Source organism: Bufo bufo, chromosome 7 (assembly GCF_905171765.1).
Source record: "Bufo bufo chromosome 7, aBufBuf1.1, whole genome shotgun sequence".
Taxonomy (NCBI): domain Eukaryota; kingdom Metazoa; phylum Chordata; class Amphibia; order Anura; family Bufonidae; genus Bufo; species Bufo bufo.
The window spans coordinates 34,528,759-34,600,847 of NC_053395.1; positions in this window are offsets into that span (position 1 = coordinate 34,528,759).

The following is a 72,089-nucleotide window of genomic DNA, read 5'->3' on the forward strand; positions in this document are numbered from 1 at the left end:
TATCTGCACGACGTGCCAAGTACATTTCGCTTGCAAGATCTATGTGAGGAGAAGGCGTCCTATGCACAGATTTATAAAGCCTCGCTATAAAGCTAGAGGTAGAATTGATTTGCTAACTTGCTCCCCTATCCTCTCCACAAGCTCTGTCTTTAATAATTGCATCTCAGGTTTTCTCGTTGCTCTTGATATATCTTCCCATGCAGGTGTGCATAATCAAAATGCTAATGAGGATGCAAATTAAGCAAACTGAAATGCATATATTATAATAATGATATTTGCCACAGACACTATTGAAATGCTGCCGTTTGCAGATTTTGGTTGGAACAAAAAAAAATAAGAAATATGTATTTTTGTAATTTTTTTTAAATACTTTGTTGCTCTTAAAGGGGTGGAGCATAACACAAAAATCAAAAACCTATGATGAATACCTATGTCATGTACGGCCCCAAGTTTCCCTGAATGAGGCAAAATGCATGATGTCAGTTGTGCCCAAAAGTGTTCTTTTAAAGAGAACAGGTCACTATGAAAATGCTTTGTAAGAGGAGATGAGCAGATTGATATGAAGTTTTATGGGAAAAGATTCAGTAAAATTTGGATTTTATTCATTTACAGTGCCTTGAAAAGGTATTCATACCCCTTTTCCACGTTTTTTTCATGCTACATCCACAAACGTAAAAGTATTTTATTGGGATTTTATGTGACAGACCAACACAAAGTAGAAAGTATGTGTGAATTGAAAATAAAATAAAAATCTAAAATGTGCAGCATGTCCATTTGTATTCAGCCCCCTGTACTCTTGGTACCCCTAACTAAAATTCAGAAGTCGCCTTCAGAAGTCAGCTAATTAGTACATCGAGTCCACCTGTGTGTAATGTACAGGGTGGGCCATTTATGTGTTAGGGTTGATAGCAACACCGCAGGAGAAATGCTAGCACAGGCTTCCAGTATCCGTAGTTTCAGGTGCTGCACATCTCGTATCATCTGAAGGCAATCGTCTATGCTGTGAAGATACGAGATGTGCAGCACCTGAAACTACGGATACCGGAAGCCTGTGCTAGCATTTCTCCTGCAGTGTTGCTATCAGTGTGTGAGGAGTGGGAGAAGAGGGTTGCATTGACAATCCAACACAATGGGCAGCACATTGAACACATTTTATAAGTGGTCAGAAACTTGTAAATAACTCATGAAAGAATAAAGTTACGTTAAAACCAAGCACACCATTGTTTTTCTTGGGAAATTCCCAATAAGTTTGATGTGTCACATGACCCTCTTCCTATTGAAAAAACAAAAGTTGGATTCAAAATGGCCGACTTCAAAATGGCCACCATGGTCACCACCCATCTTGAAAAGTTTCCCCCCTCACATATAATAATGTGCCACAAACAGGAAGTTAATATCACCAACCATTCCCATTTTATTAAGGTGTATCCATATAAATGGCCCACCCTGTATTCTCAGTATAACTACAGCTGTCCTGTGAAGGCCTCAGAGGTTTGAACATTAGTGATCAAACAGCATCATGAAAACTAAGGAACACACCAAACAGGTCAGGGATAAAGTTGTGGAGAAGTGAAGCAGGATTAGGTATAAAAAAAATATCCCAAGCTCTGAACATCTCACAAAGCACTGGTCAATCCATCATCCGCAAATGGAGTATGGCACAAAATGCAAACCTACATTTGTACAAAATGCAAACCTACCAAGACATTGCCGTCCACCAAAACTTACAGCCCAGGCAAGGAGAGCATTCATTAGAAAAGTAACCAAGAGGAAAACGGTCACTCTGGAGGAGCTGCAGAGAGCCACAGCTCAGGTGGGAGAATCTGTCCACAGGACAACTATTAGTTGTGTATTCAACAAATCTGGCGAGTGGCAAGAAGAAAGCCATTTTTGAAAGCAAGCCATAAGAAGTCCCATTTGCAGATTGCCACAAACCATGTAGGGTACACAGCAAACATGTGAAAGAATGTGCTCTGGTCAGATGAGACCAAAGTTGAACTTTTTTGCCTAAATGCAAAATGCTATGTGTGGCAGAAAACTAACACTACACATTACCCTAAACACACTATCCCCACTGTAAAACATGGTGGCAGCATCATGCTGTTGGGATGCTTTTCTTTAGCAGCGACAGGGAAGGTGGTCAGAGTTAATAGGAAAATAGATGGAGCTAAATACAGGGCAATCCTGGAGGAAAACCTTGTAGAGGCTGCAAAAGACTTTCGACTGGGACTTTCAGCAGGACAACGACCCTAAACATACAACCAGAGCTACAATGGAATGGTTTAGATCAAAGCATATTTATGTGGTAGAATGGCCCAGTCGAAGTCCAGACCTAAATCCCATTGAGAAACTGTGGCAAGACTTGAAAATTGCTGTTTACAGACGCTTTCCATCCAATCTGACTGACCTTGAGCTGTTTTACAAAGAAGAATGGACAAAAATTTCAGCCTCTGGATGTGCAAAGCTGTAGATACATACTGCAAAAGACTTACAGCGGTAATTGCAGCAAAAGGTGGTCCTACAAAGTGTTGATTTGGGGGCTGAATACAAATGCACGCCACACTTTTCAGATTTGTATTTATAAAAAAAAAATTAAAACCATGTATCATTTTCTTTTCACTTCACACATACTTGGTACTTTGCATTGGTCTACCACAGAAAATCCCAATAAAATACATTTAAGTTTGTGGGTGTAATGTGAATATAATGCGAAAAAGTTCAAGGGATATGAATCTTTTTTTCAAGGCACTATATATTTCTGCTCATTCTGAGCTTTGAAGTCCAGGAGGTGGTCCTATCAGTGACTGACAGCTATGTCTGTATACACAGTCATAGAGGGAAGGCTGTCAATCACTGATAGGACCTCCTCCTCATAGAGGGAAGGCTGTCAGTCACTGATAGGACCGTCTCCTCATAGAGGGAAGGCTGTCAGTCACTGATAGGACCTCCTCCTCGTAGAGGGAAGGCTGTCAGTCACTGATAGGACCTCCTCCTCATAGAGGGAAGGCTGTCAGTCACTGATAGGACCGTCTCCTCATAGAGGGAAGGCTGTCAATCACTAATAGGACCACCTCCTCATAGAGGGAAGGCTGTCAATCACTAATAGGACCACCTCCTCATAGAGGGAAGGCTTTCAGTCACTGATAGGACCGTCTCCTCATAGAGGGAAGGCTGTCAGTCACTGATAGGACCTCCTCCTCATAGAGGGAAGGTTGTCAGTCACTGGTAGGACAGTCTCCTCATAGAGGGAAGGCTGTCAGTCACTGACAGGACCTCCTCCTCATAGAGGGAAGGCTGTCAGTCACTGATAGGACCGTCTCCTCATAGAGGGAAGGCTGTCAGTCACTGACAGGACCACCTCCTCATAGAGGAAAGGCTGTCAATCCCTAACAGGACCACCTCCTCATAGAGGGAAGGCTGTCAGTCACTGATAGGACCGTCTCCTCATAGAGGGAAGGCTGTCAATCACTGATAGGACCTTCTCCTCATAGAGGGAAGGCTGTCAGTCACTGATAGGACGTCCTCCTCATAGAGGGAAAGCTGTCAGTCACTGATAGGACCGTCTCCTCATAGAGAGAAGGCTGTTAGTCACTGACAGGACTGCCTCCTCATAGAGGGAAGGCTGTCAGTCACTGATAGGACGTCCTCCTCATAGAGGGAAGGCTGTCAGTCACTGATAGGACGTCCTCCTCATAGAGGGAAAGCTGTCAGTCACTGATAGGACCGTCTCCTCATAGAGAGGAAGCTATTAGTCACTGACAGGACTGCCTCCTCATAGAGGGAAGGCTGTCAATCTCAAATAGGACCACTTCCTCATAGAGGGAAGGCTGTCAGTCACTGATAGGACCTCCTCCTCATAGAGAGAAGGCTGTCAGTCACTGATAGGACCTCCTCCTCATAGAGGGAAGGCTGTCAGTCACTGACAGGACCGCCTCCTCATAGAGGGAAGGCTGTCAGTCACTGATAGAATCGTCTCCTCATAGAGGGAAGGCTGTCAGTCACTGATAGGACCTCCTCCTCATAGAGGGAAGGCTGTCAATCACTAATAGGACCTCCTCCTCATAGAGGGAAGGTTGCCAATCACTGATAGGACCTCCTCATAGAGGGAAGGCTGTCAGTCACTTATAGGTCCTCCTCCTCATAGAGGGAAGGCTGTCAGTCACTGATAGGACCGTCTCCTCATAGAGGGAAGGCTGTCAAACTCTGATAGGACCTACTCATATAGGGCAGGCTGTCAATCATTGATAGGACTGCCTCCTTGACTTCAAAGCTCTAAATGAGCAGGAATATAAATGAATAAAATACACATTTTAATGAATGTTTTCCCATAAAACTATACTTTAATCTGCTCAGCTCCTCCTATTCTATAACATGCTGCCTGCAGCTAAAACACCATTTTCAACGTGACAGGTTCCTTTTAAGTGACCCTTAGCTGGAGGCAGCCATTTTGGTGAGCTGAGCTGAAAAGTTGTAGATGAAATTCCAGAAAATAGAAGGAAGAGTCATTCTGTGTTGTTGGGTTAGTCGGCATGTGCACTGATTTCTATAGAGCATTTACACAAGACTACATAGGAATACATTGTCACATTGTCATGGCAATATTGCAACATTACGCTAATTCACATTTGACCTTTTGTACGGAGGCAAAATCTAATGATTGCTACAAGTCACCCATAGCTTTTGCCTCCGGAGAGGTCATCACGATCAAATTGTTGGTGGCAACCCCACTGATCAGTTGTTTTCGGCAGCTGCTGGTGACAACAGCTAAACAGTAGATGGAGCCAGACGCAGAAAGCTCCAGTGGGCTGGATTACTATTCACCTAAATGGAAGCTAAGCTGCAGTATTGGCACTGCTTTCGGATCTGTCCATTGTTTAGTTTCTGGTGAAACCAGCTGCCGAAAACAGTTGATCGGTCGAGGTTCCAGGTCAGACCTCCACAATCTAATTTTGATAACCTATCTAGAAGATAGGTCAAGTCTGATAAAAAAAAAAAAAAAAAACAGAGGGACAACAAATACACCAACCATTATAGATCCCATATTTTGGTAAAGACCTGTAGCACATGAAATCAGCATCAAAATTGTTTGCAATGAGCAACTTCTCCACTTTTCCAAACTGTTTTTATAAAATTTCAAATTCTAAAACAGGTGCAAGTACATACAGTATTGAAGGTTGTTAGAGAATCTAGATATTAACAACCTTTCAAATTACCTTGTCTCTCATTGAGAAGACGTTAATGTCCTCCAGCAGGGGCGGACACAGACAGCAGAGGGCCCCTGTGCAAATAATGTGCCTGGGCCCCCCACCCCAAGCCAAATTCGCAACCTAACCTATTCCGTCCTAACATTACTTATAGCAATACAAAACATACAGGGTAAGGCTACTTTCACACCTGCGGCACTATGCTCCGGCCACCTGATCCGGCAGAAAATGCAAGGAATCGGCCGGACACAAACCGCAGCATGCATTTTTGCCAGATTGTCACCGGATCTCAGCTGTACCCCATTATAGTCAATGAGGCCGGTGGGCATTCTGTCTGCATCCAGCAGTGCCAGATCCAGTGAATTCCAGCAGACAGTTCTCTGCTGGAACAGCCTGCCAGAATCACTAACACAGATATGTGAAAGTAGCCTAATACAGGTCCACATACCTCTTACATCCAGTGACGTCTCCTTTGATGTAGATGTTCTCTGTCCTCATCTTCTCCTTTCCAACCAGACCGCCATGATGATTTCTTTCCGCCATCTCTTCTCTCTGCAGAGTTTGACAAACATCTTAGTTTCCTACTTTTCCATCATCCTCCCACCTTCTGAACACCCCATCCTGCCCCCCCCAATACTGTGTCCGCTGTGATCCCTATACAAGTTACACACAGATAGTTCCCCTTCCATAATTATTGGCACACAGTGTCCTTAAAAATAACTGCGCCCAGGAAACAGTGTCCCTGACACTAATAGTGCAAACATAATGTTCCCCAAAAATAATTGTGCTAAGCTGATATCGTGCCAGGGTGCCCACCACAGTAATACTGCTCCCCAAAGTCCCACCAATAGAAATAATTATCTACCAGACAACACGTAGTATTAATAGTGCCCCTACAGTAATAATTTCCCACTGTGTCCCAGAAGTAATAATGCTCCCATAGTCCTCATACTAGTATTCATGTTCCTCATAGTCCCTCAACTGTAATAATGCCCACCATAATGCCCCCGGTAGTAATAATTATCTTTATAATGTGTTACAGTAAAAATAAAAGTGCCCTGTTGTGTGGCAGTATAAAAAATACCTCCTCTTAGTGCCCCCTGTAGAGCCAATACATAATGTGTGCCAATGCCCCCTACTGTGTGCCCAAAAAAACGCTTAGTGCCCCAGTTGAGACAAGGTCCCCATAGTGCCCTATATTTTGCGCCAGTATAAAATACTCCTATATCGTGCCCCAATAGTGCGCCTCCACTTATCCCCATGGTGCCAGAATAAAATGCCCCCATAATGTGCGCCAGTATAATTCCCCTATATAATGACCCCAATAGTGCTCCTCTCATCCCTTCTCTATAGTGCCCCCATGTGTGCCAGTTTTTAAGATAGGGTCCCCAGTCAGTAGATGCCCCCATAGTGCTCCCCCCTTTTCCATAGTGCCCCCATGTGTGCTAATATATAAGATAGGGCCCTCAAAGTGCTCCTCCCCTCCATTGTGCCCCCCATATCTGCCAGTATATAAGATAGGACCCCAGAAGATGCCCCCATAGTGCTCCTTTCCCCCCTTCTCCATACTGCCCCCCATGTGTGCCAGTATACAAGATAGGACCCCCCATAGTACTCCCCCCCTCCATAGTTCCCCCTTGTCTGCCAGTATATAAAACTGTTATTTTGCATATTACAGTATATAAAATAGGCAGGCCCCTCATATGTCAATTGCTCAGATAGGCCTCCATATCAGTTGCTCAGACCCCCCCCCCTCATATGCCAGTTGCCCAGGACCCCCCCATATCAGTTACTCAGGAAGAACCCCCCCAATATCAGTTGTTTATTTATTCAGCCTCCCCCCCCATATGTCAGTTGCCCAGGACCCCCCCCATATCAGTAACTCAGGAGGAACCCCCCCCAATATCAGTTGTTTATTTATTTAGCCTCCCCCTATATGTCAGTTGCCCAGGACCCCCCATATCAGTTACTCAGGAGGAACCCCCCCAATATCAGTTGTTTATTTATTTAGCCTCCCCCCTATATGTCAGTTGCCCAGAACCCCCCCATATCAGTTACTCAGGAGGAACCCCCCCAATATCAGTTGTTTATTTATTCAGCCGCCCCCCCATATGTCAGTTGCCCAGGACCCCCCCCCCCATATCAGTTACTCAGGAGGACCCCCCCAATATCAGTTGTTTATTTATTCATCCCCCCCATTTCTCAGTTGCCCCCCCATATCAATGTGACAGACCCCCAGATCAGACTAAAAATAAATAATTAAAACTTACCTCTCCTGCTCCGCTGCTCTCTGTGTCCTGATGTGAGTGTCTGCCTGCCCTGCTGGTTTTCAACAGCCCGCCCTGCACAGTCACATGACCTGACTGCGTACAGCGTCAGGTCATAGTGCGCGCTGTACGCAGTCAGGCCGGAGGGGTAAGTAATGGCCGATCTCTAAGATCAGCTGATTGCATAGGTCGAGGTCATGAAACTACAGATGGGTATATACTGTACATACTGCAACCGTGGAGTGGTAAAATTAGGTGGCATACGATAAAATAAATGGCCAGCCATGTAATACATGGCTAGACAGAGTAGCTCACAGCAAGAGCCTTTCTGCCTTAGCATCTGATCGGCTACCAGAGCTTGGTCCAGATATGGGAAATTCCTTTATAACGTCCTTAGGACTGTCCTAGCAGGGGATATGGAGAGAGGTGGTTAGACAATCCCTTCAAGGAAAAATCTGAGAATCCCTTTATTAAAGGCGTTGTCTAGGTTTGGAAAAAACATACAGTAGTTGCTTCTTTCCAAAAACAGCACCACCCCTGCCCACGGTTTGTGTTGAGATGCAACACAAACTGTGGACGGGGATGTTTGCAGTTTTTGGAAGAAACCAGCCATGGCTTTTTAATACTGAACAACCCCTTTAACTATTGATTGCATTAGTCTTTAAGACTTTAATATGGTGGCTTATCTGTTTGATTGATGTATGATTGATGGGCAGCCCCCCAGACGTCAGACCTCCTAAGGATAGGCCATCAATGCCATAATCCCAGGGAACCCCTTTAATCATTATAAAATACTGTGAGGGTTGTATTACTATGGGATTTTCCATTGGTGGCATATCTGTTTGATTGATGTATGATTGATGGGCAGCCCCTTCATTGGTCTGATTGACAGAGGTCTCAGACTTCAGACCTCTTAAGGATAGGCCATCAATGGTATAATCACAGAGAATGCCTTTAATCGTTAAAAAATACTGTGTGGGTTGTATTACTATGGGATTTTCCAAGCTATTTTTGAGAGTGTTGTATTGAGCTCTGGGGATAAGGACAGTGCCAGGATTTAGTCTCTAGGCTTGTGAGATGCCTATTTATGGAACATTGGCAGCCGTCTGCCGCGCTTCAACACGTAACTGATTGTTTTTACCTGAGTGAAAAATGTTAGCTTGGAAAAAGTTCTCCTTTCCTCTCTGGAAAGGTGAAATGAATGACACAATGTGATAGAACTGCATTTTTCACCCAGCATTTAAAGTGCCTTTAAAAAGAAATTGTTTTGTGCATGGTATTGATTCATTTCAAAGACCCCGATTTATCAAGCCGCGCCGAGCTTGGGCTTTTTGCAGCAACGATTTGCATACATTTTGGGAGCAGAAGGTGCAATTTGAAGTTGTAGATTGGAAATAAGACAATAGATAAAGCAAAATAGGATGAAACTTTTTTTTCCCAGAAGACCACCTTAACAACTACATCTAAGGGGGGACATGATTAACCTATACAAATATATAAATGGGCCATACAAAAAATATGGTGAAAAACTGTTCCATGTAAAATGCCCTCAAAAGACAAGGGGGCTCTGCCTCCGACTGGAGAGGAAAAAGTTCAGTCTCCAGAAGCGTCAAAGCTTCTTTACTGTAAGAACGGTGAATCTGTGTGTGACGGACTGAACCGTCACTGGGGCTGCTGGAGGAGCCTAAGGGCCAGCCTCCTTCCTACAGACTATGGACCGAGAACTATGGAGACCCCCTAAGACCTTTTGGGGTTACAAGGAACTATAAACCCTGATTTATGTGTGTAATTTATATGCCACATATTTCCTATTGCCCATTAAAAAGGCATGGTGTGGATTCAGCAACACAAAAAGGGTTAACTCTGCACTGAGACTCCCACTGATTGTGTTAGTGATGGGATTAAGATAGTTGATTATAATAGCAGCCGACTCCTAGATGAGTAGATCACCCTATGATACACTCAGGAGATAATCCCATCACATGTGTCTCCTCTCTTCCTATTCATTCATTATGGAGGGGGTGAAGATGTCTGTTTGCATGTTGTTAATGGTTGATTGCGTTATGTTGTTAGACTTCTTGAACTGTATATATACTGAGTTGATCTTCAATAAAGGGAGTTCCTGTTTTACCCTTCATCATGTTGAGGCTGGTGTTTGGGTAACTGATCGACACTGGGGATTTCTATACGCTGAAGATTTGCTATACGCCCCTGGCTATAACTACAGCTCTTGTAAGAGCTGTTCCTGCTCTCTGGATTTAGGAGAGGTTCGCCCACTGGAGCCTTGTCGTAGGTCCAGGGTGGGTAGGAGACGGCGAGACCTCAACCAAGCTTCGGCGGTTTGTGGGGTCTGTGGCGGTTATGGTGTCGAGTGGAGTGCTTGGAGTCCTCGGGAAGCACTAGGAGCATCCATTGACGGAGGTACCCGGTCGGGGTGCCAGGAGATCCGTTACACTGTGGAATAGACTAACTCAGGACGTGGTCACAGCAGGAACAGTGGACAGTTTTAAAAAGGGTTTAGACGAATTCTTAAAAGTAAAGGACATTAATGCTTGTGAAAACGTGTAGAAATCTTAGTCTCACTTCCTTCTGGGATTCACGTCCCCACCTATCCCTTGGATGAACTTGATAGACTTATGTCTTTTTTCAACCGTATCAACTATGTAACGAGAATACCACTCATGATATAGACAAGATTTGTCAGTGATGGATTATGTTACAGAAAAATTATAAATATAGTAGCTCACCCCTCCTGATATCATGAACAGGTGCTCACACTAAGGTGTGGTTCACCCCAACCACAATATAGTATAGAGAAGAAAATTGTATAGTGGGCACTCAATATCTGCAGCTACACTCAGGGTACAACACGTTTATTACATAATATTAAATAGCATTTAATAAAAACACATAAGAATAAGAGTAAATGGCAATTTTAGTTATATAAATGACAATCTAATAAAAATTCATAACCTATATTGTTAATTCATTAAATCAAGTAGAATAAGACCATCCTAAAAGTTCCTTAAAAAAACTCCTTCACACTAATTGATATAGTGTAATATAAAATGTGATTTTTCTAGTCCCGATGTTTCAAGCACTTGTTGTGCTATGTCCGTGCTGTTCACAGGTTAAAAAGTCTCAAGTATAGATGATCAGGGTGGTATTAGTATTTAGGGGTTAGTTTCATGCAGTGTATAAGTTGTACTCACTGTCTGTAGTCCAGTCTTTTTCTATTACTGACTGTAATGGCGTCCCACTACAAGTCAGGGCACTCACCCCTCTTCTTCTATCCAGCAACGTGTGTAGATCTGCGGTTTGTCCTAGTCACGGCTACCGCGTCTGCTTAGTAAGGTAGATCCGGTTTCTGCTCAGCGTCCCACGTGTTGATGGTATCTCACGTGATCGGAGCTTGAGGAAGTTCCACGTGATCTGTGTTCTGTTCCGGAGGCGGTACCAACCTCTATACGGACAAATGTTTGCACAGATATTTCCTGGATTTTTCGCAATAATGCCGGTAACTGAGATGCTGTACAGTGTCTTCTTAGTGTGGGGATCTCATCCGCTATCGCTATACGCGTTTCGGAGTCACCTACCCCTACTGATGAAGGGGTAGGTGACCCCGAAACGCGTATAGCGATAGCGGATGAGATCCCCACACTAAGAAGACACTGTACAACATCTCAGTTACCGGCATTATTGCGAAAAATCCAGGAAATATCTGTGCAAACATTTGTCCGTATAGAGGTTGGTACCGCCTCCGGAACAGAACACAGATCACGTGGAACTTCCTCAAGCTCCGATCACGTGAGATACCATCAACACGTGGGACGCTGAGCAGAAACCGGAACTACCTTACTAAGCAGACGCGGTAGCCGTGACTAGGACAAACCGCAGATCTACACACGTTGCTGGATAGAAGAAGAGGGGTGAGTGCCCTGACTTGTAGTGGGACACCATTACAGTCAGTAATAGAAAAAGACTGGTCTACAGACAGTGAGTACAACTTATACACTGCATGAAACTAACCCCTAAATACTAATACCACCCTGATCATCTATACTTGAGACTTTTTAACCTGTGAACAGCACGGACATAGCACAACAAGTGCTTGAAACATCAGGACTAGAAAAATCACATTTTATATTACACTATATCAATTAGTGTGAAGGAGTTTTTTTAAGGAACTTTTAGGATGGTCTTATTCTACTTGATTTAATGAATTAACAATATAGGTTATGAATTTTTATTAGATTGTCATTTATATAACTAAAATTGCCATTTACTCTTATTCTTATGTGTTTTTATTGAATGCTATTTAATATTATGGATTATGTTACATCTCATGTAATGTACAGTAATAAACTTATCTTGCCATTTTGCCTTAAAGAGGGGTTCCATGATTTAGATGTCGATGACCTGTCCTCAGGTTAGGTGATCAATATCAGATCGGTGGGGTCTGACACCCGGCTCACTTACTGATCAGCTGTTTCAGGCAGACAGCAGCAAAATGGTACAGTGTATGGAGCTGGGGGCAGACTGCTCTGTACACTGTCTAGTGGCCATGCTGGGGTACTGCAGCTCAGCTCCCATTCAAATGACCTGTCCACAGGTTGTGTGCAGTATTGCACCTCAGCAATTAACTTCAGTGGTAGTGAGCTACAGTACCACACACTGTACAACCCATGGACAGGTGAGGTGCATTTTTTGGGAAGAAAGCGGCCATGTTTTTCAGATCCCAATTAGATTTAAAAGGGTTAACCAGGTAAAGAAAATGATGGTGGCACCCTGAAACAGTTGATCAGCGGGGGTACCGGGTCTTGGATCCCCGCTGATGTAATAATGAAGACCTACTTGGACCCCCACCAATGTGATAATGATGACCTATCCTCAGGATAGCACAAATACGTATGTAGAGCAGCACCTCCATACCTTCTTGACTCAATTCAGGAGTTATGCATCAGCCAGCCTCGGGCCCCCGATCCACAGTAGCCCACCAATAGACGTTCAATTAGTAGATGGCGGCAGCATTATTCTCCATTAATTCTTTATTTATTTGTTATTCCATGAAATAGGTACAAAAAAACGACCAATAAAAACAGCAACGTTTCGACTACAGCGTAAACTTAATAAAAACTACGCTGTAGTCGAAACGTTTTTATTGGTCGTTTTTTGTACCTATTTCATGGATTAACAAATAAATAAAGAATTAATGGAGAATAATGCTGCCCCCATCTACTAATTGAACGTCTATTCTCAGGATAGGTCATCATTACCACATCGGGGAGGGTCCAAGTCCCGGTACCCCCACAATCAACTGTTTCAGGGAGCCACCGCACAGCTTTCAAAATACAGTGCCATACACAGTATAGTGGTTGTGCTTGGTATTGCAGCTCAGCCCCATTATCTTTAATGAGGCTGATCTGCAACTAGGCCATGTGACTGATGTACGGTGACATCACGAGGCCTAGGAAGAGGCAGCGGCGCTCGTGGAGGGCTGGCCTCTTTTAACAGCGGATTGGCGGGGATCCCGGGTATTGGACCCTCGCCAATCTGATATTAATCACTTATCCATAAATTACCGGATAACCCCTTTAACAAATCTGAAAAAATAGAGCTATCCAGTCTAAATATAAAAAAAAATGTGAAAGGGAAGAAAACAAAAGAGTTCTGTCCAGATAAATAGGAAGTTGCGTTCCAAGACTGATTTATGGAACATATGTGGAATAACTGAGACATATTTTTCCCTTGGAGATTTCTTAAGGGCATATTGAAATAGGAAGAAAAAAAAATTCCAACTCCTCTCAGGGGGAATCGAGTTTATCGTTAATAATCGACTGCTAAAAGGGTAACATCTGTTTTGGACAAATTGTAATGAGATGTAATCCCCAGGTGGGGAATACTATGTAGTAATGAATGAATCGCTCTGCATCTGAATAGTTTTAATTTTTGTTTTGGCAGAAATAGCGGCTTTTTTTTTTTCTCTCACATCAGACATCTTTTAGCCGGCTCACTTTGTTTAATGATTGCTATTAATTTCCAGAGTGGCAGATGGATTTTAACCTACTGTAGTTGAGTTTGGAGAGAAAATGTTAGCCTTAGGAAGTTATGATCCTGATGTGCGTGTGAGCCCTTTTAGACTTTTCGCAGTAGGCACTCATCATGTCATGCAAAAATATCGCCCTAACCACTCGAAATCAGCACGACGTACGTACACAAGTGCATGGCGGCAGTGGCGGCTTAATCTTGCCCTGAGTGTAGATGAAAACCTCAGAATTTCGATGAAAATCTAAATTTTGATGAAGCTTGGATCCTTTTTATTTGGTTTTAGGTCATAAAAGATATAGGAAACAGTGTTTTTTTTTTTTTTTTCAATTTAGAGTTAGTGTCTATTTTGGACAATCCCTTTTTGTTAGAAGGTGATTACAGGCTGCCCCGATGCAGAGATTTCCAACCATTTCCTCTATTTACTTAAGTTCCATAAGATCAGGGATGCACCACCAATGAGGCAAGGTGAGGCAATTGCCTCAAGCAGCAATAGGTAGGGACAAGAGGGGGGGCAGCAGAAGGGGGATTATCTGTTTCTGCAGTATAGTATTGAGAAGCACAGTGGGCACAGTATGTGGCGCTGTATTACCCTGTATGTTTTGTAGTTCTGTATGTAATGTTTTCCAAGTATGTATTTAACAGTAGGAATGGAGGGAAGGGGTTCGGTTAAGAAATTGGCAATGGGGGGTTAGGGGGCAGTTTTTGCCTCAGGCAGCAGAAAGGCTAGGTGCAACCCCAGATAAAAGTCAAAATGGCTCAAAGGTGTAGTGTCAATATAAATCCCCTAACAGGACTATATTTTAGGGTGGACTTGCTGGTGCAGTTTTCGGTGTTTAGTACGATTAAACCATTTGCATTTTGTTTAAAAAAAATATGGTAACACAACAGTAAAAATATGGAAATATGTGACTTGGAGGGAATACCCTATTTGGACTACCCTAGTCTATATTCCATAGAACGGCATATGAGTTGCACATATTTGGTACCCCCATTTATTAAACACAGTGAAAATACACTCCAGTGATCTGCTCTGGAGTACTCAAATCTGCCATGTATTACATGGTTGCCCAAATGTTTGGTAATGGCTGATCACAGTGGGTTTTAGCTGCCAAACTCATGGCAATCGCCATTTGGTCCAGAGGTGACCAGCCACGTTACTCCTGCTAAGCCTGCCACTTCTTAATTATTTAAAATGGCTAAAGAGTGTGATACTGCCTTTAATATGCCATCATGGCTAAGCAGCCCCACAGAAAAAACAACCTGTTCCATCCCTCCTGGTAGAGTGGGTTGGTACAACTTCCTGCCAGGAGGGGGAGGTCTTGGAGAGAAGGAGGGTAGTTGAGGGGAGTACAAGGCGGAGAGGGGATGTGGAAGTCCTGTCCTGATAGTGGGGGAGGTGGAAAGTAGCTCGTAGAACACCAACTCCCAAGAACCATATCTTGGTCCAATATCCAAAGATCCCTCTACCGCCAGAGAGTTGGGAAGTAGCTTGTAGAGCACCCACTCTCAAGAATCATACTGGAGACAATGTTGTGATGTGAGGGACTACAGCCAGATCACACATCACCAAACAACCAGTAGGCCAGTATCATCTAAGTGCAGAACTGCAGCCATACAACCAGCCATTATACCTCCTCAGCTGGTGCACTTAAAGACTTTATTATATTTCGCTCTGGCCTCATTCTTCAGTACTCTACTTTCACTGAAACAGACCCCCTGCGAGCCACGGCCTCAGGTAGGACACCATGACACAGCAACGCTACCACTCCCATCCTCTGTGACCATTTTAAATAATTCCCAGAGAACCCCTTTAAGATAAATATCAAGAGTTTGTTCAGCTAAGAAACTGTGCATGGCTGTGCTGCTACGGTGGTTGTGCCGACCAGTCAAGCCCTGGCTGGTCGACCTGTCAAATCGAGCCTATCAGGTTCCTGGTTTAGCATCTAGCATAATCCCAGAACTAGGTGGCAGATTTAAGTCTGCAGCTCAGTGATTATGATTGTTTGTGATTTTATCAAGGTTCCTGCACTGGGTGTTATTCAATTCATCTGTATATAAACTCCTGGTAATCTGTGTTTTCTGCATTAACCTCTCCTCTGTTCATTTGGCTTTTGCTGATTCTCCTGCTATTCTGACTGTGGCTCGTTTCTGGATTAACCCTACATCCACTGTTTTGGCACTATCTGTGTCTTCTGTTTCTGACCCTGCTTGTCTACTACCATTGATCACTGTGGTAGGCAGGGTGGGGGTAGTGGACTGGCCATAGACCTTACAGTGAAATTTCTCAGTGTGACGATGTCCATGGGGCCACCCGTTTCCTCCTCAGGCTGCTGGTACGCCATGATCTGACACTCTCTGGTGTTCTCCTGAATTCAACGGTATCACTTCCCTGAGGATGGTGATGAATTTAATGATTGCTACAGGACCAGTACATCCTCCCAAGAAACAGGCCACTAGGCTTGAAGCGTTTGAAGCACTATACAAATGGCACAGAGACAGAGGCATTTCAGGCCTCAGGCTGGAAGAGGCCTGTGGCCTCCACTGCAGACAGTACCTTCTGTCCATTTGGACCTGCCTACAACATGGGCCACTTTTAGTTTTTTTCCAGGGCCACTTTAAGTTGCCAGTCTGCCCCTGCTGCTAGTTCTGTGTCTAGCAAGCTTACACCAGTTTTCTGCTACCTTACGCAGATGTAACCTGGGCTCCTAGCAGCCAAATTCATCTGGCCTTGCAGCATGCTCTGGTGAAGAATCTAGGGATATCCTTAGCTTCCTACCAACCAGAGTGGTTAAGGAAGACTGGTAGCAGATTTTGAGTTTGCCGGCTGTGGTTCTGGACGTTGACCATAGGATTTCCATACACTAAACATATGATAAAGACTTGTTGCTAGGAAGACGTTGCCTGACAACTGTAGTGGAAAGCCTGTGGTTGTTGGGTAGCACAATTCATATCAACCAAACTGTCAGACCAGACTCAAAGATGGATTTGAACAGTGAAAGGAAAAAGCAACTGGGACAATAACCGCTACAGATGAGCGAAGTATTAAAGAATTTGATTTGGCAGCTTCGACGAATAAAAAAAAAAAAATTACTTTGTCACGAAACGCATTTCTTTGTAAGTAGTGGGTGCGATGAAAGAGAGCTGCGCAATCAGATGCAGTGTTCATAGTTGATCGCGGCATCTGACAGTAATACCTTGGTGTAAAGTTTAACAAAAATTTATTAAATCATACTTACCTCATCCATTTGCTCGCAACAGGGATGCCGTCATCTTGATTGAAAATCTGGCACGAAATCTTTCGCGGCCCCTGATGACGTCATACGTCACCACGCACAGGATTTTGCGCAAGATTTTCAATGAAGATGCCGATGGCCTGCCCATTGCACACAAATGGATGAGGTAAGTATGATTTTTTTTTTGTTTTTTACACCATTTCAGGATAATTGGTTTGTTACCAGGAAGCACAAAGAAATTCAGCTTTGTGGCGAATCGAATTTTCCATCATGGACTTCAATTTGCTCAACACTAATAACCACATTCCTTATTCCATTTTATGTGACATTACTCAATTTTTACAAACCTTTTTAAGTTCCATTGTCCTTCTACCTATTATAAAGTATACACGGTGCGGCCCTAAGCTGAAAATGAGCTCTGCTCTGTTACAACAGCTACACCAAGACCCCCGTATTGAGCCATTATGTCTCTGGTAACAACCATAATCACCCTTACTCTCTTCCTCCACATGGCCCGCTTCCACCTAAAGGAAGGATTATAAAGTCTGAGCATGTCTTATCACCTCTGTATTACAAAAACATTTGGCTAGAGAAAAAAAGACCTGCAGTAAAGAAAGGGAGAGAACGAGGAAGATGTCGCCTTCTTGGCTCTAAAAAAAACTGCTCTATGAACATTTTAATTCCTGAATCTATAAAATATAAAAATGTAACAGATCTTTTTATTCTCCGTGGAATTGATTTTCATTAGAACTGTATTATTTTATATTAGGAGGCTGGCCACATGCGGGCTCAGCGAGAGTAATCCCAAACTGCTTAAGGTTGCATTATTATTGGGGAGGGTAACGGCAGCCATTCCTTGCGTTATCTTTCGGTACTTATTCATCAATAGCAATCTGCTGCAGCACTCAAGCACCTATACGTCCAATTTATGATGGCGTATTTATTATATACATACATCAATAGTACTGCGCCCTAGCACTGCAGCTTAATGAAGTGCTGACTGTATCGCTTTTGCTGCAAAGATGGAAAACGCTCACCTGAAATAAGACCGAGAGCATGCAGCTTCTTTATGTCCAACCCATAAATAATATCTGTGATGCCCCTACTGATATAATGTCCTCGAATGGTATGGCTCGATGACTGTAATTACATTAATAGCCATTAATTGGCACTTGCGTATTCATGATTGATTACTGCAGCACTAGACAAATGCACCATTTTATTTTAGGCATCTCCACCATAGATGTAGATACACTATGTGCCAAGGATTCATGAACATGGCCATATTATGTCCTCGGTACCATGCAATGTTGCTGGTGGTGGTCCTTATCCTGCTTGCCTGCCTTCCATGACCGAGTTTACCTTACAGCAGGGATCAGCAACCTCCGGCACTCCAGCTGTTCTGAAACTACAACTCCCAGAATCCTCCTTTTGCTTCTTTGAGAGTAACAAGAACAGCCAAGTGTGCATGCTAGGAGTTATAGTTTCACAGCAGCCGGAGTGCTGATTCCTGCCTTAGAGCAACATGGTTGACATGACAAGGACATACGGACAGAATTTTGCTACCCTACCTCTAGGTGCCTAAGGCCATGGTATAGAAGGTGCCCCATGACCCTCGACCACTGGCTCGGCATAATGGTTGCAGTGAACAACTATTAAATAAATCGCCCCCTTCGAACTGATCCATAGTGTTCTTAAAGGGGTTGTCTCACTTCAGCAAGTGGCATTTATCATGTAAATTCTCCATATTGCTTCCTTCACTGCTTGGATTCATTTTTACAGCCCATTATACACTGCTCGTTTCCATGGTTATGACCAACCTGCAATCCATCAGTGGTGGTGCTTGCACGCTATAAGAAAAACTGCCGGCCTTTCTAGTGGCCAGGGCCGTGGGAGCGCACATAGGCTGGTGCTTTTTCCTATCGTGTGCAAGCACGACCACCGCTGCTGGATTGCAGGGTGGTCATAACCATGAAAACGAACAGCGTATAATGTGATGGAAAAATGAATCAAGCCAGCAAAGGATGCAACATGGAGAATCACAATACATTAGTAAGTGCCTTGTATTCACTTTCTGTACATGATAAATGCCATTTGATGAAGTGACACAACCCCTTTATATATAAAACATACTCCCTTTTTTTCTCCAGCCCCATTCCATCCACACATATACAGATCTTAAAGTGTATCTGTCAGCAGATTTCTACCATATGTGCCCGCATTGCTGAGAAAAATGATATTTTCTTATATGCAAATGAGCCTCAAGGAGCAACGGGGGCGTTACCATTACACCTGGAGGCTCTGCTCTCTCTGTACCTGCAGCGCCCTCTGCACTTTGATTGACAGGACCAGGTTTGATAACGTCATCACACCTGGCCCTGTCAATTAAAGTGAAGAGGTTCGCTGCAGTTACGGAAAGAGCAGAGCCTCTAGGTGTAACGGTAACGCCCCCGTTGCTCCCTGAGGCTCATTTTTCTCAGCAATGCAGCCACATATGAACATGGGACCAACACAGATGTCTTCAGCTGCCAAGCGCACGTGTAACAGGTCATAGGTACAAAACTGCTGGCAGATGCCCTCTAATACCGCAGCTACCCTGAATTCCTCCCATGCATATATCTTGCCATAGGCACAGATTTCGTGTTTGGAAGTATAGAAACTTCAGTCCTCCGGGTATTACCTGGCAGTCTCAGTGTATATGGTCTTTGTGATACCTGATATACCCGGGGGCAAGGCTCCTATGATGTGATTGGGGAGCGGCCACATAAACATATACATGGTTTTCCTTCTAATAAAGTCTACAGAGGATGAATGGGGATGGATTACAATGCGTGAAACACAGAAAGATGGGATGAATTCATTATAATTAAAGAGCTCAGACTCGGAGGAAATGAAAGGAGCCTGCCACAGGCCTTTAATAAATCAGCCGGCATAGATTTAATCAAGAATGTAGGAATTCTTTTGCATGCAGGATGAGAAAATTAAATAGCCCTGATATTTAAATGGATTGTAATTTATGGATATTTCACATTGATGGGATGCAAAGGCTTGTAATATCATCCCAGAAATGGCGCTCCTCATGTGACAACATCCATTGGGAGGAGGGACGGGGTCTACACATGACAGGGGCGGAGCTAGGTTTAGACAAATGAGCACTATCCTCCATCATACAAACACGGCCACACATGGAGGAATCATTGTACATGTGATAGATACAGTGGCGTACTGCCAATATAGGCTGCTATGGGGCCTGGAGCACAAGGAAGGCCCGGCCCACATGCCTTCTGCTGGAGAAAGGTTCCAGAGGGAGAACCGAAATGTTGCATCTGGTGAAATAAACACGTATCTATTTTTAGGATGTGCCCTGGAATTTCCTTTTTCATTTATGGTTTGATGGGAGGCTCACCGCCACAGCCGCTGGCACCCCTCTTTCTACGTTGTTCTACTATTGTTTGCAGTGCTGCCCAGCCGCTTTGACTTAGATAGATAGATAAAAATATAAACGCAACACTTTCGGTTTTGCTCCCATTTTGCATGAGCTAAACTCAAAGATCTGAAACATTTTCTACAGACACAAAAGACCCATTACTCTCAAATATTGTTCACAAATCTGTCCTTCTCCTTTGCCGATATAATCCATCCCACCTCACAGGTGTGGCATATCAAGGTGCTGATTAGACAGCATGAATATTGCACAGGTGTGCCTTAGACTGCCCACAATAAGAGGCCACTCTGAAATGTGCAGTTTGATCACACAGCACAAGGCCACAGATGTCGCAATTGGCATGCTGACTGCAGGAATGTCTACCAGAGCTGTTGCCCGTGCAATGAATGTTCATTTCTCTACCATAAGCCATCTCCAAAGGTGTTTCAGAGAATTTGGCAGTACATCCAACCGGCTTCACAACCGCAGACCACGTGTAACCACACCAGCCCTGGAGCTCCACATCCAGCATGTTCACCTCCATGATGGTCTGAGACCAGCCACCCGGACAGCTGCAGCAACAATCGGTTTGCATAACCAAAGAATTTCTGCACAAACTGTCAGAAACCGTCTCAGGGAAGCTCCTCTGCATGCTCGTCGTCCTCATCGGGGTCTGGACCTGACTGCAGTTCGTCCTCATAACCTTCTTGAGTGGGCAAATGCTCACATTCGATGGCGTCTGAGACGTTGGAGAAGCGTTCTGTTCACGGATGAGTCCCGGTTTTCACTGTTCAGGGCAGATGGCAGACAGCGTGTGTGGCTTCATGTGGGCGAGCGGTTTGCTGACGTCAATATTGTGGATCGAGTGGCCCATGGTGGGGGTGGGGTTATGGTATGGGCAGGCGTATGTTTTGGACAACAAACACAGGTGCATTTTATTGATGGCATTGTGAATGCACAGAGATACCGTGACGAGATCCTGAGGCCCATTGTTGTTCCATTCATCCACGACCATCACCTCATGTTGCAGCATGATAATGCACGGCCCCATATTGCAAGGATCTGTACACAATTCCTGGAAGCTGAAAACATCCCAGTTCTTGCATTGCCAGCAAACTCACCGGACATGTCCCCCATGGAGCATGTTTGGGATGCTCTGGATCAGTGTATACGACAGCGTGTTCCAGTTCCTGCCAATATTCTGCAACTTCGCACAGCTATAGAAGAGGAGTGGACCAACATCCCACAGGCCACAATCAAGTCTCTATGCGACGGAGATGTGTTGCACTGCGTGAGGCAAATGGTGGCCACACCAGATACTGACTGGTTTTCTCACCTCCCCTCAGTAAGGCAAAACTGTGCACATTTCAGAGTGGGCTTTTATTGTGCGCAGTCTAAGGCACACCTGTGCAATACTCATGCTGTCTAATCAGCACCTTGATATGCCACACCTGTGAGATGGGATGGATTATCTCGGCAAAGGAGAAGTGCTCACTAACACAGATTTAGACAGATTTGTGAACAATATTTGAGAGTAATGGGTCTTTTGTGTATGTAGGAAATGTTTCATTTCTTTGAGTTCAGTTCATGCAAAATGGGAGCAAAACCGAAAGTGTTGCATTTATATTTTTGCTCAGTGTAGATAGATAGATTGATAGATATAGATAATAGATAAATAGATAAATATATTGCAGTCTTCTTCAATTTCCAGTGCTCTCTAGGTTTATGACCATTGATTTGGTTTAGGAATATCTAGTATTTTAGAAAGCTCTACGTCCTAGAAAGACATAAAAGAGAATCCTGAAAGTAACGAGAGTGAATCTGGAATATAAAGGTTGTTAGTGTCTCGCGGCCACAATATAAGCTCTTGCGCAGTATTAAAAATGGATTACCGCGCAGTACATCGGTGTCAGACAGGAAACTCATTTAATAAGATTAATGGTGGAGGCACACTTTATGATTTCGGCATCAGATGGCACTAGGTGTCTGCTATGGGATGGACTTTTCATTGCTGAGCTTGTACGCTGCGTTTTAAAGAGCTCTTCCGCCTAGACTTGCTCTCTAACATCACAACTTGCACCATGAGCAGGTGAAGAACGGACATTATTTAATTATATTTCTTAAAAGACTATAAGGGGTCTTTTTTGTCCAGAAACGTCGCCACCCTTGTCCACAGGGTTTTAATGGGTCCACAAAAAAAAAACTTAAATGACTCTGTGTGCGTTCCGTTTCCGTATGTCCACATTGGCCGGTCTATAAAAAAGACAGAACATGTCCTCTTCTTGTCCGTTTTGCAGACAAGGACAGGAATTGTTACAATAGATCCGCCCCCAAAAAAAGGGATGCAATACGGACGGATGTCACATGGATGTCATCCGTATTTTTTGCAGATCCATTATTTTGTGGAACGCAAAATACATACGGTCGTGGGCATGAGCCCTAAATCCTTCCGCCTCTCTGGTATTTCCCTCGGGTCTTTAATGATTTTGCTGCAGCCAATCGTTGGCCTCAGTGATGATGATTATGTGGGTGTACGGCAGGTCATCGCTGCAGGAAAATGAACCTGCAGATTGGGTACGGCCGGAGCAGCAGCGCAGGAGGATTTATGCGGGGACTACAGGGGAAACTCTTTTAATAGTAAAGTTTACTGAAACTGGGACTAAATACTGCTTTAGGGCTCATGAATACTAACGTATTTTCTGTCCGTGTCTGTTCTGTTTATTTTTGCCTGTAAGCAAAACCATTCATTTCAAAGGGGCTGAAAAAAAAAACGTGTGTCCGCAAGTCTGTTCCGCCAAAAAATATAGAACATGTCCTATTCTTGTCCGTTTTGCAGACAAGGACAGGCATTTTTACGGATGTCATCCTTTTTTTTCTTTTGCGGATCCGTGTTCTGCAGACCTCAAAATACATACAGTCGTGTGCATGAGCCCTTAGTAGGATGGTGGCAGAGATCAGTACCACCACTGAATAGTATAGGTTGGCGCAGGGCAGGCTGATGATTAGGTCACTCAGCAGGGGAGGGGTACAAAACTAAATTTTTGCCCCTGGTAAAAGAACGACCAGCCTTGTCCATGGGGTAGAACTAGAAGTGGTGTCCCGCAAAAAGTGCTCAACTATACACACCATAATGAGAAGTTCAGCCGCTCAGAGCCTTGCGTTTCTTTATTATTTCGGTTAATTGGCGCTATCTCCTTATGGGAAGAAAGATCGTTCTGTTAAACAGAAAATAAATTCCTTTTAATAAGTTGCAGCCATCATTCACCCGTTTATTGCTTATTTAATGTCTTACAAGCAACGAGCTCCTTTAGCTGATGTCTACAGGAAACGCGTGCTGACGACGGCAGATTCAGTCTGGCTGGTATTAATCATATTATCATTTGGGCTTAAAGGGGTATTCCGATCTGGACATTTATGGTATATCGATAGGATGTGCGATAGGTACGGGTCCTAACTCTTCCTCGAGATTGAAGAGCGTGCCACACATGCATGCCCACTTCTCCATTCAACACTATAGGACTTCTGAAAATAGCTGAGGCAGCTTGTTCTCCATGCATGCTGGGGTCCCATTCTTAAAGGGGGTTGGCCCATTTCACATATTGGCGGCATACCGCTAGGATATGTCACCAATGTCAGATAGGGGCGGGTCACCTCTATCTCTAGAATCGGCCTCCCAAAGCGAAGGAGAGGGCACCGCGCATGTGTTGTCTATGGAAGTTCCAAAATTAGCTGAGCGAGCGTGCTCGCCTATTTCAGAACTCCCATAGAAATGAATAGAGAGCGCACCACGCAAGCACGGCCACCTCTCCATTCACCTCTATGGGAGTTCCTGAAACAGCCGATCCAGCACTCAGCTATTTTCAGCAGTGAATGGAGGGTGGCCATGCTTGTGCAGTGTGCCCTTAATTCCTTTGGGGACCCTGTTTTACAGATAGGTGCGGGTCCCAGAGATGGTACCAGCACCTATCTGACATTGGTGACATATCCTAGCAATATACCACCAATGTGTAGATAGGCCAACCCCTTTAAGATAGGAGTGGGTCCCACCCCTGTAGAACATTTATTGCATATTTTGTAGTTCTAGACATTGAGGATCTCTCTTCAGAATAGGACATCAATATCAGATTGGTGGAGGTCCTGACACTAGTACCTCCAAATCAGCTATTTTACCAGTTGCCTAATACCATAAAAAAAAACACAGTGGACGGAACCGGAAGCAGACAGCTCCATCTTCTCTGTAGTGGCGGTTCCAGGTTACTGCAGTTCCCATTCAAGAGAACAAAATCTGTAACCACCCATTTATAAATGTTTTGTCTGACTAATGTATGACTACCCTTCAGGGGTGCACCAGGTAGGGACAAGTGGGGGGCAGCGGAAAGGCCTTGGGCAATGAGTGGATCTCTGCATATTCAACTGTATCTCTATATTAACCAGTATGTTGTAGCACTATATGTAATGTATGCCTTTAACAGTAAGGCTGTAAGAAAGGGGTTAGGTTGAGGATTTGGCATCGGGGGTGGGGGTGTCATTTCAGTTTTTGCCTTGGGCATTCAGAAAGGCTAGGTGCACCCCTGCTACCCTTTGTTCAGTTCCTACAAAGCAGGAGGACACCACGCACAATGACACATAGAACTCGCTTAGCTAAATGTAATGATAACTAAAACTTTGCGATCCTTTGATTCATTCTGGAGAAAAAGGACTTTTAATCCATATGCAAATGAGCAGTGAAGTGCACCGAGGGCGGGACCAACACACTTCGTTCACCCTTGATCCTCCTGCTTCCTCTTCCAGACCCTCTCTCTCCATGATTGACAGGGCCAGCTTCTTGAATAGTCATCTTGCCAGGCCCTGTCAATCAAAGAGTGGGAGGGGGTGACAGGAGAAGCAAGGGTGCACAAAGTGGCTTTGGCCCGCCCTTGGTGCACTTAACTGCTCCTTTGTATATGGATTAAAAATATATTTTTTCCGAAGAATAGATCGCTAAGTGAAAGGTCTCATTACGTTCAGCTGAACTAGCCCTGCCAGTGATTGTGCCTGGTATAACAGTACATTTCCTAGTAACAGAATCCCTTTACATACAGTACATAGTAACATAGTTTGTAAGGCTTAAAAAAAGACATCTGTCCATCTTGTTATCCTGCTTTAAAATAAAAAATCTTGTCTGTCTGCAACCACCACTAGGGGGAGCTTAAAAACTTTTGATAGATTGAACTCAATAATAAAACAGAATGCCGTAAGCTCATAAGCTCCCCCTAGTGGTGACTGCAGGCAGCCAGGATTTTATCATGTAACTCTATGTTTGTGCTGGGGTTGTAGAGCACAAAGACACAGCTTCCGCCACTGTAAAACACAGCATTTTGGACCTAAAAATCTAATAAAAACAAACGGCTATAAATTGTTGGTGGGGCATGGTAGCACGAGTTTCCAGAAATAACATTTATTCACATTTATAGTTTTTTTTTATTGCTGGAAGCACCTGACAGAATTACTCACTTTCTGCCTGAAAAGGTAAATCCGCTGCTCAAAAGAAAAAATATAAAAAAAATAAAACCCTGAGTCATCCTGTCAGTTCCTATTTGTGTTAGATTCTGTTATTCGCCTTTTGTTCTGTGTATTACATAAAAACTTGCGCCCAAACTGGTACGCGTTGTTTGCCGCCGACTGAGACAGCTGCAAACTGCAGGGTACGACGCTGCACAGTTCAGAACCCAAGATGGCTGCCGCAACGTCAGGGACTTGCTCCCGTGGGAACCGTTTGTCAGAAGAAATTTCCAGGTACATCATGTGAAACACGAATGGTTTCAGGGAAAACTGCCTGTCTGCTGATACAGCAACAGTTCTTTTATATTTCTGTATGGCGGCCAAGTAACACCTTCACGGCCAGACACAACAGACTTCATCAGGGCGACGTGAAAAAAACCTGCAAAAATGATCTACAAAAAAACTCATCTGACTAATTGGCCAAAAAGCCGAAACAACAAATGCCGATATCTGCTTATATGGGCAATAATTAGACGGGAGCGCTCGCTTAGCGTCTTGATTCTTCCTATGATAGGTGTGTATGGAAATGCGGTTTCTCACTTACGCGGAATTGATTTCTTAGTAGTTTTACTGAAAAAAAATTGAAATTTGAACGCTGACAAATCAATATCATTCATACCGAAGAATTTATCACAAGGGAATACTTTACTTTGTCCAATTAGACCGACGTCTTCCAGGACAACCGCTATGACATGTTCTTCATATGTAAGCCACCGCATTAATAATCACTTGTATCGATTTTACTATGTAGGAATCTGTGTTGCTACATTTTAGATATTGACTTGGGGAGCTGTTTGTATTCTTTACATAATGCTTTTGATCTTTACATCAGGGGATCCCTTGAGCAGCATTTTCATAAAACTACATCAAAAGTCGAGTCATTTCGTGCATACATTTCATTACTTATCTTGTACAGATCCTGAGTTACAGTCTGAATCAGCAAAATTCTGCTGGTTGTTATTGGAATCAGTCGACAAGCTCGTTGTCAGACACGCCCCTGACAGTTTAGCTGAGCTTCTACAAAGCAGTGAGGCAGATTAAAGGAGTTTTTCGAACCTGGAAAACCCACTAACAATGCCGGGCCCCTTCATACAGAGAATACTTACCTGGTCCCCGACGCCTGTGGGCCATCGCTGCATCTCCCTGACCTGCAGATCACAACATGCGTTTACCAGGGCGGTGCACCAAATGGCAGGCTGCACCACTGACTCCCCTTGTGTCACGTCTGATGTCACACAGGATGCAAGGGGCTATTGGCTGCAGACTCCGTTGACGGATGTTGTGATCACATCCTTAAATAAATGTCTGACTATATCCATTGTCCTAAAACCATAGGAGGACAGTCCACCGAAGGCTTCTCCAGTTGGCCATTTTATCTCTGCTCTCCCATTGATGACATGGTCATTTTTTTATATGTCTATGGAGGTGATAGGGATGAGTGTCTTGTAGACTCCCCTAGCAGCTCTTTTCTTTTGGGTCCATTCACACGTCCGTATGAATGGGTCTGGATCTGTTCCGCAATTTTGTGGAATGGTGCGGATCCATTCATTTTCAATGGAGCCACGGAACGGAAGTGCGGATGCGGCAACACACAGTGTGCTGTCCGCATCCGCAGTTCCGTTCCGCAGCCCCGCAAAAAAATATAGCATGTCCTATGCTTGTCTGCAGAAAAGGCATTTCTATTGGGGTGCCGGCCATGTGACTATAAATTAACCAGCATGGGCTTACCAAGGACAGAAGTTGTCAGACTAACCTGATCTGTTTTTATGAGGAGGTGCGTAGTAGCCTGGACAGAGGGGCGGCTGTGGATGTAGTGTTTCTGGATTTTGCAAAGGCTTTTGATACTGTCCCTCATAGACGCTTAGTAAGTAAAGTAAGGTCTATTGGCTTGGAAAGTATAGTTTATAATGGATTGAAAACTGGCTGAAGGACCGTGTCTAGAGAGTTGTGGTCAATGATTCCTATTCAGAATGGGCCCAGGTTATAAGTGTTGTACCCCAAGGTTCAGTGCTGGGCCCTTTATTTAATTTATTTATTAATGATATAGAGGACGGGATTAATAGCACCATTTCTATTTTTGCAGATGACACTAAGCTATGTAGTACTGTACGGTCTATGGAAGATGTCCATAAACTACAAGCTGACTTGAACACTGAGTGATTGGGCATCAACTTGGCAAATGAGGTTCAATGTGGACAAATGTAAAGTTCTGCATCTTGGTAGTAATAATCTCTGTGCTTCATATGCCCTAGGTCTAGGTGATGTTGTACTGGGAGAGTCACTTATAGAGAAGGATTTGGGTGTCCTCGTCGATGATAAATTACAGCAGACAATGTCAATCAGCTGCTTCTAAGGCCACCAGGATACTGTCATGCATTAAACGAGGCATGGACTCGCGGGGCAGGGATGTAATATTACCACTTTACAAAGCGTTGGTGCGGCCTCATCTGGAATATGCAGTTCAGTTCTGGGCACCAGTCCATAGAAAGGACGCACTGCAGCTGGAAAAAGTACAGAGGAGAGCGACTAGACTGATAAGGGGCATGGAGGGTCTTAGGTATGAAGAAAGATTTAAAGAATTGAATTTATTTAGTCTTGAGAAGAGACGTCTAAGGGGGGACATGATCAGTGGCATGCCCAGGGTGTTTGGTACCCGGGGCGGGTCATTTCTCTGGCACCCCCCCCCCTACCCCCAATAATTGACCACATACTTCTTACATCCAGGGACATGTCCTGTCATGTAGACCTTCTCTTTCCTCTTCTCCTCCGTTGGACCGCCATTAGAAATTCTTTCAGCTGCATCTCGTCTCTACAGAGTTTGTAACACAGACATGTTAGATTTCTCAATTTTTCCATCAACCTCCTCATCCTGGTGTCCCCACAGTGTCATCCTGCTGCCACCCCCAATACCTGTGCCCGTTGTGCTCCCCAATGTCCCAGGTACTATACTGCTGAAAAAATAGTGACCCTAATAGACATAATTGGAGTTCTTTATCAAACTGGTGTAAAGTAGAACTGGATTTCCAAAAGAGCTGTCAAATATGAAAGGTGGAATCTGATTGGCTGCTATGGGCAACTAAGCCAGGTCTACTTTACACCAGTTTGATAAATGACCCCAAATGTTCCTATAGTGTCTACAACAGCTATAATGTCCCCTAGAGTGCCCCCAGTAATAATAACACCCTATATTGTGCTCCAGGCAATAATCCCTGTATAGTGTCCCCAGAAATAATAGATTGGCCTCTACAGTGCCTCTCCACACTGCCCCCATACAGTAGTGTCCCCCACACAGTAATTTCCCCCACACTGCCCCCACACAGTAGTCCCCCCACACAGTAGTGTCCCCCACGCTGCCCCCACACAGTAGTGTCCCTCACGCTGCCCCCCACACAGTAGTGTCCCCCACACAGTAGTGTCCCCCACGCTGCCCCCCACACAGTAGTGACCCCCACGCTGCCCCCCACACAGTAATTTTCCCAACACTGCCCCCACACACAGTAATTTCCCCCACACTGCCCCCATACAGTAGTGTCCCCCACACAGTAATTTCCCCCACACTGCCCCCCACACAGTAGTGTCCCCCACGCTGCCCCCCACACAGTAGTATCCCCCACGCTGCCCCCTACACAGTAGTGTCCCCCACACAGTAGTGTCCCCCACGCTGCCCCCCACACAGTAATTTTCCCCACACTGCCCCCACACAGTAATTTCCCCCACACTGCCCCCCACACAGTAATTTCCCCCACACTGCCCCCACACAATAGTCCCCCCCACACAGTAGTGTCCCCCACACTGCCCCCATACAGTAGTCCCCCACGCTGCCCCCCACACAGTAGTGTCCCCCACGCTGCCCCCACACAGTAGTGTCCCCCACGCTGCCCCCCACACAGTAGTGTCCCCCACGCTGCCCCCACACAGTAGTGTCCCCCACGCTGCCCCCCACACAGTAGTGTCCTCCACACAGTAGTGTCCCCCACATTGCCCCCCACACAGTAGTGTCCCCTACGCTGCCCCCCACACAGTAATTTCCCCCACACTGCCCCCACACAGTAGTGTCCCCCACACTGCACCCATACAGTAGTATCCCCCACACAGTAGTGTCCCCCACGCTGCCTCCCACACAGTAGTGTCCCCCACGCTGCCCCCCACACAGTAGTGTCCCACACGCTGCCCCCCACACAGTAGTGTCCCACACGCTGCCCCCCACACAGTAGTGTCCCCCACACAGTAGTGTCCCCCACGCTGCCCCCCACACAGTAGTGACCCCCACGCTGCCCCCCACACAGTAATTTTCCCAACACTGCCCCCACACACAGTAATTTCCCCCACACTGCCCCCATACAGTAGTGTCCCCCACACAGTAATTTCCCCCACACTGCCCCCCACACAGTAGTGTCCCCCACGCTGCCCCCCACACAGTAGTATCCCCCACGCTGCCCCCTACACAGTAGTGTCCCCCACACAGTAGTGTCCCCCACGCTGCCCCCCACACAGTAATTTTCCCCACACTGCCCCCACACAGTAATTTCCCCCACACTGCCCCCCACACAGTAATTTCCCCCACACTGCTCCCACACAATAGTCCCCCCCACACAGTAGTGTCCCCCACACTGCCCCCATACAGTAGTGTCCCCCACGCTGCCCCCCACACAGTAGTGTCCCCCACGCTGCCCCCACACAGTAGTGTCCCCCACGCTGCCCCCCACACAGTAGTGTCCCCCACGCTGCCCCCACACAGTAGTGTCCCCCACGCTGCCCCCCACACAGTAGTGTCCTCCACACAGTAGTGTCCCCCACATTGCCCCCCACACAGTAGTGTCCCCTACGCTGCCCCCCACACAGTAATTTCCCCCACACTGCCCCCACACAGTAGTGTCCCCCACACTGCACCCATACAGTAGTATCCCCCACACAGTAGTGTCCCCCACGCTGCCTCCCACACAGTAGTGTCCCCCACGCTGCCCCCCACACAGTAGTGTCCCACACGCTGCCCCCCACACAGTAGTGTCCCACACGCTGCCCCCCACACAGTAGTGTCCCCCACGCTGCCCCCCCACACAGTAGTGCCCCCCACACAGTAATTTCCCCCACACAGTAGTGTTCCCCACGTTGCCCCCCCACACAGTAGTGTCCCCCATGTTGCCCCCCACACAGTAGTGTCCCCCACACAGTAGTGTCCCCCACGTTGCCCCCCACACAGTAGTGTCCCCCACGCTGCCCCCACACTGCCCCCATACAGTAGTATCTTCCACACAGTAGTGTCCCCCACACTGCCCCCCACACAGTAGTGTCCCCCACGCTGCCCCCACACAGTAGTGTCCCCCACACGCTGCCCCCCAAACAGTAGTATCCCCCACATTGCCATCCCTCCCATAATAAATTGCCCCCCCCCACTGTGCCACACAGTATCCCACCATATTCCCCCCACGTCCTCCTGTGTGCACCCCCCTCATGTCCCTCAAAGTTGCCACATCATAATATAAAATAAAAGTTTGCCCCCACACGTCCTCTGTGCACCCCGGCCCCCTCATGTCCCCCAAAGTTGGCCAAAGAAAAAAAAAAAGAAAGAAAGAAGGAAACCCTAAAGCTAAATACTTACCTGCGCTTGCTTGCAGAGTCCCGGCACTGTGCTGCTGAGTCCCGGCACAGTCGCGCGCTATGACGTCATCACGCGCGCCTGCGCCGGGATTTCACTACCGCATAGGCTTCAGGCCTACTAGGCCTGAAGCCTATGGCGGTGATCGGCGGCGGGGCAGGGAACTATGTGCTCCGCTCCCTGCCCCGCCGCAGTATGTGGGACTGGGTCATGGGTGTCAGCGCTTCAGCAATGAGCGCTTCCATCTGTATTGATGGAAGCGCTCATTGCTTCTGGGCCTGCTGGCACCCCCCGTCAGAGCCGCAGCACCCCCCCCCGGGCACGCCACTGGACATGATTAACCTATACAAATATATAAATGGGCCATACAAAAAATATGGTGAAAAGCTGTTCCATGTAAAATGCCCTCAAAAGACAAGGGGGCTCTGCCTCCGATTGGAGAGGAAAAATTGTAGTCTCCAGAAGCGTCAAAGCTTCTTTACTGTAAGAACTGTGAAGCTGTGGAATAGACTTCCTCAGGACGTGGTCACAGCAGGAACAGGGAACAGACGAATTCTTAAAAGTAAAAAACATGAATGCTTATGAAAAGTGTAGAAATCTGAGTCTTAATTCCTTTTGGGATTCCCGTCCCCACCTATCCCTTGATCCCTTGATTGTTCTTATGTCTTTTTTCAACCGTTTTAACTATGTAACTATGTAACTATGTGCGGTCCGGTGTTTTGCGGTTCTAAAGGGAATGTGTCACCATGATCTTGGACTAATTATCTGCAGTAATTTATAAGTCCAGATAACTATTATTTTATTTTCCTACAGCCCGCATTCCTCTGCTGTCAGCACTCAAAGCTGCACTGAAATCCATTGTCAGGACTGCTGTGCACGCACATGTAAGTCCTCTCCATTACGTTGTTACCGTACAGCAGTCCTGACATTGTATTTCAGTGCAGCTTTGAGTGCTGATAGCAGGGAAATGAGGGGCAGTAGGAAAAAAAGTGGCGACCCTTTAAAGGATATCTGTCAGCATGATCAACTCTATTAAACCAGGCATATTTCCTGGTAGGGTTGATCATGCTGATTAAATTGATACCTTTCTTTTGTTTCAAGGTTGAACCGCTGCTGAGATTTATTTTATTTTTAATATGCAAATTAGTCATTTTGAGCACCAGGGGGCTGGACGTAGTGCTTGGAGCACAGCTACTCCTTACACCCCTGTGCTCAGCAGTCTCCCCCCTCCTCTTTGATTGACAAGGCTAAACATCTCATCTAGCCCTGTGTTCTCAGGCTTGCATTGTGCCTCACCAATAGTCATTGGTGGTCCAGCGTTATTATGGTGTGCCACAGTCATTGGTGTCAGCGTGTTTTAGCAAAATCATGCATTTCTCCAGTAATCAATGATTTTGCTAATGTGCTGTGGCAAATATGTGGATGGCAGAAATCTTTGGTGGCAGCAGAGCCTCTGGAGAAGAGAATATACAGAGGAAAGCATACTGACGTTTCGATCCTTCCAGCAGGGGGCATGTCCTTTGTGCTGCAGATCTCTTCCTATCAGACCCCCAAAGTGCGTTTCCTTTCTGCTGCAACTCTTTCCCTGTCACGTCTCCTAACAGTAGATATGACTGTCAGAGCCAAAGAAGTTGGTATGGATGAAAATGAGCATGTGTGTTCACCTCAGTAGGTGGACATGCACATTACTATATGGATTGAACACCAGGGGGCACTATTAAAATGAAATAAAGACGATATCTTGAAACTGGAGCATCTTTGCAACAGACAGTAAATGATAAAAGTGACTGGTTTTTCCAGTTGATGATAACATTTCATGATGGCACAACCCCTTTAAGTTAAAAGGTGGAGATTAACATCTAACCTGGTTTCATAAGAAAAATTTTAGACCAGAAAATGGGTACAACATCTGGATCCTCCACAGTTCATCTGACTCCTACTTCATCATATGGATATAAGGTGATATAAGGTCAATCCAGTCAAACCAAAGGAGGGTCTTGGACGTTATAGACTGTATTACACAAATCCATCCTAAGGAGGTGATCCATGTCCATTCCTGGAGGAGGTCATCTAAAGTCTCACCTTCATCCAACATGGCAGATCTCTATGACGCCCTATTGGTTTTCGCAGTGTTGTTCTTTGCCCGTCAGTTCTCGCTTCTAAAAATGAAATAACGATTTTGACCAGAAGGGTGTATTGTCAGACCGGAGACTGGCGGGTAAGCACAAGAGGCTCGGTGAATAGAGTCCCATCAGGATCCCAGGACAAAGCTGTGCTGCGGGCAACAAATGAAAGGACGTGCGACACGTTCCGCCTGTATCTCTGTGACACAGCTGAAAACAGTTGTAAAACATCGGTTTTGATTGACGAAAAGCCTCTTTTCTGTGACTTAGAAAGATGAACTGCAACAAAAATGTCACTGCTCCTTTCGGGAGGGAGACGAGGTGAGCTGTAAACACCGTTCTGAAGTCAGAAGACAAAGAAACGCGTCAGCTCCCTACTGCTGCTGCTCCCAGCCAGTCCAACGAAGCTCTCTTCTGGTTCTTTGAACGCTGGAGAACAAAAACATCGTGCCGTGGCCCCATACTATACCAGGGACTGATAACATTCACCGAGCTCACAATGTGCTAGTTCACTGCCCTTTGATATTCTACCTTGACTTATAATACAATCCGACCAGCGTGAGTCACAGGGACCGAAGCGGAGACTACCCTGACTTACCATCCTACATGGAGGGGATGATACTTCTACTGAAGGAGTTATACAATGGATGCATCACTGATGGCTGGACTATCTATCTATCTATCTATCTATCTCATATATATCTATTTATCTATAGGCAATGTACTGTAGCCTATTTATATATCAGTCTACTGTGTTATGTGAGACTTGTGCAGGAGGTGGGGGACTAGAGGCCCACCTTGCTCAGGGGCCCACCGGGGGATTCACCTGTTCCCCTGTGGGCCAGTCTGAGCCTGATCTAATCTATTCCATCTATCTATCTATCATCTAATATCTATCTATCTATCTATCTATCTATCTATCTATCTATCTATCTATCTATCTATCTATCATCTAATATCTATCTATCATCTAATATCTATCTATCTATCTATCTATCTATCTATCTATCTATCTATCTATCTTTCTATAATCTAATATCTATCTATCATCTAATATCTATCTATCTATCTATCTATCTATCTATCTATCTATCTAATCTGTTATCTATCTATCTATCTATCTATCTATCTATCTATCTATCTATCTATTATCTGTTTATCTATCTATCTATCATCAATCTATTTCAGAACAATCTATCTATCTATCTATCTATCTATCTATCTAATCTACTGGGACAAGTGCTGCATGGGTGACAGGTCACTGCTGCGTCCAGTGATTGGCTGCAGCAGTCAAGTGGTGACCGTCAAGCGGATGCTGATGCCAGAGTATAGCGGAGCTGTAGAGATGGCCGGGGAGCAGGAAAGTATAAACCCCACTGCTGGTCGACCACTCTCTGGTTAACCCCTTTAAGCTCTAAGCCATTATATCACAGCCCAGGGGTCTGCAGTCCATTGAAGAATTATAGACAGGTAACTGCCATTTAACAGTTGCATTGGGTTTATAAGCTGGTCCTATATACTACAAAGAAAAAAATGTAGGCCTGATGCTACCATTGTTTCATAGTGACAGCAGATAAAATGCAGATGTATTGGTGTATGTAAATGTATTAGTTTCAAATACAACGCATTTCAAGACCATTGATCAGGGAACAGTGAGACATACAGCAAACAACAGGCAAAAAGGGTTTAAATACACACACAAAAAACACAAAAAATAATTTTTTGAATCCACCGACGACCCAGTGAAAGCGGCTACACCCTGAGTGACTGTAGTACATGCACGACTGTGTGCACGCAACCAAAATAGGTGAGGAAGACTGCACCAAATTTTACATTGGAGCCCAAACTTGGGTACAGTATTGCTTGGGACGCATCTGCAGTTTAAAGAGGACCCGTCCCCTCTGCTGACCTGTCTGTTTTAGTAAATAATTGTATTCCCCCTTAAATAACAAATCTGGGTACACCTGGAAGTTTAGTGGGGCACACCAAGGTAACAGCAGCGGAGATTACTCTGCTACGTACTGCAACAGGCGCAAGATTGACAGGGCTAGGTGAGATGTCTGGCTCTATCAATCAAGGAAGAGGATGGGTGTCTATTGAGCAGGCTGATTGATGAACTCATTTGATTCATATGAATTGATTTGCTCATCTCTTTTCTGGATCATTAATCCTTATGACTCTGTGCTTTGCATTTCCTGTAGTATTCCTTCTATAAATTTATGAATAAAGGTCCAGATGGGTGTTACCAGTTGGGGGGCGTGCCCCTGTCCAGTCAGTGCCGCCAGTGTCAGACTGTACAGGGACACACCCCTAACTGGACACACCCCTAACTGGTAATATCCAGTTGTACCTTTAACATCTAGCAGGAGTAATAGAGGAATGGCACAACATAGAATTCTATGAAAGGATCTCCCAGAATTGTTATTACATGGGGAATGCAAGGAGAGGGGACGGGTCGTCTTTAAGACTGGAGACTCAAAATTCTTATCTCATTTGGACAAGAGCAGCAGAAATAATATTGGCTCAGCAACCTGCCCCTCTGATCCCCTTGGAGATGTCACCACTGCTAAATTACTTCCATTAGATGTTGTTGCCACAGAAGCAAACATGGTTAATGCATTTAAGAACAGACTCAGACTGAAAGCCCGTCTTTGGGGCAAATTATTCTTTCTACTTGTCTGTGGAATAGTCTGGATGGAGTTAAGCTGATAGGACCTGATTTATGCTCCTGACCTTTCATCATTTAACACCGGCAGGAAAAAGAGAAGTTGGAAATGGCTGAAAATTACATGTTATGTCTCTATTCATCCTCCTAATGATAGGCCAACTATCAACAGTGTGCAGCTGGACGACTGGAGGAAACGTAAGGAGGCAAGCCGGTAGAGAAAGTAAACATATAAAAATTGGGTTTTCCATGATAACTATTCTTTACCAATAGTCCTTCAGACCCTAATGAGGTTTGCTATGAAAATGTTTGCCTAGAAGAAAACCGTTGACAATATTACAAGCTCTTTGGTCTTGCGTGACCAACATTGTCCCCATGGCTGTAGATACCAAGATAACTGATGTGGGGCCAAGCAGTCTAAAAAGTCTCATTCACACATCTGTGATGACATCTGTAAGAAGATGGTGAGTCGTTCATCTGTGAAGATGTCCGTGAAGAATATTTGGCCCATGCGCCTGCTTTTTGCCCTCCGCGTGTTTTATCATATTCCACGGCCACTGGTAGTTGAAACTTGGGCTTAAAGACTATGCACACCTTTGGAGGCAATTTTTGTTTATGATTGCATTTTACAAATTTTTGGCTAAAAATCATATTTTCAATTGGCCTTTATTAAAAATGTTGAGCCATTCTGTCACAAAGGGTTAACAGTTTTTCTAGCTGTGTGAATGGTACTTTCACTTTGTGCTGGTCATCTAATAATCCTTATCTCTAAACTACTAAGAGGTCATAAACACTTATTTAAGCCACATTCTTACCAGGAAGATAAGGATTGAGCTTTAATGTGTGTTTATAATGGCAGAGAGCAGAGATAAGGAGTCCGTCTGTTCCCCAGATGACGGCAAAGACAGAAAATCCACAGGCAGCTAGTAGAGCATCTCAGCTCTGTACACAAAAAAAGACTCCATATTTTTTATAAAGACGAATTGAAAAAAAGATTTTTAACTCAAAATAAGTACAATGCCACAATGCCATAATAAAAAAAAATGCGTTTAAGAGCATCTGCTAACAGTCATCTACGAAAGCCATGAGCCAACATGCATGGCATTCATGTTGGGTCTGTGGTTTTATGGACCAGGGGACTATAATATGCTGAGGGATCAAAAATCATGGACAAAATAGGGCATGCTTTTCTGGTCTCACCATGGACCCATGGTCAATGGAATACCACTGATGTTGAATACAATGGCTACATGTGCTGTCCATGGAGAACATGGATAGCACACATCCGAGAATCACTGATGTGTAAAAGAGGCCTGAGGACGGCAAAAGGAGCAATTGCCCAGGAGCCTCTTCCATCTAGTGACATCACCTAAACATCTGAACCAGCAGCATGCTAAGCGTTGAATACTTACAATGCGGCTCCCAGTATCTACCAATTTCTCAGTCCTCTGTAGCAGGTTGTTGCTCTGGTTGCAGCGGTCTCAATCTTCAGCACTAGAAAAAAAAGGTAAAGTTGCAATTGTGGCCTGTTTAACCCCAATATACATGTTGGTATATTAATTGATTCTGACTCTGCAAAATGAAAATGTGAAATACAGATAGGAGTACTGTATACAATATGCAGGACTGCCTTGAAGGTGGGTCCAGAAGCCTAGAACAGACACCAGTGCACGTTCACCGACATGTCGATGGACGGATATATGGTCAGTCAGGAGGAGCTGAGACGGTCGGTTAATGGTGGTGCGGACAGATAATGCATAGAGGCTGGACTGAGATGCCAATTTAACAAAAGCTCAGGTCGGAAAGATATGATTTTTCCCTATTTAAAGAGAACCTGTCATCAACTTTATGGTGCCCTTACTAACGGCAGCATAAAGTAGAGACAGGTGAGTTAATTTCAGCGATCTGTCATTTAGAGGTTAAAAGTAAGTGGTTGCCGAGAACGAACATCACAATCATTGCAGACTGGGCCTGGAAAAGAGTCATGGCCACCTGAGAAGAGTCCTGGTTATTCATGAATTCCTGCTCTCCTGCTGATGACTGACAGTCTTCTACCTAGTTTTCTCCCTTTCTCTCTAAGAGAGAACTGCCAATCGTCAGCAGATGGGTGAGAGAGCAGGAGATGATCAATAACCAGGACTCTTCTCAGGTAGATTTGACTCTTTTCTAGGCCCAGGCTGCAATGATTATGATGCTGGTTCTCGGCAACCACTTACTTTTAGCTCATGAGTGACACACCGCTGACATCAGCATTTCTGTCACTAATTTATGCTGCCCTCAGTGAGGTCAGCATAAAGCTGATGACAGGTTCCCTTTAAAACAGTTCCAATTTGATACAAGAGGTTAACCGACTCGAACTTGGTGTGAAAGAGTCAGAAGGGTACATGCTCTTCCTCAGCAAACACCTCCAACTTACTTCTTGGTTCACCACTGAACCACAACCAGCAGCCGACCCATTTTTTAGGTGGGAAGACTAAGAGACCTCACTAGGGCACTCCTCAAAACCCACTCTCCTCACGTATTAACGCTGTGTTGGCCATTTTCCTTCTGTCTCACCCATGACAATAAAACATATTACATCATGTATAAACAACATAACCCCCCCAACACAAAACGAGGTGACATTCCTACATCCTTCCCACATTTTCATCAACTTCCCAGTGCCAACCGCAATATCTTATTACTGTGCCAACTACTTGGACCTTTAAAGGGGTTGGCGCATCTCAAACATTGATAGCATATTGCTAGGATATGACAACCATGTCAGAGGGGTTGAGGGTCCCACCTCTTGGGACCCACTACCATCTCCAGAACAGGGTCCTCAAAGTAAAGGACACCAAGTCATGCATGTGCGGCGTGCTCTGCCATTCATCACTATGGGAGTTCCTAAAATATCAGAGCGATCAGCGCGCTCGTCTGTTTTTAGAAGTGCCATAGCGGTAAATTGGGAGCGCACTGTGCAAGCATGGCCACCCCTCCATTTACCTCTACGGGACTACCTGAAATAGCCAAGCCGGCTATTTTCAGAACTCCCATAGCGGTGAATGGAGGGTGTCCATGCATGCATGGTTGCTCTCCATTTCCTTCAGGGGCACCATTCTGGAGATAGGAGGGGGTCCCAGTGGGTGGACCCTGACATTGATGGCATATCCTAGCGACGGTATATCCTAGCAATGGCTGAGATTGACCAACCCCATTAATAGGGTTTTAAAATGTCTGCTACCTTCTACAAAATGCAGCACTCTTGTCCAATGGCTACGTTCAAGGGAGTAGGGGTACACTGTAATACCATACTCATCAAATGCAAAAGTTTCTGGGGGAACGGGGGAAAGCTTTGTCCATATGAGAACTGTATATTTTAGGACACAAAATATGAGTGAAATTCCATACAAAGGACAGAGGACATACAGTTTTTGGCCAGCATGATAGAGCATTCATATGGACTATGGGGTAGAGTTATCAAAACCGGGATAAAGTAGAACTGGCTTAGTTGCCCACAGCAACCAATCTGATTCCACCTTTCATTTTCCAGAACTCCTTTGGAAAATGAAAGGTGGAAACTCATTGGTTGCTATGGGCAACTAAGTCAGTTTTCCTTCCCAGCAATTTTGATATATCTTCCCCTATGTGTACAGAGCCTTGATATATGGCATATAATGCAGCCTTTGTTGCCCATAGCAACCAATCAGAATTCCAGAGCATTTTAGGAAATTAAAGCTGAGCTGTGATTGGTTGCTATGGGCAACGTGGATACTTTACTGTTAGATAAATAAGGCCTACACCTATTATGGAGCCTCCTAAGGCTTGGCCTGAGAGTCATATTCCCTTTTTGTATGACTGACAATTGAAAACAAAAAGTGGAGATTTTTTTGGAAGTCGGCCATGACCCCTAGTGAATAAAAGTCTACGGATCTCATAATGGCTTGAGATTAGAGAATGAAAACCCATATTATGGGCATAGCAGATCTGTCAGCGCAGTCGCAAGTAACATGGAAGCACCACACGGTCTTCCTATTCAACCACCTTAATACTCACTAAAAGTAATCACCCATCTTGTTAAATTGCAATGCTAGCTTTCCTAACAGCCTGAATTGCTTCATTCTGTCTTATTAACTCCATCTTGTATTTATGTTAATGAAATAAAGGAATATGAGGTTTCCAGACGTTTAAACTTCTTATGAAACTGATTTGCATAATGGAAGTGCCTTAGCCTTTGAAATAAAATATCTTGCAATATTAGTTTTTTCTTTTCATTCCTGCTTCCCTTTCCGCAGCTTGACCTGAAGGACATTTTTTGCTGATCGAATGTGGTTTTCAAGAGCAAGTGTCGCAAGGGATGGAATTGGAGCCAGAAGATTTATTACCAAAATAGCACCTTTTGGGACTGCTATGGGTGCTACGGAGACGGAGGGACTCCGCTATGGTTAGCTCCATCCATCCTCTACGTTACTGAATCTCTGTGTAGGCCTCTCTACGTAGGTTTTACAGTATTAAAAGGGACAACCTCTTGGTCGAACATTTTGCCCAGGGGCGTAGCTATAGAGGAAGCGGCTGCTTTGGTGCCCAAACTCAGAAGGGGTCCATCCAGGAGGAGGACTAAGAGATTTTATTGTCAGGGCCCCCTCAACAGTATCGTCTGAGAGAGCGATTTTGACTAGCCACAGGAGTGGGGGTTGCACGGGAGGAGGGAGATTGCAAAGATGTTCCTGGGGGAACGGGCCCTGTTCAAAAATTTCCTGTGGGGCCCAGTCATTTCTAGTTACGCCACTGATTTAGCAGATTTCCCCAAGTCCTACTCTCAACACCCCCAGCAAATAGCTGGATTTAAAAGGTGTTATTTGAGGGCATCATGCATCCTCCAAAACGGAAACCACAACCCTAAACCAGCAATTCTTCTCAGGATCATGAAATTCCCAGCAATCAGAAATTAGAAAGGGATGGCAAATTCCAGAAATATACTATCACTTCTGTGGTGGGAAAACCCTTTTAGGAGGTAAAGCAGGTCAGGGGTGCATCAAGCCTTCCTGCTGCTTGAGGCGAAAACTTAAATGTTCCCGCTCCCCCAATGCCAATTTCTTAATCTAACCCCTTTGCTACAATGAAAGAACTCATTGCCCATGGCCCTCCTGCTGGCCCCTCTTGCTCCTACCTGGTGCTGCCTGAGGCAATCTCCTCACCTGGCCACATTGGTGGTGTACCCCTGGGTGAAACCCAAAGAGATGGTAACAAAGACTATAACAAGTTCTAAGTATCTTATACTTTTGCTATAAATTATCATACCTCCCAGTACTTGAATCCCAAATAATCCCTGCCCTATTATGCCCATAATAGCCTAAAAACCAGGGCTGTGTGACCTTCATTGTCAGGATCATAAAGATCCTAGCAATCAGAAATTAGAAATTGATGGCATATTTTAGAAATCTACCATCACTTCTGTGGTGGGAAAACTCTTTTAGGAGGTAAACCAGATCAGGTGTGAATGAAGACCCTAACAAGTTATTTTATGCTTTTGCTTTAGGTTATCATACCTCCCAGCACTTGAATACCAAATACGCCCTTCTCTATTATGCCCAAGAATCGCCCAATAACTCATACAGAATGCCTCTTTTTATGAAAATTTTCATAAGTCCAAGTCTTTTTGATGCCCAGTCCATGGGCCGCTGCGGGAAACATGGCAGATACAGGTAACCTTTCTCTTCTTTATATGCCCCCATCATTAGGGTCCATCTCAATATCATGAAAATGGATATGGTGAAAGTGTGTCCATTAGGACATCACTCCGTCTTTCCTAACACATTCATGAGGCTGATATCAAAAGTATTTTCTCAGATCTCAATATTGTTTTCCAAAAAGTTCTGCCTTAATGAGATTGCTATAGTGTGAAAACATTAACTGCTGTTCATACAGCATGGGGCTAGTTTGCAAAGAAATTCCCTGATTTCATTAGTTAGATTACAGCCCGAAAGGTTAAGCTCACAATGAGAAGAAAAACACTCACTTTATCTCGGCATCTCGAGGCGTTCTGTACCAAAGATTTCTATTTTAAACGTTCCTTTGTGCATGATTGGCTGGAGATAAATGTAGTCTCTAGAATTATCGAACACAGACAGATAGCCAATTTTTTTCCCCTGAAACATCATTAAATTGTGTTTTTTTTACAGGATAGAAAACTCTGTTGTCGTCTCTTCCGAGTACAAAGCTGTTCCTCAGAAATCCTGCAGTTCATACAGTCAGAATTCTCAGTTTGTTGTATTATAGAAGCCAATAAAATGAAAATTTAATAATGGAAATATGCAGACGGATCTCACCATGTTTTTTTTTTTTTTTTTTATAATTTACAGTCATTTTAAGCAAACATATGAAGATAAAGACACTCGGAGCATCCTCTCTGCCGACTAGCTAATACCCTAGTGCCATGCATTACTAGTAAGCTCTAAAGGAGGAAGCTATTCTGCAAGCTGAGCGAGAAACCTAATAGAACGCATAGAAAATGGCCTTGTGATTTACGGTAGGCCTTTTGGGCTTAAAGAGTCACTGTACTTTCAAACAATTTCATTTCATTTAATAGAGAATAGCGTAAATAGCAAATTTCAAAATAACTTTATTTAAAAAATATGCCTGCATTCACCTAAAAAAAGCTGTAAAGTCATGGCCACTTGGGGTCTCACTGCCATCTAATTTACAGTCCAATGCCTGTTGTCAGGCAAGATCCACCCCTGATAACAGAGACAACATGGCTCAGAGGAAATGGCGCAGTTCAGAGCTAGATGAACTCCTAAACCTGATATAAGAGCTGCTTCTACACATCTTTTGAAGATTATAGGAGCGTCCTGTGTGTCTCTAAGTGTGATTCCCCCCTTCTTCTCTGTTCTGTGAGCTCTGGAGCTGAAAAAAAGTATAATGGGAAGTAAGGGAAAGGATGTAACAGAAGGAAGACACCCCCTGCTTCTTAGAGAAATGTATCTAGCTGTGCAGCTGAAACAGGGAATAATATGACTGAAAATGACATTAGGGAAGCCCAAAAAGACCAGTTCCTTTGATTATCTGGCTGATGCTTGGCCAGTGTAAAGGGGCCTTTAGACGTCAATGTTCCTGCCAAGTCCATGTGTCTGATACAGATTGACCCTGTGGAAGCTGGGGCTTGAGATTAAAGACCAACAGAAAAGGCAAGCTTTGATCCAGCTTTCATGGTATAGGAATAAAAAATCCACAGTATACTGATATGTGGTTAAAAATCCACTCCAGTTAGACAAAGACAACGCTTTTCTGACACTTCACTTGTCCTTAATCATTTTACTTTTATACCTTGATAGCTGGGTCAAGTTTTCAGTTTCACTAAGAGAATTCTTATGCCTGATGAAATTGCTGGTGAAAAAATTAGATCTGGGCCCCTTACACATAGACTGTTCAGTCACTCAATGGAAGACAGAACAATCTGTTCCACTGTTAGCTACCGCTAGCCATATTTTCTCCAAAAATAAAATAGCGCCGCACAGTAGAATACAGTCGTGTCAGTTTCTTTCTGCTAGGAAATAAAGGAAATAACACTGTATATATAAACATCAATGAAAAATTCCATATAATGCCAATATAAAGCTTCATACAGTGTCAATATGATAACATCAACATTCCTAATGTAGTAGTATATAACAGTGCCAAGATAAAAGTGTCACATTGGGAAAAGATCTTATGGAAAAAGGAGTTAAAATAGATATTTACTTTGCAGTCTCTACAACTGCAAGGCTTAAATATAGAATTTAATGTTAGTGATATTTGATGAATGGCTTCTGCTTGTTCCCCTCAGTGTACGGTTGATTTAAAGAGCATTTATTAGTGGTTTTATTATGTTTTTAAATAAAAGGTTGAGTTATGGATTGCACCTTATGACATGAGATATTTACATTTTGACTGTTGTTTTTTTGTATAGGTGGCGGACAGATGTGGCGGAGGTTCGGCACCTTCAATTTGGAATTCTGGGAAGGAAATACAGCATGCAGCGTCAAGAGTGTTATTTTTTATTATTATTATATTTTTTTTATTAGGGGTGACCGCTATATAATATTATTAAATTGTAGCCTCCACTATGGCTCACTTGGATTACCATTCACAATAGGTAATTTTCACAGCATATCTACTCCCCCTCCCTGCACAATGACCTCTGCATAAGTAACTGAAAATACATAGGCCCGTGTGGCAGCTGTAAAAGCATATCTGTAAATGCTGTTAACAGCGGCTCAGGCAAGATGATCCCCCACCCCACGCTTTATAATCAGGAAATAGAATGATGATGTTAACTGGCAAAATAATATGATAGGTGACACATTCCCTTTAAGGACGCTTACTCTCTTTACTAGCTGCACATGCTTTGACAGTGATAGTTAGTTACACCACTGGTAAAAGGAATGCAAATATAATAGAGAAGCAGAATAAATTACAGAATCTCTTCTGGAATCACGGTCCGACTCCAGTAAGGAGAAAGAAGTGCTGCTTTCCATCGCTAAAGTCAATAATTGAAATCTATTCAGTCACTGTGTTAGCACAGAGGAATCATCATTGTATTTAGCATACAATAGCATGACATCTAGACTGCCATAGAAAACCAGCTAATAAAACCTATATTTTTTTTATATTTTACCAGTCAACTGGTGAAAGTCAACATTCCCTCCTGAAAAATCGGCTGATAAATTATATTAATGGCTCTATGTGGGCGACGTAGCGATCAAGCTATATCCTGCTAAATGGGCTGATTCTTTAGTCTACAGCAGCAGCCGAAAAGAAGAGATTCAGACAAAAAACAATACCGCATGCAACGGCACGGGCTGAATTTTAATTTCGCAAATGGTACAATAAAGTGTGTGAAACAGAGCTGAGCGGGGATATTGTGCACATATACAATGCACAACACTGGCTTAACTGTGCATACTACACAATTGACATTAGACATATTGAGCAATGGTAGTGTTACAGAGGCAGCTCGCGCTGTTCTGCTTACCTCGCCCTGCAGCACGGAACCGTTTACCACTATCTGTCTGTTCGCCAGGTCTGCTTAGTCCCTCTACGCAGGGTGGCGCGTTTTCCTTCTGGCTCTTGAAGGGGCAGCGCATGCACCCTAATCTTCACAAGCTAATGGCTGGTAATTTTAGGGTATTTAAGGCACCTTTCTCTCTTTTGGGAAGATGCCTGAGCAATAGGTGTTCTAGTGTGCTAGTATCCTGTAAAGGTATCTGTTCTATTGTCTGTCAATATACTGACTTTCTGCCTGATTACTGGATTTTCTCTTCTTCATGACTTGACCTGTGCCTGACCTCCATATTGACCTTTTGCTGCCTGCCCCGACCTCGAACCATTTGCCTGGCCTGACCCCAGCCTGTCTTTGACTAAAATTCTGCCTGACTTTTCCATGCCTCACTTTGGTGTCTCTGAACGCTGTAGATCAATTGTCAATCATACAGAGACTACTCTAGAAGGTAGAGGCCTTGTGTTTCCCCTGCAGCAAAGTCTAGATCCATGTACAGGGGTTAAAGGGTGTATACCAGGGGACAGCCAGGGTAACGCCCTTAGGATTAGCCCAATGTAAAATCATTGACACAATGGTTTCACACCCACTGCTCTAACAGTAGGATAATCCAAGATTATTATAAGATGTTAGCGACTCTATGTGTTCCACTCTTTATTTCCTCTAGCACACCATGAATGTTTTCTTTGTATCTGGAGCCAAATACGGGAACTCTGTTTATCATAATGGGCAAAGCAATTCATCGAATGACTAACTTGCCAGATTTAATTCATCTCCCTTATGGGAAATGATCTTTCTCTCTTATAATGATATCTGCTTTCCTTCTTTTATTGACAGAAGGTTTCTGTACTGTACTGTCTCCAGGATCAGCTGCCTGCATGTTTTAAGGACTCAGTACAGCTGCCCTACTGACTAAATTTATGGTATGGAATGTACAAGGATGATGATGGCTTCACTTAGGGCAAAGATTTAGGTGCCCAAGCTCCGTTTTTAAATCATACTTGACAGCTCTCTCAGAACCTCTGAGAGGCTCCCGAAAAAAGGGGTGACCTGCCGGACTCCCAGACCCGCTGAAAATCTTCTGGGTATCATATGCTTTACATCATATGCAGCACCAAGATACTGTGTCATCAAACTTACACCCGGCTCCCATATGTGCTCTGCGGAGGCGTGATACATCACCAAAAGGGGCGTGTTGCCTCAAGAAAGGAGTGCATCCTATGAGGGAATGCACAGCACACTACTGTTTCCAGCAGGCCAATAGTAAAAAGTTTGCAAGTATGATCTAAACAAAGAACAGAAGCTAGATTGTTCTTCCCTGACACCCACTGCACATACCCGTTGCCTGCCTCATTACAGAACCACCAATTGCAGTTATTACACCACTGTTCCAGATTTTCATTGACCCTGATATACATTTGTATTGACAAAAATATACTTATAATCCTTGTCTTTTACCTCTCTACCTGTGTAAGAATCACAAATTCTAGAAATGCTGTTTATGAACCAAGAAAATTTGGATGAACAATGCAGTAGATGCTTCACTGAAGGTCAATAAAAAGCAACAATAAAGGCACTTTATTAAAATATTGTACAAAAAACTAAGCAGCATTTCATCATAACTGATCACTTATTATTAGTGGAAAAGACCAATTATTGTGACACTGGATGATAAAATAAAAATGAAAGGGGTTGTTCAGGATTTTTTTTTTTTACCCCCTTCCAACCTGTTCCCCACCATTCCGGCTCGGTGGATCCTGAGTTGTCTTCACTGGACTTCCAGTCCCTGCCTTTCTATTTCTCCACGGACAGGGTCATGTGCACTTCTGCAGCCAATAACTGATCTCTGCAGTGACATGTCCCCAAATGGCATATCACTGCTGGGTCACATGCCGCTTAGGAACACTTCACTGGTGGGACCAGTCATTGGGTTATCCAGTGCATAAGGAAGTTTAAAGACAGGGACCAGAAACCAAGTGAAGACAGCCCGGCAGCCACTGAGCTCGAATGGAGAGGGTATTCTATACCAACATCATTGGGTTAATACATTTTATAAGCGGCCATTTTTTTTTCATGAAGAGCATCCAAAGCCTGCAGATCTTTTGAATATCTGGCAATTATTTTTCCAGTAATTATGGGAATATACAAGAAGAGCCAGAACAAGGCTTTTATTAACAGGGACAAAAATTCAGCTTACCTCCTGAGCTCTAGATATCCTGCCCCTCTCTTGTTAGTATCTCCTGGCGCCCAGCACCAGTTGTACAGTTGCCTATTTACTACCCTAAATCCTAAATACCGTATGAGAGTGGCTCAATGGTTAACACCGCCTTGGCAAGTGTAGGTCATTTTTTCCAGAATTATAAAAAACAATAAAAAACAAAAACACATACATTTACTTTTGGACACATAAAGCCTTAAAGTAAAGTGCAAGTCTCCATAGAAGTGTTGCTGGAGATGCACTGGGCATCATAACAACAATAACCCCTGATCTGCTGGCTGTGCCTCCCACTGTCAGATGTAAACACCCAGCGGGTGACAAGAAGGTGAGCAATATTGGAGGTACCACTTAATACACAGCTGGTGTCCATTTCCCGATGCTTTAGTGGTGCAGTCTCCTTCTGTATAACTACCTGCCCGTGAAAATGTGTAGTGCGCTGGAACAAGGGGACTTTGGACTATGGAAGTCTGTGGACATTTGCCCCCTATTTCTACTATGCCAAGCCATCAACTCACTACTTTAGTGCACTTGGAAGGGTTAACTTGTACTGTGATTTATGCTGTTGTTTATACTTATACAGTTTTATATTGCTGAACTGCATTTATATATTTATTGTAATGTCTTCATTTGCACTGTTATTACACTATAGCTGTATTGCACTGTGGAAGGGTTAATGCACATCCAGCTAAGGCTACTTTCACACTCGCGTTTGGTGCGGATCCGTCATGGATCTACACAGACGGATCCGTTTAGATAATACAACCGTCTGCATCCGTTCAGAACGGATCCGTTTGTATTATGTTTAACATAGCAAAGACGGATCCGTCTTGAACACCATTGAAAGTAAATGGAGGACGGATCCGTTTTCTATTGTGCCAGATTGTGTCATAAAAAAAAACGGATCCGTCCCCATTGACGTTTTGGTGTCCGCCTCTAAAGCGAAATGGAGACGGAACGGAGGCAAACTGATGCATTCCATGAGCGGATCCTTATCCATTCAGAATGCATTAGGGCCAAACTGATCCGTTTTGGACCGCCTGTGAGAGCCCTGAACGGATCTAAAAAACGGAATGCCAAAACATCAGTGTGAAAGTAGCCTAATACTGAGAGACTGTGGGACTTTCTATCTATGCACGGAGAAGTTAGAAATCTTCCACTGGTACTCTAAGGGTCTATGCAAAGAGGGAAAACCAGACACACTGACCTTATGACTGTCTGGTTTATCTCTGTTGTTTATATCTGTAGACTTGTTTATGTCTGGATAAGGCTACTTTCACACTTGCGGCAAAGTGATCCGGCAAGCAGTTCCGTCGCTGGAACTGCCTGCTGGGTCCGGCAAAACGTATGTAAACTGATGGCATTTGTAAGACTGATCAGGATCCTGATCAGTCGTAAAAATGCCTGATCAGTCAGAAAAATGCATTGAAATACGGTATTTATTCTTTTCACCTTTTTTTCGGTCTGCGGATCCGACATTCCGGTATTTTGAATGACGGATGCGGCTCTAATACATTCCTATGGAAAAAAAATCCTGATCCGGAATTCAGGCAAGTCTTCAGTTTTTTTTTGCCGGAGATAAAACCGTAGCATGCTGCGGTTTTATCTTTTGCCTGATCAGTCAAAATGACTGAACTGAAGACATTCTGATGCATCCTGAATGGATTACTCTCCATTCAGAATGCATGGGGATATAACTGATCAGTTCTTTTTCGGCATTGAGCCCCTAGGACGGAACTCAGCGCAGGAAAAGAAAAACGCTAGTGTGAAAGTACCCTAAACTGTTTAGTCATTCCCATAAAGTTGTTTTGAAACTCTATATGTCTATGACAGACTGAAATTGCAACATTATTTCTGTTTAGACTGGGATTTTCCCTGCGACCCTCCCAATAGAAGATTCTAGTTAAGTTACAAACTGTACAGTTGCAAGAAAAAGTATGTGAACCCTTTGGAATGATATGGATTTCTGCACAAATTGGTCATAAAATGTGACCTGATCTTCATCTAAGTCACAACAATAGACAATCACAGTCTATTTATTGAACACACCATGTAAACATTCATTCACAGTGCAGGTGGAAAAAGTATGTGAACCCCTAGACTAATGACATCTCCAAGAGCTAATTGGAGTGAGGTGTCAGCCAACTGGAGTCCAATCAATGAGATGAGATTGGAGGTGTTGGTTACAGCTGCCCTGCCCTATAAAAAACACACACCAGTTCTGGGTTTGCTTTTCACAAGAAGCATTGCCTGATGTGAATGATGCCTCGCACAAAAAAGCTGGAAAGGGTTATATAAGTGTCTCCAAAAGCCTTGCTGTTCATCAGTCCACGTTAAGACAAATTGTCTATAAATAGAGAAGGTTCAGCACTGCTGCTCCTCTCCCTAGGAGTGGCCGTCCTGTAAAGATGACTGCAAGAGCACAGCGCAGACTGCTCAATGAGGTGAAGAAGAATCCTAGAGTGTCAGCTAAAGACTTACAAAAGTCTCTGGCATATGCTAACATCCCTGTTAGCGAATCTACGATATGTAAAATACTAAACAAGAATGGATTTCATGGGAGGATACCACAGAGGAAGCCACTGCTGTCCAAAAAAACCATTGCTGCACGTTTACAGTTTTCACAAGAGCACCTGGATGTTCCACAGCAGTACTGGCAAAATATTCTGTGGACAGATGAAACCAAAGTTGAGTTGTTTGGAAGAAACACACAACACTATGTGTGGAGAAAAAGAGGCACAGCACACCAACATCAAAACCTCATCCCAACTGTGAAGTATGGTGGTGGGGGCATCATGGTTCAGGGCTGCTTTGCTGCGTCAGGGCCTACACTGTTTGCGATCATCAAAGGAAAAATGAATTCCCAAGTTTATCAAGACATTTTGCAGGAGAACTTAAGGCCATCTGTCCACCAGCTGAAGCTCAACAGAAGATGAGTGTTGCAACAGAACAACGACCCAAAGCATAGAAGTAAATCAGCAACAGAATGGCTTAAACAGAAGAAAATACGCCTTCTGGAGTGGCCCAGTCAGAGTCCTGACCTCAACCCGATTGAGATGCTGTGGCATGACCTCAAGAAAGCGATTCACACCAGACATCCCAAGAATATTGCTGAACAGAAACAGGAAAGAGGAATGGTCAAGAATTACTCCTGACCGTTGTGCACATCTGATCTGCAACTACAGGAAACGTTTGGTTGAAGTTATTGCTGCCAAAGGAGGTTCAACCAGTAATTAAATCCAAGGGTTCACATACTTTTTCCACCTGCACTTTGAATGTTTACATGGTGTGTTCAATAAAAACATGGTAACATTTAATTATTTGTGTGTTATTAGTTTAAAGAGGACCTTTCACCTGTATAAACTATGTTAACTGAGTATGCTGCCATATAGAGCGGCGCCCCCGGGGATCTCACTGCACTTACTATTATCCCCGGGCGCCGCTCCGTTCTCCCGTTATAGGCTCCGGTACCTTTGCTTTTTAAGTTATAGTAGGCGGGTCTCCCTTGTCCTGTGGGCGTCTCCTTCTCCTAGGCTGCAGCGCTGGCCAATCGCAGTGCACAGCTCACAGCCTGGGAGAAAAAAACCTCCCAGGCTGTGAGCTCTGTGCTGCGATTGGCCAGCGCTGCAGCCTAGGAGAAGGAGACGCCCACAGGACAAGGGAAGACACCGCCTACTATAACTTAGTGAGAGAAGATACCGGAGGGCATAACGGGAGAACGGAGCGGCGCCCGGGGATAATAGTAAGTGCAGTGAGATCCCCGGGCGCCGCTCTATATGGCAGCATACTTAGTTAACATAGTTTATACAGGTGAAAGGTCCTCTTTAAGCAGACTGTGATTGTCTATTGTTGTGACTTAGATGAAGATCAGGTCACATTTTATGACCAATTTGTGCAGAAATCCATATCATTCCAAAGGGTTCACATAATTTTTCTTGCAACTGTATATAAGGAAAGCAGTCAGAGCTCCTAATTGCCTGCAAAAAAGGACCACTGTTTAGTAGAAGAGACTCTGCCAGACTGCACGAGTGACCAGAAGAAGACACTGAGATGGGGATACTGTGCCACAGTCCCTGGGTCACCAACCCTTTGACCAGAGGGCAGCTGGACAACTGAGCCACAGACACTGAGCCACCAGCCTTTGGTCAGGCTACCAGCCTTCTGAGAGAGAGGGACAGCTAGCTCAGGCTTTTCCTCAGCACAGAACCATGGGAGGAGACTGGAGAAGCCAGCTCAGTGCATTGCCTGTATTGTTTTGCCCTTGAGTTCCTCCAGTAAAGAAGCACACTAGTTTACTGCAAACCTTGACTCTCTGGACTTATTTTCCATTGGGGTGCCTCACGCCTTACTATCCCTTCTGGAGAACAGCAACATGTGGTGGTACCTCAACAGGTACCCAGTGTAGCATTGGGACCGACTGCCCCAAACCCAACCACTGCAAATGCATCCTATATACTGATACAAGACTAGTCCTAAGCAGTGTAGTGCACAATCCCTGTCAATATTAAAGGGCACGTCTATGTCCTTGATTGCCTGGGTCACCAGAACTTGTACCTCTGATGCCACATTTTGTGCCCAAACCCTATTGCACAGGCTATAGCTAAATTCTCTAGTTAATTGAATGTAGTGGGTTATTTCGGCAACTGTCTGGGAGTGTTACATAGAGAACTTCATTGTTATTGGGGCACTGCATGACTGTATTAATCTATATGATATAACATAAGAGTTAGCAATGGTATTAGAGCACTTTGGATGCAGCTTGAATTTTTACAAAATTTGGGTCAAATTAGATTTGTTTAGAATCGATTCGGTCGTCTCCAATCGTTGTGTTCAGTGTTCAGCATGGATAATACACAAGGCCTTACAAAGCTCCAGTATCTCCCCTTAATAACACACCCGGCATGATCCAAATCATGGTCAATTTGGTTGCTGTGTCATACGGACTATAACAATAGGGATAATAATAGATTGATTAAGAAGCCATCCTCTTTCTCCCCGGGAGAGCACAGTTTTTCCAGTAGAACCAAATCTATTCCTAAGAAACATTTTCTCCCAGCCTGCTGACTTGGTCAGATTTCCTCTCATTTTTCCTCTCGTGCTGCAGTCTGAGCCTCTGTCTTATCCCCCCCCCCTTTACCGAGGCGCAAAGGTCTCGCCTGCTGTGCGTGTCATGGACGTGAGGAGAGATGTTTGGCTTTATTTGTTTTTAGACGTGCGTTCTGCAACTTAATGAGCCACAAGCGGCCGCGTGTTGTAATACGTAACTGGGCTGTCTCCAATGCAGAACGTCCTATTATATCACCGTAATTATGACAGGCTCCATGATAACAATTCCACACCATTGAGTCTTCAAGCGTATGCAAGCGCTGTAACACGCTATCATTCAGGCTCGCAACCTCTTCTCAGACAAATGATAAAGACTTATATTTGTAAATGGAGAACATTCTTTTTCCTTATCAAACCCATTGTGATTATTTTTTTCTCCAAAACATTCAAGGACAAGCATGGTCACCAAACATATTGGCCCTCTCGGCGTGTTGTATAAATGCTTACCTCAAGAAGAAAACCCTTGTCTGTCTTCACTATAAAAGAGGTTGTCCAAGTTAGACATTTATGGCATAGTGATAAAATATGCTATAAATGTCCAATAGGTGCAGGTCCCCCTAGCACGAATAAAGAGCAGGCTGAGCATGCATGGCATTCCCTCGATTCACTGCTAAGGGACTTACAAAAATAGTATTATGAGCATGGTCAGCTATTTTCAGAAGTCCCATAGCAGTGAATAGAGAGGACACCATGCATGCGAGGTCACCCCACCCCACTATTCAGGGCTATGGGATCACCAAAAACAACCAAGCCAATGCTTAGCTATTTTCGGAAGACCCATGGCAATGGGTAATGTCTTGTCCTTCATTCATGTTGGGGCTCAGTTCTTGAGATAGGAATAAGACCCAGAGGTGGGACCAGCACCTATTGCATACCTCCCAACTTTTTGGATGGTCAAAGAGGGACACTTATGGTTTATTATGTGAAAGGTCCACTTTTCCTGCATATTTATATGCTTCAATAGCTATTTTTTTTTTTTTTTTACACAATAGCGCAAAAAATTTCAGAATATAAAGATTTCTAAAATCAAAATTACATCAAATAAGGAAATGCAAGGTGGGCTTTAATATATAGATAGGAACCAGGGAAACACATTCTGGATCAATATTGTAAATGTAATAATGCAAAACTATACCTCAGATCAAAAAGAGGGACATTTAAGGACCAAAATGGACAGAGGGTCTTGGGTCAAAAAGAGGGACTTTCCCCTCCAAAAGAGGGACACTTGGGAGGTATGCTATTGAAGAACATTTATGGCATATCCTAGATGGGGTCCTCCACTCCCCTCGTTTTAATCCAAAACAGAGACCTACTCTATAAGGGTTGGTTCCATTCTGGTAGACTCAAACTGTACAATTCATCTGCATGGCCGCTATGTCCCATGCATGCATTTTTGTTGAGGGTGTCAGGGGTTGGACCCATGGCTGATTGCAGCAAGGGCTCCAAAATAAATGAGGTTGTCCCTTATCAGAAACACCCTATGCATAGAGAAACTGATATTGGAAACATTTGAGGGAATTTATTAAGGCATCTCCTCTGAAGGATTTTACTGTGAAGGGGAAAGAGCAGCCTGCAGTACATGTGAAAAGATGTAGACTCCATAAGACAAACGAATAAAAACTTTCCTACTGTAAAAATGTTGTTTTAGGACAAATTAGTACAATGCAGTAGAAAAAAAATGTCCCTAAAGATGTATATAGTCTTTCACGGGCATCTGTCAGCAGATTTGTACCTATGACACTGGCTGACCTGTTACATGTGCGCTTGGCAGCTGAAGGCATCCGTGTTGGTCCCATGTTCATATGTGCCCGCATTGCTGAGATAAATGATGTTTTATTTATGCAAATGAGCCTATAGGAGCATTGCCATTGCAGAGAGAGCTGAGCCCGTTGCTCCTAGAGGCTCATTTGCATATATTAAAACATCGTTTTTCTCAGCAATGCGGGCAGATATGAACATGGGACCAACACAGATGCCTTCAGCTGCCAAGTGCACATGTAACAGGTCAGCCAGTGTCATAGGTACAGATCTGCTGACAGATGCCCTTTAAGTGTGCATGAGTGTGTATAGAGATATCTATGAATCACTGAGTAAGTGAGTACACTGGACTCCTGAACCAAGGAAGAGCAGGAATTTAAAGGAATAAAATACAAGTTCTACAGAATATTTCCCTACAGCAACTCCTGCTGTATAACACGCTGCCTGTAAATTGGACACCATGTCCATGGTGACAAGTTACCTTTAATTCACGGAAATTTATCCCTCCTTATAATGTTATTGCTGAACCAGTAAAACAAAATGAGTGTAATGATGCCTGTGGAGGCCTGAAACCACTAAGCAGTTATACTCTGCCTTGTTCTGCCCCATGTTTAACCCTTTGGTGTGCCAGGGCACTTATGCAAAGTACCATATGCTGCACCAAGCCAGTTTGAGACATCAAGGCTCCCAGCCCAATTTCGACAACCAGACTTGGCTACATCTGTCCCTTTGAATTTGCTTCCAAAGGGCCAACGTTTTAATCCTAAATCCTTTAATACAAGTACAGCATACGCTGGAATATTTCCTCCCTCGGTGTAAATAACCCTTTCTCTGATGTAGGAATGTTCTTCCAGGCTGCGTACCAGCATAAATCACAAGATAAATTGCTCTCCTATTTCTCTAGTCTTTTTTTTTTTAATGTGGTTGTGAGCGATCTCTCTTGGAGAACGTGTGGTGGGTTCACAAGCAGACTATGCTTCTGGAATATGAAGCTCTCTGATTGGAAAATGCATTCTCCAATATACTTCTCAGCAGAAAGAAGAACTTTGGGAAATCTTTTCTTTTTCTTGACCGGTAATTCATAAAGTTCAGCGGAGGGAAGTCTCATTGGAGTTCATCTATAGAAATGTATCCAACAGAAGGATTCAGCAAAAACAAACCCCACTGGAGCACCAAGCTATTTATTGCTCTTTTTTTTTTTTTTGAGTCGAGGTTGAATTGTTTAGGATCATATTACAATGTATAGTCCAGTCTATCCAAACAACCCACTGACTACATGATGGAAAGAAGAATTAACTTCCTTAAGAATAAAACTATTGGATATGTTGAAATCAAACATGCCTATCCTTCTGTTGCTGCCATCTGCCATCTGTGGAGAGTTGAGAGGCACCATTCACATTAGATGGTCACCCAGTCCTGCCCGGTTTGGCCGACGTTCATCTACTGTGTATAGGCTACTTCACAGTAATGCTCTATAAAAGATGATAGAGTAACTCTCCTGGTTATCTTCTGGACCATCACTGGATAATCTGCTCTTTGCTCTACAATAATAAAAGGATTATTTCACTATGAGGCCTGTTTTTTTTTTTTACTCCCAAACACCAGATCAGTCTTAACTGGCAGTTACACCAACCTAGAGGTATAACTTAAAGGGGTTGTCCACTATTGGGGCCTTTCGGCCAGACCCCGACCTGACGAGGGAACCATACTTATCTAAAACCCTCTACTGGATTCCAGCTCCTTCAGTCCAGTCCTATTTGTCAACACCCAGATTGACAAGGTTCTGACCAGCCACAACAATGGGTCATGTGACACATGGGGCACACATCACTGCTGCAGCATCACATGGGTCAGAACAGATGTTGACCCACGGGACGAGAGCACGTCAGTGGGAGCAGAAAACCGAAAGAGCTGGAAACCAGTAGAGGGGAGCAGGTAAGTATGCTTCCATCTGAGGGTTGTCCACCTCTGGGGCCTTTCGGCCAGACCCTCACCTGAGGAGGAAAGCATACTAATCTGAAACCTGCTGTTGGATTCCAGCTCCTTTGTTCCCCCGGTGCCACTGATGTGCTCCGGTCCTGTGTGTCTACATCCAAGTTGATAAGGTTCATGTGTGTCGCTGCAGCCAATGACCGGTTGCAGCAGTGATATATCCCCCCCCCCAAGCGTCACGTCAATGGGTCATGTGACACATGGGGGACATATCAGTGTGGAGCATCACATGTATCAGAAAGGATGTTGACCCACGGACAAGAGCACATCGGTAGAAGACCGAAAGATCTGGAACCCGGTAGAGGGGAGCAGGTAAGTATGCTTGCCTCTGAGGGTTTGGCGACGTGGGAGGGATCAACCTACAGGCCCCCGAAGGTGGATAACCCCTTTAAAGCTGCTGGACCCTATACAAGATCTTTAATAGGGCCCAAACCTACCATATGCCATATATAATACAGGTGTTTTCTTATGTGGTCCTTGGTCCCCCTCAAGCACTAAGGCCCACCTGTGCTCTTCCTATAGCCATGTCCCTGCACGAACAATCCTGCATAATTCTATAGGAAGTCTTATGTTACTCTATGAAGTTGTCTCTGACTTGCCTCAAGGGTGGCAAGTTGTAACCATTCATGTTCCAGGTCTTGAGAAGTTGACACCAACTTTCTATAAACACTGACTGACATATACCACTGCAATCTCATGCAGTCACATCCTCCCATAATACTTTTCTCCTTTCATGTTTTTAATATAATAAATAAAGGAAAGTTGGAATGAAAACACACAAATAACGCCACTCTTTATGGAAAGGTATTTGGCCAGTTTAAATTTTTAATGAATGGCTGGAACTCAGTCTGGAGGCTAATTAAATGTAGATTTCTCACAATGGGCAATTTTATGAAACCTGGTTCTCTGAAATTATTGTAATAGATCATATAATTGTATGAGAACGGAGAACATCCAGAAGAATACTCCTTTAATAGTTGGTATTTTCTTTTAGAAGGTTTTTAACTCTTTAATTTCTGTTCTGTCTACAGCAATTCTATTATTATATTCAACCCCACAATTTCAGAAACGGCTTGGTATGTTATAATCATGCAGCGGACCGGACCGCAGGGGCAGTATGTGAGTGCACGATGGGCTGATGGGGGTAGTAGTCGTACTCACAGATTGTGCAGCTCCCTGGGTTGGTGTGCAGTGATGAGGAAGACAGCACTAAATCTTCCGGGGCACTCTCTATTGCAGGGAACACCAGGAACACCAGCCAGATGGAAGGTGAGGTGCCCTTGATGGTAGTGGGTATGCTTAGGGTGCTTTGGTGGCTGGGCCCCTGTGTTCGTGACGCCAGAACCGTAAGGTGCAATTAGGAGATGATGTAGAATAAGGAGACCAAGTTTCTTAACAAACTCCTAGTACTTTACTGAAGCTGATCCAAAGGTCATCAATGTATGCAAAAGTCATTTACAGCAAAGCAGCTTTTACAGTGATTCAGATTAGTTCCCAGAAGTTGCATAAGGAGTAGTTTTCTTGACAATCAATCTTTCTCCCTTGTTTCTCCAGGCTGGAGGGATGTACTATGTCTGCGGTACTGTATAATAATATACTTCTGTATCCTCTCTAGGAATACTATATTCTGACAGATGGCCTTTCTGTCCTTGGTTATGGTGGGCAGCTTGTAGCTTAGAATCTCTCCACCTAATTCAAAGGAAACTAGAGCCTGATAAACAACAGTTACCTTCCTTTGCCAATATTCTCACTCCCTCTCTGAGTTACCTGGTTCCTCTGTAATATTTCTCTTCTATAGGCTGGTACATGGAACTAACTATGGAGTTTGGATAACTCTCCAAAATGGCTGCTGAGGTCAGACATCACACACACTGACCTTCTTCTCCTTCTCCTCTGTACTCTGTGCAGGGCGGAGTCAGCCCTGGGAGGCTTGTTAGAACCTCCCCCTCCCTATGCAACTTTATTGGAACTCCTATACAAGCACAATTTACATGAAACACAATCACAGTATTAAGCAGTGTGTTGCAGGACACTGCAATCATACTTGGCAACTTTTGAAGTTTGGCCTCCAGAAGGTGAGAGGTTGTCAAAATGTTGTCTTTTATAGCCAGGCCTCTTTTGAGTGGTGCTCTGCCCCTTTGTGAGCAGCACGCTGCTCTCTAAAGATACTTTGGTGCTGGGGCCACACCTAATGACGCTGAGTCCTGGTGTCACATACAGTACACGGAGGGCTGTTTTCCAGAACAAAGCATCCCTTCATACTGTATCTAGGAGATTTGGCAACTCTTCCTGGAGTCTAGTCACTCCTTTTTCTGGGCGAGTTGGCAAGTATGGCTGTAACATCTTTTTAGGGCTCACTCTTGGCGAATATGAACCCTTGGGCAGCAACGTGTCCCCTCTCTACCACATTCTCAGCTTGACTACTGTAGTTTAGAGATTGTTTTTCCAGATTACCAAGTGGACCTCTAAGCCCAGGTTAGCCTGATGCTGACACAGGCCCTTGACTTTTTACACCATACTTGCGAACTCTTTGAGGATGTCTGGGAGGCTCCCAAAATAAAAGGGAGACCTTCCAGACTCCTATAGATGACAATTTGACTGAAGAAACTAGCAAGATGCCTCAAGGCTAAATAATGGCCACCATTACAGCACCCAGGGCATCACCCAATCTGCACTGATCCTTTACCACTCTTCCTGTGGTAGTGTTAAACTGACGATACACATTACATGAATTTGGCTAAACCATCAATTTCAGTGGGACCAGCCAACCCTCTAATATGTATGGGGTCATCCCAACAATCCCCTGACAGCAGATGTAGGATAAAGGATTGGGCGGGTGGATTTCAACATGGCCAAAACTTTTGTTCTCAAGGAAGATAAACTGTCTGACAAAGACTTTTTCCAATCTCCATATTAAGAACATACAAACTCTTGAGTGTTTGTGTGTATGGGGATGTTGAAGAACCAGCTACTGGTCCAATGAGCATTGGCCTGATAAGATGTCTTAAGGCTACTTTCACACTAGCGTTCGGAGCGGATCCGTCTGATGTTTCATCAGACGGATCCGCTCCTATAATGCAGACGTTCGCATCCGTTCAGAACGGATCTGTCTGCATTAAAACTTAGAAAATTTTCTCTAAGTGTGAAAGTTGTCTGAGCGGATCCGTTCAGACTTTACATTGTAAGTCAATGGGGAACGGATCCGCTTGAAGATTGAGCCATATGGTGTCATCTTCAAGCGGATCCGTCCCCATTGACTTCCATTATAAGTCTGGACGGATCCGCTCGCCTCCGCACGGCCAGGCGGACACCCGAACGCTGCAAGCAGCGTTCAGGTGTCCGCTCACTGAGCGGAGCGGAGGCTGAGCGCTGGCAGGCGGATGCATTCTCAGTGGATCCGCCTCCACTGAGAATGCATCAGGGCCGGGTGGCTGCGTTCAGGACCGCTCGTGAGCCCCTTCAAACGGAGCTCACGAGCGGACACCTGAACGCAGGTGTGAAAGTAGCCTTATGTGTATGGCCAGTCTTCATTGGCATTCTTCTCATGAATCAGGAGGGTCAGGGTGAGAATTGTTGGAAACTATGCTACAGTGCCCGAGGGACAGGGCGGTTAAGAAAGAATCTAAGCTATTTGGCCTCATGCACATGGCTGTATCTCTATTTCGGTCTGCAAAGTACAGATAGGTTCCCATCAACAGAAAGTGAGATTGTCGTTTGCAAATATGGAAAAAAATAGGACCTGCTCTTTACTTTGCTGAGCGGCCACACAGAGCCACAAAAAATACAGATGTGTGCATGGACCCATAAATATGAATGGGTCAGTGCGTTATCCAAAAATGCAGATAGCACACAGAGGAAAAATACTGTCATTTGCATGAGGCCTTACTTTGCAAAATTTTATCTGTTTTCATCGGTGAGCACTGCTACATCTATAACGTGCGGAATAGCTCTTGAATTATTGTCCATTTGGAAATTAGGTCCATTAAAAATCAGCATCAAAGAGAAGTGGAAAGAATCATGTTACATAAATGATTGCAGTCAGAAAGAAATCCCCATCCAAGGACAGTCAATTCAGAGCAGAATGTCTAAATCTTATAAAAAACACAGTACAATTGTACATTCTGCAAGTGATTCATCCCATAACATCAGAAATGCACTGAAACTATTACACGTCCCTTTACAGTAAGGAAATCAATAGATGTATGTGAAATGGATGTCAGCGGAATAGGAGATTTTCATAGTATATTCTCTGCATTAATGTAGTCATTTCATCCGATTGCTTGATTCAGAAACAGGGTATACATACCATAGAGGCAGACGATATGGCTGCTATGGGAACCTTGGAGAGAGGTGGGCCAGTCTTAGTTGGGGTGGCTTATGCAGGACTTTCCACTACAGAGGAAATGCATTGTTAGCAATGAAAAAGGTGGGACATTGGCCCATAGAACATGGAGTTGGAAACAAATGCCAAACCCTTCTGTCCTGGGTTGCACTTTGCTATGGGGCTGCAGCGTCCCACTAGCTTACGTGGGCACTGCAAAAGCTTGCTTTTGTCATCTGTAATATCATGCTGTATTGTATTATCATGTGAAATCCCTTTTACCAGGCTGTCAGGTGCACTACATGCATTCCACCACTAGATGGGGATAGCACTAGGATATATATACCTCAGTTGAGAGGAGGAGTAGGAGTTGAAGGAGTGAGAGTGTAGCACCTAGCTGTGCTTAATGGAAGTCAATTCAAGGGGAAAAAGAGTGGATAAATACACAAAGGACAACGGCCATTTTATCAGGCTTTAAGGACCATTGGATTCAAGGTGAAGGACTTATTAGCTTCCAGCAGCCTCACCATTAGAGAGCTGGAGAAACAGAACCAGGCAAAGAGCTGAATATCAGTGAGTACATAACTAACTACCCTAGCCTGATACATTACTACCAGCACAGCTTGTTACTGGGATTCATCACATCCAACTTGCATGTGTATCAAAGACTTCTTTATTGCTGGATGTAAACTGTTATCAAGAACCTGGTTATAGTAAAGTTCCCAGTTGGATTTAAACCTGCCTCATTCTTCTAACTTCATACTACTACCACTCTCAACATTTTGCACCATCAAGGTGCTGGTGTCAGGGTCCTAGGTTTCCTGGGTATTAACCATCCTACCATCCAGCTCCGCTCATACGGTGAGGAGTTAGGGTGAGGATTAGTAATGCAATAGGAGGTGACCAGCTCCCTTATCCCAGCCTCTGGCCTGTCCGTCTGCTTTACATTTACGTTTCCCCCACTCTCCACCGTGACAAGGGGGTGCAGAGGTAGCAGTCGCTACTGGGCCCAGGAGCCTGAGGGGGCCCAAAGACCCTTGTGCTGCATAAAAAGACACTGGTATGCAGGTCAAGTTACACATCTGGCTGGAGAAAAGGGGTTAGGTCAAGAATTTGGCATATTGCCGTTTCAATTTTTGCCTCAGGCAACACGAAGGTTATGTGCTTCCCTGCCCCTGGTCACAAAACACTGAGAGAAGGGGGGGGGGGGCAAGCTGAACTCTTGCACCAGGGCCCATGAGCCTTTAGCTACACCCCTGGTAGTTGCCTCTTTGAAATCTCCAGAGGATAGAGATAAGTAGTAGGTGTGTAGATTGAAGGAACAAGTAATTTCCATTTGATATTAAATGACAGGGTGAGCTTTCCCTTTCATCCATTTACATATAATTTCTATGCGTGTAAATCATGCAGGAGCAGAACCCAACATATTGAATGATACTAAAGGAACCGCAGTGCAGATAAATATTTATGAGTTTTTGCAATTGTACCGGAGACTGTGTGCAGTCATTAAGTCATGGATTCCATCTCTTTCTGCATTCAGCTGGTGATTGCAATGACTTGGGTTTTTCAATACATATTAAACCCGCACACGTTCAAGGTACCATTTGAGCTAATGTACATATCAAGCAGAGATTTATACTTGAAAACAGTGGTATCTACCTTTTGGCTTCCAAGCCGTCGCAGAACAAAAATTTCCAGCATGCCACAGGATAAAAACTATAGGGGTTTAAGGGACACATAACACAGTGTTAAAATAGTTGTCTGGCAGAATTTGAGTTTTTTTTATATATGGGTACAGAATTGGTTAAAAAAAGAGAAGCATTGCTCACCTCACTGATTCCTTGTCACTGCCATTCTGGCCCTGCTGCTCTCTACTTCCTGGTTCAGGCTTGACACAGAGGAAATAGTAGGAGGCGTCTGCTCAGTCAATCCCTGACCCATGTTGACCAGTGATTGGCTGGGCGGGCATCTCTAGGATTTTCCTGCATGTCGACCAGGAAGTGGAGAGCAGCAGAGGTCAGAACAGCAGAGGCAGGAACAGCAGAGGCAGGAAATCAGTGAGGTGAGCAATGCTTCTTTTCTAATGATGTATCATTTCAATGTTGGGAGGTATGATATAATGAATGTCCAAAAAATGTAATAAAAAATTATGGCCTACGTGGAATATGGGGATGACAGGTTCATAATATTTTGAAAGCCGTGAAATAACTGGTCTTCAGAGGCAAAGCTCCTGGGTCTCAATGCAAAATTTTCATGAGGGCTTCCAAAATGAGCCCTTTATAAAACATTTGTCTTTATCTTTGGCAGAGGCGCAATTGGGATCCCTTGGTCACCAAGATCCAGGTGCAGATACTATCTTTGCACCCCAAAAACTACACTCACGCTACTATCACAACAAGCAACAGTGCAGGGGTAAAGCTATAAGGCTAGGGTTACACGTTTGTGGTCACATTGCATAAGATCACAATACAGCACTACTACATCAGACCTAATGATAGTGAATGTGGTCGCTGCTGAAACCATGACACAGCGGTCGGCAGAAATCCAAATCTGGTGGATTTCTGCGTGACCACATTCACTACCATTAGGTGCGAGTGGCAGCCCAACATTCTCAATCTTAACTTTGGGTAGCAATAAGTTGCCGTGTAGCCGTAGCCTTAAAGGGATATTTCCATCACAATGATCACTGTTCAATCTGTTAATGATGTGCCAGTGATGATTTTTGTTAAAATAGTGTATTGGCAAATTCCCACCCTTCTTGATAAAATTCTTTCCCTCCTACCTCATTGTTGTCATATGGTATCCCATAGATACGGCCACCGCTCGCCTCCTGAATTAATGGGCCACGCTTGCTTAGAAGACACTTTATTTTCACCTAGCCGGCCGCTCATTGCAGTCCAGAACGCGCACGCTGCCGCCCATGCGCAAGGCTTATTTCTTCAGTGCCGCGTCTCATACAGAGCCGCACATGCCCTGTATGCAGCGTGGCTCTGTATGAGACGCGGCACTAAAGAAATAAGCTTTGCGCATGCGCGACAGCGTGAGCTTTCAGGACTGCAATGAGCGGCCGGCTGGGTGAAAAAAAATGTCTTCTGTGCAAGCGAGGCCTAGGGATTCGGGAGAGAAGCGGTGGCCATAGGAGACACATGAACGAGCACGCAAGGAGTGTGATGTCAGAAAGAGGCATGGCAGGGCTTCACTCAAACTGCCTAAGCCCGCCCAGCCTTAGAAGCATGAATCCTGGAAGTGCACAGCAGAGCTGGCTGCAGGTGAGGATGAATTAGCAAGATGGGAAAACCCCTTTAAAAGGGGTTGGCCCATCTGGGACATTGCTATGCTATGGCATATTGCTAGAATGTGCCATCAATGTCAGATAGGTGTGGGTCCCACCTCTTAGACCCACTGCTATCTAGAGAATGGGGCCCCCGAAGAGAAGAAGAACACACTGCGCATGTTTGGCGGGCTCTCCATTCATCATGATGGGCCATCGATGGCATATGGCTACGATATGCAATCAATATAAAATAAGTGCAGGTCCCACCTTTGGGACCTGCTCCTATCTCCAGAACGAAGTGAACAGAAAGTAGCCATGCATGCATGTCCACCTCTCCACTCACTGGCATGGGACCTCCTAAAATAGTGCTTGACTTTTTCCGGAATTCCCCTAGCTGTGAACAGAGGGTGACCACGCATGAGCAGCTGCTCTCTGTCCACTTCGTTTTAGAGATAGGGTGGGACCTCTACCGAGCACCCAAGCAGAATGGAAGTCAATAGGAGAACCCGAGCATTAAACCAGGCACCCCCTGCTCTGAAGAGGGGAGGGTGTCTGTTTCATAAGAAAAGGTCAGAAATTTATGGAAACACCACAGAAATGGTTCAAGAACAGCATGGGGAGGATGTCTGGATGCCTCTTGGACTCCCAGGTCGCTGCTGGAACGATGTTGTCTGAGTAGTACGCCACTTTTACAGACTGACAATAATCCGCAATATAAACACTTGTATATAAAGTGCAAGTGCTGCCAAAAATTACACGGAAGAGGTACTCCGATACAACCTGCATATCACATAATGGAGGGCCTCATTCACATTGTGGCACAATTGTTCAGGTAGTGGGACTTCTACACTAATAAAGCCCATGCACAAAGTGAAAGGGCTTCCAAAAATTACAAGTAACCGGCACTCTAATACGCCCTTTATTAAACATAAAGGCGGGCATCATACACCCTTGAAAAATGATGATTGATGGCCTGCTGGTGACCCTCAAAAACATTAGGAGCAAGGGCCTGCTGATGACCCTCTAAAACATTACGGGCGAGGGTCTGCTGCTGAGCTGACCATCTAAAACATTAGGGGTGAGTGTCTGCTGGAGAACTGACTCTCTAAAACATTAGGGGCAAGTGCTTGCTGCTGATCTGCTTATGGTTGAGGGCCTGCTGGTGAGCTGACCCTCTAAAAGATTGGGGGTGAGGGCCTGCTGGTGAGCTGACCCTCTAAAACATTATATGCGAGGGCCTGCAGGTGAGCTGACCCTCTAAAAGATTGTAGGTGAGGGCCTGCTGGTCAGCTGACCCTGTAAAACATTATGGTTGAGGGGCTGCTGGTGAGCAGACCCTATAAAACATTGCATGCGAGGGCCTGCAGATGAGCTGGCCCTCTAAAAGATTTCAGGTGAGGGCCTGCTGGTGAGCTGACCCTCTAAAACATTATATGCGAGGACCTGCAGGTGAGCTGACCCTCTAAAAGATTGTAGGTAAGGGCCTGTTGGTGAACTGACCCTCTAAAACATTATATGCGAGGGCCTGCAGGTGAGCTGACCCTCTAAAACATTACATGCAAGGGCCTGCAGGTGAGCTGGCCCTCTAAAAGATTGTAGGGGAGGGCCTTCTGGTGAGCTGACCCTCTAAAACATTATATGTGAGGGCCTGCAGGTGAGCTGACCCTCTATAACATTAGGAGCGATGGCAGACTAATAAGCATGTTCATATGATGGAAGAGGAGGAGGACGAGAAAAGGAAGATTGAACCATATACCCTTTTTTGCAGTGGAAGGGGTGCATGGGAATACAGTGTATTCAGTATAGTATAAAAAACACATTTAAAGTGACTTTATGTTCAGCCACTTTCCTCTGGTGGAGTAGAGAAGTCAGGGGCAGTCAACCTGTCAGCATTTTCAGATGACAGGTGGATGCGCTTATCAGTTATTATGCCCCCAGCAGCACTAAATACCCGCTCTGACAAAACGCTGGCGGCAGAGCAGGCCAGCACCTCCAAGGCGTAGAGCGCCAGTTCGTGCCACGTGTCCAGCTCGGACACCCAGTAGTTGTAAGGCACTGAGGGATCATTGAGGACACTGAGACGGTCTGCTACGGTCTTCCAAAATGTTTCCCTCCTTGTGACACTAGGCCACGCATCAGGGTGAGGGTGCTGGCGGAGTGTCATAAAACTGTCCCAGGCTTTGGAGAGTGTTGCCCTGCCTCTGTTGGAACTGCTGTGTGTTCCACTCGTCTCCCCTCCTCGGTTTCCCAAGGAACTACGGACTCTGCCGCCAGCGTTGTCAGCTGGAAATTTTTGGAGCAATTTTTCCACAAGGACCTTCTGGTATTGCACCATTTTGCTTGTCCTCTCCACCACAGGAATGAGAGATGAGAAGTTCTCTTTGTAGGCGATGATGCGTTCTGGCCAGCCAATCACTGTAATGCCAGTAACCAACATGGCCACGGCATTACAGTGAAGGACAGTACTTACCTGCACGTTTATTGGCTGTGTAACAGCCAACAAACGTGCGGGAAGGAGACTCAAGCATTGCGCTCGAGCACATGCAGTATTTGGCCGAATACCGCCATGTCCCGAGCATCGAGATGCTCGAGCCGAACTGGTGTTTGGCCAAGCATGCTCGATCAACACTAGTCCTAGGGATTTCTGTCACTACATTATTTTCATCTATTCCAATTTTTTCTAATGCTTTTTTTTTCAAATATAAATCTAACATTTTTATGTGCCCTCTTGTGCTTTTAATTAGTATGTGGAAGTCTGTGTAGGTGTACAGCTGTTCACAGAGTATTACAAAATAAAATGGATGAAGAGCAGGTGCTGCTGGGACCTCTCCAGTCCTCAGTCCCTGGAGCCAGGACCATTATCAAATAGAAAAGCTTAGCAGTTAATTCTCAGTATTAATACACAGCCAGACACCACAATAAAGCAATATTTTGACTTGACATCGTAATCTCTTCTGCACAAAGCATGTCAGACAGATCAAGTACATTGTAAATATGATTCTCCATAATTTATGAAAGCATTTTTGCTTCCTTCTAGTGGTCTTCAGACGTGCCGTATCCACGCATAGGCTGAGGCTAGACATCAAATACAGGGAATGCAGAATTATTAGGCAAGTTGTATTTTTGAGGATTAATTTTATTATTGAACAACAACCATGTTCTCAATGAACCCAAAAAACTCATTAATATCAAAGCTGAATATTTTTGGAAGTAGTTTTTAGTTTGTTTTTAGTTTTAGCTATTTTAGGGGGATATCTGTGTGTGCAGGTGACTATTGCTGTGCATAATTATTAGGCAACTTAACAAAAAACAAATATATACCCATTTCAATTATTTATTTTTACCAGTGAAACCAATATAACATCTCAACATTCACAAATATACATTTCTGACATTCAAAAACAAAACAAAAACAAATCAGTGACCAATATAGCCACCTTTTTTTGCAAGGACACTCAAAAGCCTGCCATCGATGGATTCTGTCAGTGTTTTGATCTGTTCACCATCCACATTGCGTGCAGCAGCAACCACAGCCTCCCAGACACTGTTCAGAGAGGTGTACTGTTTTCCCTCCTTGTAAATCTCACATTTGATGATGGACCACAGGTTCTCAATGGGGTTCAGATCAGGTGAACAAGGAGGCCATGTCATTAGATTTTCTTCTTTTATACCCTTTCTTGCCAGCCACGCTGTGGAGTACTTGGACGCGTGTGATGGAGCATTGTCCTGCAGGAAAATCATGTTTTTCTTGAAGGATGCAGACTTCTTCCTGTACCACTGCTTGAAGAAGGTGTCTTCCAGAAACTGGCAGTAGGACTGGGAGTTGAGCTTGACTCCATCCTCAACCTGAAAAGGCCCCACAAGCTCATCTTTGATGATACCAGCCCAAACCAGTACTCCACCTCCACCTTGCTGGCGTCTGAGTTGGACTGGAGCTCTCTGCCCTTTACCAATCCAGCCACGGGCCCATCCATCTGGCCCATCAAGACTCACTCTCATTTCATCAGTCCATAAAACCTTAGTAAAATCAGTCTTGAAATATTTCTTGGCCCAGTCTTGACGTTTCAGCTTGTGTGTCTTGTTCAGTGGTGGTCGTCTTTCAGCCTTTCTTACCTTGGCCATGTCTCTGAGTATTGCACACCTTGTGCTTTTGGGCACTCCAGTGATGTTGCAGCTATGAAATATGGCCAAACTGGTGGCAAGTGGCATCTTGGCAGCTGCACGCTTGACTTTTCTCAGTTCATGGGCAGTTATTTTGCGCATTGGTTTTTCCACACGCTTCTTGCGACCCTGTTGACTATTTTGAATGAAACGCTTGATTGTTCGATGATCTCGCTTCAGAAGCTTTGCAATTTTAAGAGTGCTGCATCCCTCTGCAAGATATCTCACTATTTTTGACTTTTCCGAGCCTGTCAAGTCCTTCTTTTGACCCAATTTGCCAAAGGAAAGGAAGTTGCCTAATAATTATGCACACCTGATATAGGGTGTTGATGTCATTAGACCACACCCCTTCTCATTACAGAGATGCACATCACCTAATATGCTTAATTGGTAGTAGGCTTTCGAGCCTATACAGCTTGGAGTAAGACAACATGCATAAAGAGGATGATGTGGTCAAAATACTCATTTGCCTAATAATTCTGTACAGGGTGTATGTCACCTGCAGGCTTGGAGGTAGCATGGCTTGTGGCTTCAGGTTGTTTCCCCTTGATTTAGGAAATAATACATCTCACACCCCCAGATACTCTCAATAAGATATTTTCAAAAGATCTCATGGTAAAAAAGTGTTCCCGGTATAAAATCTACTTACAATAGCTGTAGGCAATAGCCTTTGTAAGAACTAGATGACCGCCAGCCCTGTGTTTAGGTTTCAGAGTAACGATGTGGTCACCTTAGAGTTAGACAGATAATGCTGCCTTCTTGTCTCTCCTTGTAAATATATCGGAGGTACAGAAAGTATCGCCTCCCTGTCTCTTCTTGTAAATGCACTACCTTCCTACCTGTTTGTTACAGTAAATAATGTAGGTCCAGATACTACTGCCTCTCTGTGTCTCCCAGTAATGTATTTAAGCACAGATAATATTGGTTCCTTGTGTTTCCCAGTAAATGTAAAGATACAGATAGTACTGCCTCCCTGTCTCTTGCTGTAAATGGTATAGGTACATATAGTAATGCCTTACTGTTTCTCGTTGTAAATAGTGTAGGTACATATATGGCTGCCTCCCTTTCTCTTGCTGTAAATGGTGTAGGTACAGATAGTACTGCCTCCCTGTGTCTCGTCGTAAATGGTGTAGGTACAGATGGTACTGCCTCCCTGTCTCTTGCTGTAAATGGTGTAGAGACAGATAGTGCTGCCTCTGTCACGGTGCGGTTCACCGTGATGTGGTTTGCCGTGCATGCTGGCTGCACGCCTTTTGCGTACTGGCTGCGGATGTTTCTGTGTAGGCTGGTTGCTTTTGGCTGCGTGCTGGCTGCGGTATCTAGTGTGAACCTGCCCATGTGTGTGTACCCCCTTTGGCTGTATCATCTCCCGGTGGGTATGTCAGGTTGGTTGCGCTCTTGTGTACTAGCTGCGGTGTTCTGTGCATGCTGGTTGCTAGGGGCAACGTCCTGTATCGCAGCTTGGTATGATGTGGTTTCTGGTTACCCCTGACTTGATTTGGTACCTCCCTGTTTGGTTCTGATGGGGTTAACCTCCCCTGGTCGGTTCCTGGGTGTGTCCTTTCAGGTGCGCTCGTTAGGCTGCTATTTCTGCCTTTGAGCGTGGAGTGTTGAGGTCAGTCTTGGTCAGTCTGTTCTGTCTTGTGGGTGTTTCACCCTTTTGCTCTGTGTGGTCTGTCTGTCTGCATTTGTCTTGCCAGGTTTTGCCCTTTGCTGCTGACCCAAGGGGTCCTACCATCTACACCTTGGTGTGTTCCGTCTGGTTCTGTGTTGTTGTCTTCTGGCCCTGTACCTTGCCTTGTATCTGTCCTGTATATGAATAGCTTAGCAGAGCTTATCTGCATCTGATCTATGTTCCTGTTATTGTCTGTCTGACAGTCCTTACTGCTTCTGTGTTCTGTTCATGTCTGTCCATGTCCGCCTTCGGAAGAGGGTTCCTGTATTCCCCGGAGGGGGAATGCCCATATGCCCGAATGCTCATATGACCGAATGCCCATTCTCTGTCTCTGTGCAGCTCTTCCTGGGGCCGCCTTCTATTGCTTGGGGTGCAAGTACCTGCTTCTGCCTCTGTTCCGTTCTTCCTGCCTTTCTGTGGTCTTAATGTACTGTCGGTACCTTTTCTGGTATCTCATTGCCACCTGTTCCTGCTGCCACTGACTCGGTTTACGCTCTGGAGTAGCCCCTGGCAACTACCCTAACGGCCAAAGCCTATCCTTGCCATCTGAGGCCCTAGTGAAGACCAGGTAGGTGCTTAGTTATGCCCCTCTACAGTATTGCTAGTCAGTGGCGCAGTGGGTTCACACCCACTGATCCGTTTCAGTACACTGAGGTCGTCTGTTATAGTCATTGTCACTTGTCTTGGTTCCTTTGTAATAAGTTATGTGTTCCGTGGTCCTTGGCCTGTTTGCCTTGTTCTGCTCGTATGACATCCTGGAGGTCCTCCTGTCTTTTGCTGTAAATGATATAAGTACAGGTAGTACTGCCTCCGTGTCTCTCCCTTTAGATAATGTAGGTGCAAATATTACTACCTCCCTATCTCTCCCTGTAAATGATGTAGGTACAGATAGTACTGCCTCCCTGTCTTTCACTGTAAATAATGACGGTACAGGCAGTACTGCCTCCCTATTTTCCCTGTAAATGATGAAGGCACAGACCATACTGCCTTATTATCTCTCCCTGTAAATGATGTAATTACAGATAGCACTGCCTTCTTTTCTCTCCCTCAAAATGATGAAGGCACAGACAGTACCGCCTCACTGTCTCTCCCTGTAAATGATGAATGCACAGAGAATACTGCCTCCCTGTCTCTTCCTGTAAATGTTGTAGGCACAGATAATACTGTCTCCCTGTTTATGATGAAGGCACAGATAATACTGCCTTACTTTCTCTCCCTGTAAATGATGAAGGCACAGATAGTACTTCCTCCCTGACTCTCTCTGTAAATGATGATGGTACAGATAATATATGCCCCTCTGTCTCCCTCTATAAATGATGAAGACACAGATAGTACTGACTCACTGTGTTTCCCTGTAGATCAGGCATCCTCAAACTGCGGCCCTCCAGCTGTTGTAAAACTACAACTCCCACAATGCCCTGCTGTAGGCTGATACCTGTAGGCTGTTCGGGAATGCTGGGAGTTGTAGTTTTGCAACAGCTGGAGGGCCGCAGTTTGAGGATGCCTGCTGTAGATGATGTAGGTAGAAATAGTACTGCCTCCCTGTTTCTCCCTGTAGGTAATGTTGGTACAGATAGTACTGCCTCCCTTTCTCTTCTTGTAGATGATGTAGGTACATATAGAACTACCTCCCTGTCTCTCCCTGTAGATGATGTAGGTACAGATAGTACTGCCTCCCTGTCTCTCCCTGTAGATTATGTAGGTACAGATAGTACTGCCTCCCTGTCTCTTCTTGTAGATGATGTAGGTACATATAGAACTACCTCCCTGTCTCTCCCTGTAGATGATGTAGGTACAGATAGTACTGCCTCCCTGTCTCTCCCTGTAGATGATGTAGGTACAGATAGTACTGCCTCCCTGTCTCTCCCTGTAGATGATATAGGTACAAATAGCACTGCCTCCCTGTCTCTACTTGTAAATGATGAAGGCACAGATAGTACAGCCTCCCTGCCTCTCCCTATAAATGATGTAGGTACACAAAGTACTGCCTTCCTGTCTGTTCTCTGTATATGATGAAGGGACATAGAATACTGCCTCCCTGTTTCTTACTGTAAATAAAGATGATTTTCTCAAGACTGCAGGTTTCAGGTCCTGGCAGCTGAATGTATGGATATGATATGGGGAGGCAGCCCTAACAGGCATTGTGCACAGTGTAAAAGTGCATTAGAAGGGCCATGCAGGGGATTTGGAGCTCTGACTACTAAAAATACATTAAAGAAATGAATCAGTACAAAATTACACGGAGGTGTTAAAGCATGGGCATTTAATTGAAACTTTCACTACATTTAAACTTAATGTTATATTTCTGAAATTTAATTTATCCTGTTTCTATATCATTACTTATTTGTATATAAAATATATAACTTCATCGTTTTCTGGACTTTTTTTTTGACTTTTGACCTCCAAAAAGTCCCTGAGAATTGTTCTAACTCTCGGCATGTGTCAAGAAACACAGGAAAAGTCAAAATCA